This window comes from Rhineura floridana, chromosome 2 (assembly GCF_030035675.1).
Source record: "Rhineura floridana isolate rRhiFlo1 chromosome 2, rRhiFlo1.hap2, whole genome shotgun sequence".
In the NCBI taxonomy this organism is placed as follows: Eukaryota; Metazoa; Chordata; class Lepidosauria; order Squamata; family Rhineuridae; genus Rhineura; species Rhineura floridana.
In genome coordinates, this window is record NC_084481.1 from 198,272,195 (window position 1) to 198,344,283 (window position 72,089).

At 41.6% G+C, this 72,089-nt stretch overlaps 2 long non-coding RNA genes across 2 annotated transcripts; one reads left to right on the forward strand and one right to left on the reverse strand.

Moving 5' to 3' along the window:
• Nucleotides 1–26,227: 26,227 nt before the first annotated feature.
• Nucleotides 26,228–32,003, reverse strand: LOC133377577 (uncharacterized). Its single transcript, XR_009760739.1, has 3 exons — nucleotides 31,931–32,003; nucleotides 28,617–28,748; nucleotides 26,228–27,203 (listed from the first exon to the last, which is right to left on the reverse strand). It is a non-coding gene; the product is annotated as an uncharacterized LOC133377577 (long non-coding RNA).
• A 1,491-nt stretch (nucleotides 32,004–33,494) lies between these two features.
• Nucleotides 33,495–37,245, forward strand: LOC133377576 (uncharacterized). Its single transcript, XR_009760738.1, has 2 exons — nucleotides 33,495–33,666; nucleotides 33,972–37,245. It is a non-coding gene; the product is annotated as an uncharacterized LOC133377576 (long non-coding RNA).
• The last annotated feature ends 34,844 nt before the right edge of the window (nucleotides 37,246–72,089 follow it).

Genomic DNA, 72,089 nt, shown 5'->3' on the forward strand with positions numbered 1-72,089 from the left:
ACCTGGTTGGCCACTGTGAGAACAGGATGCTGGACTAGATGGGCCACTGGCCTGATCCAGCAGGCTCTTCTTATGTTCTTATGTTCTTAAAGATCTGTTAATTTTGGTTCTGTCAGTTTCTCATTTTTCCAATCTTAAATTCAGTTCCGCAGCAATTTGTGATTAAAAAAAAAAAATCCTCATGAAATTCCTCCAGCATTTTCACTCCTATTGAACACATTTTTGAATGCATTTTGACTAACGTACACATATTTGCAAGGAATTTCTCCTAATATAATGCATTTTGTATGATATTTTCTCTAATATATAAATTATAATGCTCACTTTCCCATAATATACACATTTCTGTAAACATTGCTTGATTGGAGAACCGCATTGCAAAATCCGGAAAGGTGTGAATTTTGAAGGATGGCCGTATTTTGGTTCTCATGAATCAATTTTTTCCCCATCCCTAGATTTAAAGGATAATTGTTATGAGAGACTTATTTCTGGAGCTTATTAATACATCTGAGAGACTTTATTGAAGCTTTAGCAGTGACTGTAGATTCATTCTCCTGAATACTGGGCCTCTATAATATACAAACAATGGTTTGTCCCATTCACACTTTACATTTGTAGGTGTGAGTTTACAATATTTTAGGCATACACCAAAAATGAAATGTAGGAATTGGCCCTACTCATTTTGACTGGAGTTTCAAGACAAAAGGAAGTACTTCTTTACAACACTTATTTAATTTAAGGAACTTGCTACCTCAAGATGTGGTGGTGATGGGGCTTTCTCTCATGGGCCTTTTTTCAGCTCAGGAAATGTGGGCAGCCAAGGAGGCTGCAGAGTGCTGGAGAAATGTTTAATGAACATTTAAAAATGCACACAATACCCTGGCTACCTTGTAATGTGAATGTAAGTTGAAGGAGAGGGGCCATAGCTCAGTGGTAAAGCATCTGTCTTGCATGCAGAAGGTCCAGAGCTTGGAAAAGTTACTTTTTTGAACTACAACTCCCATCAGCCCCAGCCAGCATGGCCACTGGATTGGGCTGATGGGAGTTGTAGTTCAAAAAAGTAAATTTTCCAAGCTCTGAGAAGGTCCCAAGTTCAATTCCTGGCATCTCCTGGTAGGGCTAGGAAAGACTTCTTGCCTGAAACCTTGGGGAACTGCTGCCACAATACTGAGCTAAATGGATCAATGCTCTGACTCAGTATAAAGCAACTTCCTATGTTCCTTATTCTGCACCTATGAAATTTCTAAAGCAATTCTAAAAAAAATCAAAAGTGCCCTGCAAATGAGGCAGAGAAACAGATGCCTCTTGTGTGGGGGAAGACAACTTTCAAGAAAGTGGAGGACAGCACTAGCTGTGTCATCACAGCACCAGCCTGCCTGGAAGAGATCCATGACACATTTGAGGTTTTTTGCAGCAGTTCCCATTTGGTTCATCCACACAAAGTGAAAACAAAAGTTGGGGGAAAAACCCACCTGATGGCTGATGAACAAGACACAGACTGTATGAATGGATCTCTCCTGCATTGTCTTCACAAGCAAGCCCTGTATCTAAGAGCTCTCGAGAAGCTGTGGCATCCATAGGGAGCAATTCTCAGACATCATACATGGAAATCAAAGTGGTCTTTGAATCTTTCCTGTTGGTAATCATATTGATATTGTTAAGCTCCAGCTGTGAAGTTAGAAACATATCAGCTGTAGAACATAATCCTTTGATGAAAGATGCTGTTTTTATTTTGCATAGGGTGAATATTACCAACTCCAGGTACACAGGTGAAAGTAATATTTTATGTGATTTTCAATACCTTTTTGTGACTTTTTTCCTATTTGACCAATAATTTATTTTGCTCTCTTCCAATCAGTATTCACTAGACTGTCAGCAGTACCAGCAAAAAAAATTCGGTGGGGGGACAGAAGGAGCAAAGTATTTTTCTAGGTGGGTGAAATATACTAGGTGGGGAGTGAGCTCCTTGTTTGGGGGGGAGTTGTCACCTGCCCCTTCCAGCACCACCTCTGCACTCAACTCTGTTTCAAGTTGAAGCTACTATGCAAAGGAAAAATGGATCACCTAACATCATGGTGACATCAGGTGACTGACAGGTGGGTGAGAAAATGGCTCATGGGGGCACAGGACCTCAAGATCCAGCCCACCAAGCTGAAAGGTTTCCCCACCCTGCAGTACAGTGACCTCTGGTGGCCTGGGAGGCCCAATATAGTTGCCAAAGCTTAGGCAGTACTAGCAGGAAAGCAAAGGGGTAAGTACCCCTCCTTCTAAGAAGAAAGTGGAAGGAAGGCCAGGCCACAAAGGAAAGGTACAGACAGGTAGCACAGAATTGCAGGGATGGCATCAGGAAGGCTAAAGCTGAGAACAGCTGAGGTTAGCAAGAGATACTAAAAGCCACAAAAAAGCTTTCTTCAGGTACATCCATAGTAAAAGACAGAAAAGAAATGGTGGCATAGCTACCCAATGAAGATGGCAAAATGATAACAAATGACAAAGAAAAGGCAGAATTACTCAATTCCTACTTTGGCTCAGTCTTCTATCAAAAGAGAGTCTGTGACTCTCCTGGTAAATGTGAAGTTGAAGGGGCAGGATTGCAGCTTGAGTTTGATAAAGAAATGGTCAACGGATACCTAATCACTCTGAATGAGTTCAAATCTGCAGGGCCCAATGAACTGCATCCTAGAGTATTGAAGGAACTGGCTGAAAAACTCTTGGAACCACTGTCTATTATCTCTGCAAAATCGTGGAGGATGGGTGAAGTGCCGGATGACTGCGGGAGGGTTAATGTTGTCCCTATCTTCAAAAAGGGCAAAAAGGAGGAACCTGAGAACTACAGACCAGTCAGCCTGACATCAATCCCTGGGAAAATTCTGGAGCAGATTATAAAGCGGTCAGTCTGTAAGCACCTTGAAAACATTGCAATGATTACTAGAAGCCAACATGGATTTATCAAGAACAAATCCTGCCAGACTAATCTTATCTCATTTTTTGATCGAGTAACCTTGCTTGTAGACTGTGGAAATGTTGTGGGCATATCTTGACTTCAGCAAACCTTTTGACAAAGTGCCCCATGATATTCTGATTAGCAAACCAGCTAAATGGGGGCTAGATGGAACAACTATCAGGTGGATCCACAGTTGGCTACAGAATCGTACTCAAAGAGTGCTTATGAAAGGTTCCTTCTCAAACTGGGAAGAAGTAACAAGTGAGGTACTGCAGGGCTCGGTCTTGGGCCCAGTGCTCAGAAGGATGGGGCAGAGAGCAGTTTGATTCACAGTATCAAAGGCCTTAGTCAGATCAATAAACACCATATATAAAGGTTGATTTTGCTCCCGGCATTTTTCCTGAAGCTGTCATGTAATGAAGATCATGTCTACTGTCCTCCTGGAAGGGTGGAAACCATTTTGAGATTTGGGTAGGATATCTTCTTAGATTGGTAGGAGACGATTTGCGAGGATCCTTGCAAGGATTTTACCTGCGGTAGCAAGAAGAGAAATGCCTCGATAGTTCCCACAATCTGTTCTATCACCCTCCCTCATCCAGATTTTTTCGATGAGCTTATGAAGTTGTTGTGTAAATTCAGGCCAGCCTTCTTTAAAGATTTCAGCAGGAATCCCATCAGGTCCACTAGCTTTGTTGTTCTTCATTTGATTGATGGCTTTGCTGATTTCATCCAAATTAGGGGATACTGCAAGCTCGTCTCTAGTTAGTTGTTGTGGAATTTGCGAGAAGACCTCATCAGCCACAATAGAGTTACGATTAAGGAGGTCGTGGTAATGCTCTTTCCAGCGCAGTGCAATAGACTCTTTATCCTAAATTCTGCAAATTACTTGGGAAGACAGGTGCACTAATGTTAGCATTTTGGAAGAGGCAAAGTCTAGCAGTGTTGAAACAATGATCCTTCAAAATCAACTTTGCTGGACTGGCCATGTTGTTCAAATGCCTGATCACTGTCTTCCAAAGCAGCTACTTTACTCCCAACTTAAGGATGGAAAACGGAATATTGGTGGACAGCCAAAAAGGTTTAAAGATGTTCTTAAAGCAAATATAAAAAAATGTAACATGAACATCGAGAACTGGGAAGTCTTGGCCCATGAACGTCCCAAATGGAGGTCAGCTATTATCAAAGGTGTTGTGGACTTCAAAGAAGCACGAATACAAGGAGAATGGGACAAATGAGCTAAGCGGAAGGCACGTCAAACAAATCCGCATCGCGACCATCTTCCATCTGGATACCTATGTCCTCACTGTGGGAGGCTGTGTGGATCCAGGACCCACTGTTAAAGACCTTATCTTGGAAGACAATCTTACTCGGCCACAAGTGATCACCAATGAACAGGACACAGAATAATGGGCTCAAGTTACAGGAAGCCAGATTTCAACTGGACATCAAGAAAAGCTTCCCAACTGTTAGAGCAGTACAATGATGGAACTAATTACCTAGGGAGGTGGTGGGCTGTCCAACATGGGAGGCATTCAAGAAGCAGCTGGACAGGCACCTTTCTGGTATGTGTAGTGAAAGCCGGTGACTCCCTCCGTCTGCTCTCACTGTCCCAGGAATCAATCCCCAGCCTTGGGCAATTGATCCCAGCAAATCCTGCTTTGCTAAGGTTGTGCACGCTCACACCAACCCTGCAAGGTACTAACTGCCACCACCCTCCTAGCTGGTTAGCCACTCTGAGCCGAAGGGAACCTCAGAGCCCTGTTGAGTACCGAAGCTTCTCAGAGCAAGAGCCTGAATACACTCCTTGCTCCTTCCAAAGCCTCAGGCAAAACATTCCTTTGTTACAGGGTAGTTTGTAGTTGAACGGCAAGGACTGAATCTAGGGACTGACCCACTCAGGAGTGAACACACATTGGTAAAAGTAATTTAAAGTTTATTAAAAAATAAAAAGAAGCACAATAATACCAAAGATAAAAGGAAGGTGTACAAAATCAGTTTTAACAGTAATTTAAATCCTGTTCCCATACGCCCAAACAGAGCAAGGTTTGGACAGAATTACATATAAGAGAGTCCTGACACAAATTAAAATAATAAAGCTTTCTTGCTTAGCCTATACTTACAGACCATGAGATCTATAGGTGAATAGCCTTCTCCCCTCAGGTAATTGTGCAGAATGGAGCCACAACTGAGCATCATCTATGAGGCATAGTGTTACTCATGAAGTGGGAAAAAACCCAATTTTTTTGCGCTCCTTCTTACGGCCAAAAATCCTCAGCCCAGCCAGTGGCAATTAACCAATTAAGATATTATCAAAGGATCAAAAAACTATGTTCCCACAACATCAGGCGCCTCCCTCCTGGTTTCCCAAGACAGCTCCTAGAATTTTATGCCCTTGACAGAACCAGGCCCCTTCCACTGATAACAAGGTGTGAGGCTATCTTGTAATCTAATACAGCTGAGGTTGTAAAATTGCCAAGTCACACTGATGAAGAAAACCAAATGTTTAACTGCTTACTGGCAGGCCACAGAAAAGATGTCAAGAGAAACCCCCCCACAAGTCTTTGCGTACAGCCATTTTAAATGCAGGCCAGGGTAAAGCTGGCAAACTGGCATGACAGTATGCTTTAACATGGATTCCTGCATTGAGCAAGGGGTTGGACTCAGTGGCTTTATAGGCCACTTCCAAGTCTACTATTCTATTATTCTTTTGTGATGGTACTCACTGGTATGGAGTCCTTTCATCACAATAAGTTTGTTGCTTTCCCTGCAAGCAGATCTACTGATTATTTGTATTTGGGTTCTTGTTCTCTTAAGGCCTCATTAATCCTAATTTAGAGATGTAAATCAAGATAAAAACAAACATTTTGCTGTATAATCATCCAAGGATGCCCTGTTTTTGACCATTAGTGAGCCGCTAGCAGAGTTGGAAAAATAACACTGGATTCCAACTTATATAGGTTGATGTGATTAATATTCATTCCACTTTGCACTCAGAATGATGAGGATTTTCCTAAGCCTCAGTCCATGACCTCTATTTAATTCTGTCTGAGAAGCCAACATGCTTCTTCTGTAGAAGACAGCTCAAGCCCAGCCGCCAAACCAAGAATAAAGGTGAGGCACACCAGGAAAGGATTTTAAAAAAAAGCAAAGACGACAGTTTTCTCCTGCTAAAGGCTTGACCTAAGCAGGCCAAGAAATGTATTGTGCATTCAAATAAAGATCATTTTGCTGTTGTTCCACTTGAGGATTTTATATTCAGCAGAAAGGACCAGGAGGCATGCAGTTTCCATAAGTTGTCACATGAACTAAGGGACAAGGTTTAATCCACATGGGGCAGGAATGGCTTGAAAAAGTCATCACCAGTTGAAGTGGGGCAGAAACAATCTTCCACCTAAAGTTAGAATGCTGAAATTGACTTCATCTGGCTTAGTTTATTGATTCACACATTCAGTAAATGTGTGGAAGCTAGCAATGGGATCATTCCAGCTGTCTCTGCACCTGATCTCCATGCATTCATCTGAATGTCTGGATGGAATACATGTGTTCAAATTATACATGCTGGGTTACGCCAGTGGTTCATCTAGTCCAGCATTCTGCTCTCACAGTGGCCAACCAGATGCCTACAGGAAGCACACAAGAAAGACCTGAGGACAACACCACTCTCCCCTCCTTCATTTTCCAGCCACTGGTATTTATTTTATTTTATTTATTTATTATTTGATTTATATCCCGCTCTTCCTCCCAGCAGGAGCCCAGTGCGGCAAACAGAAATGCTAAAAACACTTTAAAACATCATAAAAGACCTTAAAATACATTAAAACAAAACGTTAAAAATATTTTTTTAAAAAGCTTTAAAAACATATTTTTAAAAAGGGTTAAAACATATTAATAAAGAAAACATATTAAAAGCAATTCTAACACAGACACACACTGGGATAGGTCTCAGCTTAAAAGGCTTGTTGAAAGAGGAAAGTCTTCAAAAGGCGCTGAAAAGATAGCAGAGATGGCGCTTGCCTAATATTTAAGGGAAAGGAATTCCACAGGGTAGGTGACGCTATGCTAAAGGTTCGTTTCCTATATTGTGCAGAACAGACCTCCTGATAAGATGGTATCTGCAGGAGGCCCTCACCTGCAGAGTGCAGTGATCGACTGGGTATATAAGGGGTAAGACGGTATTTTGGGTATCCTGGTCTCAAGCTGTATAGGGCTTTGTACACCAAAACTAGAACCTTGAACTTGGCCCTGTAGCAAATGGGCAGCCAGTGCAGTTCTTTCAGCAGTGGGGTGACATGTTGGCGATACCCTGCTCCAGTGAGCAGTCTCACTGCTGCATTTTGCACCAGCTGAAGCTTCTGGACCAACGTCAAACGCAGCCCCACATAGAGTGCATTACAGTAATCCAGTCTGGAGATTACCAGTGTGTGGACAACAGTGGTCAGGCTATCCTGGTCCAGAAACGGCCACAGCCGAAACTGGTAAAAGGTACTCCTAGCCATTGAGGTCACCTGGGCCTCTAGTGACAAAGATGGACCCAGGAACACCCCCAGACTACAAACCTGCTCTTTCAGAGGGAGTACGACCCCATCCAAAGCAGGCAACTGACCAATTATCCGAACTCGGGAACCACCAACCCACAGCACATCCGTCTTGCTAGGATTCAGACTCAGTTTATTGGCCCTCATCCAGCCCGTTACCGAGTCCAGGCAGCAGTCCAGGGCTTGCACGGGCTCTCCCGATTCAGTTGTTACGGAGAAATAGAGCTGGGTATCATCAGCATACTGCTGACACCTCACCCCAAATCTCCTGATGACCACTCCCAAGGGCTTCATATAGATGTTAAACAGCATGGGGGACAAGATGGTACCCTGCGGCTATTCTCTGAGAGCGACCTTGGAGATAGGATCGGAACCACTGTAAAACAGTTCCTCCAATACCCATCTCACCAAGTCGCCCCAGAAGGATACCATCATCAATGGTATCAAAAGCTGCCACTAAGAGATCAAGTAAGAGTAACAGGGTCACACTCCCCCTGTCCTTCTCCTGATAAAGGTCATCCATCAGGGTAACCAAGGCCGTTTCAGTCCCATAACCAGGCCTGAACCCAGACTGGGATGGATCAAGATAATCTGTTTCATCCAAGAGTACCTGCAATTGCTGCGCCACAACCCTCTCAATCACCTTCCCTAAAAGGGGGTATTTGCAACCGGTCGGTAGTTGTCACAAACCAATGGGTCCAGGGTGGGCTTTTTCAGGAGTGATCAGATCACCACCTCTTTCAAGGTGGCTGGGACCACTCCCTCCCACAATGATGCGTTGACCACACCCTGGATCCACTCAGTCAGACCCCCTCGGCAAGCTCTAATGAGCCAAGAAGGGCAAGGGTCAAGAGGACACGTTGCTGGCCGCATCGTCGCAAGCACCTTGTCTACGTCATCAGGCCGCATCAACTGAAACCGTTCCCAAGAAGTTGCAGCAGAAGCATATTTAGAAGCATATTGCCTCTGACTGTGGAGGCAGAACATATCCATCAGGGTTAATAGATAATGATAGCCTTATCGTCCATGAATTTGCCTAATCCCCTCTTAAAGGTATCCAAGCTGCTGACCATCACTACATCCTACGGAAGTGAATCCCATAGTTTAACTTTCTGCTGTGTGAAGAAGTACTTTTTTATGCCACATTCCCTTGGGGATAATCTGTTTTAGGGCACATTCTGGTGTGGTGGGGCACCCTTTTTCTCTTTCTCTCTTTCTGCCATGCCTTCTATCTCTCCTCAACCAGTGGGTAGTCAGGAAAGGAACTTTTGGAAATAGGCAACCTCTCATGCTACTACTAGGGGGCAGAGTTATACATGGGTTAGTACAGTTAAAAAGAAGAAATGTTGTTTCTAGCCAAACTTAGGAAAAACTCTATAGTTTCTTGTGATGCACTTTCCCTTTGGTTGTTTCCCCTCTTCCCTTCCTCCTTCTTCCTTGTGCTGCATGTGCTTCTCCTTGAATCCCTCATTACCACGTGGAGCAAGCAGACAAGCTTGCTACAAACTGAAAAAACTATGGACTGAAAGACTTCCATTTCTTCTTTCTAGTTTCCTAAGCTGTGCCTGTATCACTGTAAACATGAAATGTTCATGAGCAAGCTATTTTTTTATACTTTAACTGGAGACAGTTTGATTGCCTCATTCTGCTACACTTCTCCCAGGCATTTTAGCATGTGTTTTTAAATTGATTTTAAAAAATGTGTTTTTAAATCTGTATATTTGTTTATAATGTTTTTAATTGTTGTAAACCGCCCAGAGAGCTTCTGCTATGGGGCGGTATACAAATTAGATAGATAGATAGATAGATAGATAGATCGTGTGAGTCAAGATAAAAGGGGAAAGGTGGGAATGGTTATTGCTCATTTCAATTTTTGCCATGTTACTCTGCTAGAGAACAAACTACATAGCCTCTTCCCCCTCCCCCATAAGTCCCAAGAGGAACAGATTGTTTTTGCCAGAGATCTGAACTGATCAGTTTTTAAATTAAGCCAGGGGCTTCAGATCGCCCTCCCCTGGCCAGTCCTGTAATAAAAATTAAACTAAGGACAAGAATTCATAAATTATGGTTTATATTTCCACTACTATTGCTTGTAGTTCCATAGATGAAAACTTTATGTTGAAATTGGAGATGCATTAAACCAGACTTTGAATTCTTCAGAATAATCTGTCCCAATGGTTTTTTTGGCGGGCAGGGGGGGATTTTTAAGGAAACTATGAGAGACGTTACACAGATCTGATAATATCTGCAGGGCAACTGTGTAGTTCTTACTTCCCTGAGTTTTGTCCTTTGGGGCTAGGCTTAAGGCTTGTCCACACATTACACTGAACATAGGTACAAGCTGTTTCTGCATACATAGAATGTCATGAACCATAGTAACATTTGACAATAGATAATTCCCTAAAGAACGGGTGCAATGTAAACCGAAGATGGCCAGCTAATCTATTTGTACACAGCTACACAGATTGTACACTCATTGAACATTACATGTGAATGCACATTAGAGGTCCTTTCAAAATTACCCTAGCTATTTGGGAAATGCTTTTTCATGAGTGGTTCTCATGTGATTTGGGTAACTTTTGGCTTACCCAAATTCATGAATAAGGGCCAATGGCTTGGGTCTTTCCTACAGAAATTGCATCCAGTAGAGGCTGGTTCATTAGGCAAACAGGGAACTGCCTTGCCAGCTTCAGTCTGCCATCAACAAACTCCCATCTGCTTTCTTGTTTGACCCACAGTGCAGAGGGTGACCCTGGCTGTCAGTTTCCTCCTTCATAGTCTTGGTGTTGCCTTTGTAGAACTCAGCAGAGTGGGGGATGAAGACAAAGGGAGAATTAGTTGGCTTCACTTGTCATTGGCTCTGACTTCATTTACTAATGGTCTCCTTGCTGTCTGCCCTACCAGTCCCAATGGACACCAGCCACCACTGATCACCATTCCCATCTCAAGTGAAATTTTAATTCTAGGATAAGGGACAAAGTGCTCTCTAATCCCATCCTTCCCAGTGTGAACATCAGTGGAGGCTTTTGCTGCTGTTCTTTAACGTCTCTCTCTCTCCTTACCACCCCCATTCTCTTTGTGACCATGCAGCAAAGCAAACACTGGAATGTGTTGCCTCTGCTTAGAACAGCTAATTTTTCAATTTACATACATAAACATACATAAATAACCTGCCAAAACTAATTACTTCTCTTCAAACTCTAAATATATTATTCTACCCTTCCCCACTCAACTCTGTCGTGGTTTAATTATTTTTGCATCAGTTGTCATTATAGAAGCTGGTTTGGACTAAAAGGGGATAATCAGAAGTGTCTTGCTGATTTAATTTGATTAATTAAGACTTGCTTTTGTCTAGGTATATACCCATGCAGAAATGGAGGGGTTGTTTATATTTTTCTATTGGTGGTTTCTGAACAATGAAGAGGTGGTTGGGATCTAACATCAGTCAGGCAATCAAGAAAGAACCAAATTACTACAAAATGTAATTTCAAATTATTCTTCGAAGTAGTAGGTACTGGTTTGGGTTTGTTTACACCACAGATGGGGAACCTGTGGCTCTCCAGATGTTGTTGGCCTGCAACTCCCACCCATCCCTAACAACTGGCCACGGTAGCTAGATTTGATGGGAGTTGGAGTCCACATCTGGATGGCCACAGGTTCACTATCCCTGGTTTACACAGCTACCGTTCTTTCAGAAATTACCTATTCTCAAATGCGACTGGGGTTTATTATCTTCACTGACTTCAAATATTAAGTGAGTTCTAAGTTCTCCAAATCTAAACTCCGGCATGGAGACAGGAATTATGAGATTCAGCTACTGATGTGCTGAAACTTGTTCTTCAGTTTATTGACCCCCCCCTCCCCATTATGTAAGAGGTTTCAATTTTTCTCAGGGCACTTTATACGTTCTTTATAAATTTAGTAGGTGAGGGATTGAGTTTACCTTATCACTATGAGGTAACCATGAATGTATATCTGTTAATTTCCCCCCATTAAACGTTTCTCTTGCTATCTGCAGCCTCCCCAGCTGCCTCCACTGCCTGATCTGAAAAAGCCCAATGGGAGGAGTTACCTCGTAATGTCTTCCCTTGAACTTTAGTTGCAGCACAGGAAGCCAGGGTGGCTGACTACCGAGTACCTGAGATCAGTGTGGTCACTGATTTTGTTTTTCAAGGAAGTCCTTCCTGTTACTTTAAAACAAACAGAACAGTTTTCCATATTGATTTCTTTCAAAGTAAAAAAGACTTCACTTAAAACACAATACAATGAGGAACTGTTAGAGGTGCAGTGCACAGACTCCCCACCTTCCCATGTTTACAGGAAAAGCCCAGCTGAGGGTGTCATGGGTTTCTCAGGAAATGCAGGCACTCAGAAAGTCTGCAGAGTGCAGCCCACCAGAGAGATGGTTTGTAGAATGAAAGAAAAGATTTGTACAACCACCCCCTGGCCACTGTGGAAGTAAGGTAACCATAACAAATTCCCCTGCACTGAACCTGTGAGAATTTTACTGAATTTTTCTCTCCCTTTTCGTAAGTTTCACGTGCAATTTATTTCCCCGTAAATTGATGAAGAATGGCCAGGAAGGTGGTAGTGGATACCACAGGAGAAGTTTTAATCACAGCACTAGATTCAGCACACGTCTAAAAGCAATAGTGGCCAGTGGAGTGCTTTACTAAGCAAAACTACTGCCAACTGTGGACAGATGGGAATTTCTGCCCTTAGGTTTAAATAATGGGAGGTGGCATGGGAGGTGGATGATGCCACGACCAGCACAGTGCAAGTGCTTGGTTAGTAAATTGATAATTGTTCCCATGTGGACTTAGATTGCTGACATCTGGAGGAGTGACTATATTCATCAACCATGCACATGCGTGGTGCTGGCTGCAATAGCTCCTCCTCCACTGCTGCCTCCACTGTTACCTAAAGTTATGGATGGGAATCCCCCTTTTACTTCTATTGCTTTCAACAGTTTCATCTAGCAAATTGCTCACTGGACTTTGTTGCCTAAAATTTGTATATTTGCTTTTAATGTTTTTAATTGTTGTAAACCGCCCAGAGAGCTTCGGCTATGGGGAGGTATACAAATGCAATAAATAAATAAATAAATAAAAGATGTGTCAGCCATCACCTGAAAGATGTATGCATCTCACCTCTCTTCAAAAGTTTTCAGAGAATGCATAGTAATGAGAAAAATATCCTAATTAGCTGGGATTTTTTTCTAAACCCAACTAGTGCTTTGTTTGGATTTCTGCTACTGTTTCATTTACAGGAAATCAGAAGAGTGCTGTTCCTCACTAGGGATATTTTTACTGTATTTTTCATGTTTTTATCACATGGTGGTAGTTTTTAACTTTTTGTAAACTGTTTTGATGTTTTCAATGAAATAGCGGTATACAAATATATTTATAAATATAAATAAATACATCTGTCCATTTAAGTTTCTTTTTTTTCCAATCTTCAGTTTGATTGTCTACATTTCCACATCAGTTTGTGAACGTTTTTTGGGGGAAAGTCCTTGTGAATATTCATCAGCATCTGCCAAACAGATTTGGGGCAAGAGGGAAGGGGAAATATCAGTTTTCTAAGCTTCTTTCTCATGCAATCAATGGATAAAATCCTGCATTTCTTAAAGAGATTTTGATGGTACCTTTTAAAAATGTTGTTAGGACAAGCTGTTCATATTACCAACAGCCCTGTTCCATGGGTAAGAGAAGAGAAGCGGAGTGCAATGGTTGGATGGATGGACCAATGGGCAGACAGGATTGGGAGGGAGAGTGTGTGTGAAACTGATCAGTCTGTCTTGCTTGCTAAAGATCAATGAGTCGAGAAAAGCAATGGATAGTGGGATACCAGTTTGGCAGAATCCATTTTGAACTGACTCCACCATGCAGATCCCAATCTGATTCCAAGCATTGTCCATGACTGAGATGCCCTCACTGAGAAGGGCCAGTATCTCAGAATATTTCACAAATGAACAACTGTACAGTAGATATACTAAGCCCTGTAGCCAGCCTTCCTTGTTAGGTAGGGCAGCCGCATTTCTAGTTAGGGCATTTTTTTGGGGGGGTGCATAGCACCAGCCAACCCCTCACGTAATCACTCACTCACTGGTGGAGAGGATGTGAGGGCCATGTTTATGAAAAAGCAAAGAGAAAATACATAATTTAGGGCAGTGGTTCCCAAACCTTTCCCCCCGTGGACCACTCGAAAATTGCTGAGGGTCTTTGCGGCCCACTTAATGGTTTTTCTACCTGTTGTAGCAATTATAATGTGTTGTGTATGATTTTTTTAAAAAATTATATTTACAGATGTGCCGCAAACCACCTGAATGAAGCTCATGGACCACAGTTTGGGAACTGCTGCTTTAACTGTTACTTTAGGGTGTGCTTGTTAATTCCTCTTGAGGTTCCCTCCTTCTAATCTTGTTCCTGACCTTTAGATTTTCCTTCCTGTTGGACAATCAAGGAGAAACTTTTTAATTGAATGAATTAATGAATGAAGTCTTTATTGATCAAAGCCACAGGCTACCACAATTAAACAGATATAAAAGGAAGATACAAAATAGATATTAAAAACAGATCATATTACAATAAAACACAGTTCAACAACACAGAGTGGAAAAGCAGTGGTACAGTTCAATTAAAAGTTTCCTCTCGTGAGAGGGAGATACCCTGACCCACCCCATGTCTTAGTGTGTAGATACTATTGTCAGACTAGTGCAGGGGCACATCCCACTCATCCCACAAGGTGTTTTAGGTAACTTACTCTTACTTTTCCTGCAGCTAGAGCAAATTTTGCCGCCTGATTGGTTATAAATATATCATTGCCTGCTAACAGGACTTTTTAATTAGTTTCTATATGAAGGACTAATAAAGCAATTTGAAATTAATTGTGGAAAACAATTGGATTTCTTTTTACTGGTTGCTGGGTTAATTTTTCTACCCAGAAACCCTGAAATGCTAAGCTGCACACATTGGAAAAATCAGAAATTAGTCCTGAGTTACAGCCTGGGTTGCCAGCCAGCAAGTTAACTGTAGTGTGCACAGCAGTGTTTCTATTCCTCTATGGCTGTATTCATCCTTTGCCAAGTGCCCAGGAAAAAGAAAAAATAGCAATTATGATTTTGAATATAGTGAGTGCTTTAAAAAAGTAAAAGGTAACTTGGGATAGTTTTTTTTCCAGATCACTTTACATTGTCTCTTGATTTCACCCTTTAGCAATCGGCACACAGTCCTGCTCTACTCATCATAAAAACTACAGAATAAACAAACACTTACTCAAGGCAAACAAACATGCTTCTTTATTGCTAGCTGGGTAGAGAACACAACTGAAACTGAAAAGCAGAGCAAAGGAAAGTCCAAAGTGTGGAGTCTATCCCATAATACAAAGTTCTAATATTTAACTCTTCAAGGGTCATGTTACTATACAGGCTAGTTTCCCCCTCAGAATCATGTAATTATAGGGTGAATATGATCCTGAAAAATCCACCCTCAGTCAAGAAATGTCTTGAGCAAGCAGACTTTTGGGGGTCTTCCCAATGAGGCTTTTGTTGTGCATTCACCCAGCGTTATTCATGAATTTTTCAGAGGGACCTATTCTTACATTGCTCCTGTTCTTAAAACAAGCTATCATCCTTTAAATGGGGGCTGTCATTGCCTGTCATATCACAATTAAAAAGACAACCCCCCCAAAAAAATCCAGCAAAGCACAGCTTGTGGGGGGGGCAGTGCACCCATTTGCTCCACCCTGGCTACAGGGCTGGATGTACTGTATCTTCTCAGATATTTTCAGTAGAGTCCTGGAACTTAGGGAACTGTGTGAATCAACTCAAATCTTAATGTGCTCTTTTTTTTCACATGGGGTTTTATTTTGAAATAAAGTTAACAATACAGACAATAAAATAAGAAAAGTACACACACACAACAATAAAACAAGATGACTAATTAAAGAAAAAAGGAAACTGATGGGTAAGCTTGTGGGACAATTAGTGTATAGCAGCCTAAGGAGAAGCTCACTATATATTGAGAGACTTTAGCTGTATAAATTATGTAGACAAATAATAGTCAGACAAAGATGCATCTGTTTGGACTTGATGTGATCAAGCTTGAAAGGCTTTTTCATAAATGGAAACCATATCACCATGACATCTTTGTATTAAAAAAAACCCCTGGGATTCCTTGATTATTGCACTTCCTGAGTAAATTTGTATATAATCATAGTTTCCCCAATTTTATGAATCCACTTGTTTATGAAGGCTGCTTGGGAGACTTCCAATTACATGCTGTATATGCCTTTGCTGCTTTATGCAGTTGCTTAAAAAGGTCTTTATGCAGGAACCGAGGGTCATTAGGTTCAAAATGATGAAGAAGTGAAGATTTAGTTACCTGTGGTCTAAAGTGAAGATTTAGTTACCTGTGGTCTACCTGTGGCAGACCACAGGTAACTGCCAGAATTCCTGGCAGTGATTTTCTTTAAAATCTGCTGATCTATAAAAAGGAACCTACATTCCACACTTGTTTTGAGAAGGAGATAATGCTGTGATGCATATTAACAGTGTTATCTAAGTTGTTATTTATCTACCAGAAGTATGAATTCATGATGTGTGCATTGAGCTTGGACTTAGCTCTTTTATTTATCATAGGACTGTTTGAATTTCCATGTATCCTCTGAAAACTCCATCAAATGGAGCCTAATCACCTTGAACTTGTATTTCACACTGTTCCTGATATTTATTTTTTTATGTGGTTTATATTTGAACAGTGCTGATTTTATTTATATTTGAGGGCATTTTTTGTTGCAGGGAAAAAAGCCTTGTCACCTTGCCTCCTTTTTTACAATGCAGATTTATTTTGACTCTCCTGCCTACATGAACCATAACTAATCAATTCTTCATATATACACAGCAAACAAACACATCAATAAACCATCTTGATCTTCTGATGTCTTGCAGAGGGACAGAATGATAGTTTGGATATCACATATAAACAATAATGAACTTAATGACATAAATATTTAAGGTAGATACTTCTTTACCTAACATTCTTTTAGTAAAAATGATGGTGTACATTAAACATTTAATGTGCTCTTCACTGATGTATAATTTCTAGTGTTGGGGCGTGTTTATGTTGTTACATGCTCACTACTTCCCTGAGCAAAAAGAAAAGTTCTGAAGCAATGCTTGCTGGATTCAGTTTCCTCTTGGAGAAGAGATTACTGGAGACATATGGCGTTCCTCTAATATTTGGGTTTATTTCCAGTAGGGGCGGGGAATGCTTCTCAGCTGATGGACCGGATCCTGCATTCCCCCACCCTTAGCAGAACACCCACCAGTCAATCACCTGAGATCACCATAATGTCAAGTGACCATATCCCTTGTAGCATGGCTTGAGTTCAATCCGTGCTGCAAAGGAAGATCCAAGCGGATTCAAGTGGGGCTTGAAGCCAATCAGCTGACTGGTGCTGACCAAGGCCTGGTTTCAGTAAGGGTTGACTGACTATGGACTTTCCCAGGATTTAGAAACCTGATCTTCTTTACACAAGTACAGAAGGCTGCCCCTGCGGAAGCAGAGCTTGGAAGATTACTTTTAAAAAGTAATAAATTACAGTTACAGTTACATGGCCAAAAAGTAGTAATTACCGTTACAATTACAATTGCTCTGAAAGTAACTGATTACTTTACTTTTCCTCCAAAGTAATCACTACAATTACATTTCTGTTACTTAAAAAAACCCCCGCCTACGAGGTGCTGGCCTTGGCTGCTGCACATCTCAGTAGCCTAAAACAACATTAAAAATAAACAAACACATACAGATGTAGTAGAATAATTATTTTTATTCATAAGATAGCAATGGTGGTCTCTCCGCTGGTAAGGGTGGTGGGGAGGGAGGCTGAGGCCACTACTCAGATTTTTGCACGCCAAACCAAGTGCAACCCCCCCACTCAGCCAGCCAGCATAATCTCTCTCACTTAACCACCTCCCAGACCCTGCCCTGCCACCAACTAAGGGACACTCATGCAAGCAAACATTTTCCCCTGAGACGCAAAAAAGTTGAAATACTGCAAATGCAGCACAGTAGCCAGAGAGGGTGGTGGAGGCCACTTTGTGTGCCAAGTGCAAACACAGTATTCACACACACACACACACACACACACACACACACACACACACACACACACACACACACACACACACACACACACACACACACACACACATTGTCATCTTTCACCTCCACAGTTCTTTATCTCCATTCTGCTGCGGCCTCCTTCTCCTCCTTTATCCATGTTCTTGACCTCCAGATCCTTTTCCCCTCCACTCCATTCTTCACCACCACTATCCATTTTTTAAAATAATTGTTTTCTCCACTCCACCCTGTCTCACTCTCCGCCTTCTCCCTGGTCGCCTCCTGCCCATCCACAGAGCATGAGGAAAGAGCAACACTGCACAGAAGCCCAGTTTGAGGCACATGATTTTCATCCACAAATCAGAGGAGCAGAAGACTTCCCCTGCTCCCCCCCAAGTAATGCCCAAAAGTAATTCTGGAAATGTTACAATTACTCCACAAAAGTAGTAAAATTACTCCTAGTTCTATTACAATTAAAATGTAAAGGAATTACCCACTCGTTACTCAAAAAAGTAACGAATTACAAGTAATTCATTACTTGTAACTAGTTACTTCCAAGCTCTGTGCGGAAGTACCTTTCCCAACATGTGGAAGGTGATGAAGGGACACAATGGAGGGGGAGAGGCCAATGGCTTGCCCCCACTCACACTCTCATTACATGATGCTTAAATGACTGAAAAGAGCTTATGTTTCCTCATATTCCACCTGTGCAGAGCATATATGAGTGAAGAAATGGGAAGAAGAGCAATACACTCACCAACATGGTGCCCTTCAGATGTTGTTGGACTGCAACTCCTATAATCCCTGACCATTGGCCATGCTGACTAGAGCTGATGGAAATTGCAGTCCAACAACCTCTGGAGAGCACCACATTGGCTATCCCACCTCCAAAGGTATGCAGTTCTCTATACCTTCTGTTGCTCCATCAGACTGGGGAAGTGATGCTAAGATGTGAACCTTTTTAGAGCCCTAACTTCAACTTTCCAAATTTGTAAAAATTGGAGAGGGCATTGATGGTGTTAAATGTCCCGATCATAGATATGAGGCTTTAAGGATATTCACTCCTCCTTTGGTTCAGCAAGGACAAGGCAAGACTATGGGTCCAATTCTGTGTGAAGACTGTTATTGTCTCTATTTACTACATTTACATAAATGCTGTTAAAATGCCTGCTTTCCCATATTATATGGTTGCTGGAGATCCAGAGAACAGCATATTGCCTGTAATCGTAACGATCAACTCAGATGTGAAAGCTCCTTGTTATGCACAGCAGAAAGGTAGTAGCTGTTGCTGGTGTCAGCAGAAGCAGGTTGACAGACACTAGAAGTGTTGAAGGTCAATGGAAAATGGAATTGTGGACCAGAGTGCCAGGAAAGATAAAATCACAAACAAGCAAGGTATATCAGAGCTGAGAGAAGTTACGGCTTCTCTTATTAAACGTGCAGAATTGCTGCTGCTCTGCATTCTAAGGCTGGTGATTTCTATTCAAAGCTATGTCTGTTGCTTTTAAGTGCCTGTGTAAAGAGAGGCCTAGGAGTTTGCAATTCAAGGACTAAAACAGTCTTTTGTCATGCATGCCCAGTGAAGAAGATCAATCTCCACTCCCATGCACAATGTGTCTGGGGAGGGGGGGGAGGGATTTAGCTACCGTTGCCAAATGGCTATTTCAAGAAGTCTGCTGTAGTTTCAAGGACTTTCACTGTTCTAACAGAGCTCATTTCTACACACACAAAAGCGCACAATGCAAGCATTGTTCAATGTGTAGAGCGATACATTTTGATATGTGAAACCTCCAGGGTTAAAGAAGGTGTTGCCCTTTGGGCAAGTCACTTTTGGCTGACCTGCACTCACCTGCGAATTCACTCAATGGTACATCCACTTGGTGTGTCACTACTTCAAGATGATTTGTAACTGAGTGTGTGGATTTCATCCAAATAAGTAGATTGTGTTTGGCGAGTTGTGAACCTAATAGGGGGGAGCAACAATGGCCTCCCAAAATTTCCAAATGTCCGAGTGGCAATACAGGGGGAGGGGGGATGCATTTCAACATATATTCTTGGGGAAGGGGCAGAATTCTCCAGTAGTGTAGTCTACTGTCAAAGTACAGGCAGCAGCTGATCTCCAATCTTAGTGTTCTTTGACAGAGAGAAGAAATGCCTTCTCATGCAGTACATTACATGATTAATTCATACACTGAACTATTAATTTACAATTTTTTCTCCTCTGCTATGCACAAACTAGGGTGATTGTCTCTGGCTTAGATAGAATAAAGAATGGTTTTATTTTTTATGTATTTATTTATTACATTTATATCCTGCCCTTCGTCCTAGAAGGAGCCCAAGGCGGCAAGCAAAAACACTAAAAACACTCTAAAACATCTTAAAAACAAAAGACTTCAAAACTTATTCAAACAAAACATCTTGTTGTTGTTATGTGCCTTCAAGTCGATCATGACTTATGGTGACCCTATGAATCAGCGACCTCCAGTAGCATCTGTTATAAATCACCTTGTTCAGATCTTGTAAGCCCAGGTCTGTGGCTTCCTTTATGGAATCAATCTTTCTCTTATTTGGCCTTCCTCTTTTTCTACTCCCTTCTGTTTTTCCCAGCATTATTGTCTTTTCTAGTGAATCATGTCTTCTCATTATGTGTCCAAAGTATGATAACCTCAGTTTCATCATTTTAGCTTCGAGGGATAGTTCTGGTTTAATTTGTTCTAACACCCAATTATTTGTCTTTTTCGTAGTCCATGGTATCCGCAAAGCTCTCCTCCAATACCACATTTCAAATGATTTGATCTTTCTCTTATCTGCTTTCACATCCATACATAGAGATTGGGAATACCATGGTCTGAATGATCCTGACTTTAGTGTTCAGTGATACATCTTTGCATTTGAGGACCTTTTCTAGTTCTCTCACAGCTGCCCTCCCCAGTCCTAGCCTTCTTCTGATTGCTTGACTATTGTCTCCATTTTGGTTAATGATTGTACTAAGGTACTGATAATCCTTGACAAGTTCAATGTCCTCATTGTCAACTGTAAAGTTGAATAAACCTTCTGTTGTCATTACTTTAGTCTTTTTGACATTCAGCTGTAGTCCTGCTTTTGTGCTTTCCTCTTGAACTTTCATCAGCATTCATTTCAAATCATTACTGGTTTCTGCTAGTAGTATGGTATCGTCTGCATATCTTAAATTATTGATATTTCAATATAGCTGCCCTCCCCAGTCCTAGCCTTCTTCTGTTTTCTTGACTATTGTCTCCATTTTGGTTAAAGATTAGACAAATTCATGGAGCAAGTGGATATCAAGTGTTCTGCACACAGCTGCCCTGTGTGCAACTTGTTGGATTGGGAAACATTCACGAGGCACATTGAAACATCTAAAAACAGTAAGTCCTGTACTTATCACTAAGGTCCCATGTGCACTTTACATTTAAAGCAACATTATACCACTTTAAATAGTCATAGCTTTCCCCCCAAAGTATCATGGGAACTGTAGTTTGTGAAGGGTGCTGAGAATTGTTAGGAGACTCCTTGTTCCCCACACAGAGCTACAATTCCCAAAATGGTTTAACAGTCAATTCCTCTTCCCAGAGAACTCTGGGAACTTGTCCTGCCCGAACTCGAGGAACTCAGACACAGCTGTAGTTTTTTTCTTTTATTACGTAAGACAAAGTTTCAGTTCAGTGCACTTCATGAACCTACTGACTGCTTACTCAAAATTCAGCATCCCTCTCTCACTAACTAGACACAACTTGGCAGCATAAAGACATTGACTCAGTAACTAACCCTCCACCTTCACCCAGCTTAAGTAGGGCTGGGTGGCCCCTGCTTATACCCAAGTCATGGTTGGAGGCAGGCATGTAAATGCGTACTGCTCCCGAGCTGGACTTGTTGAATCTTCTGCCATGCCCACCTCCTGGACCTGGGCAAAGGAGGAGTCTGAGTCAGTCCTGTGCTCTCCCTCTGTGAGAGAAGAGGTGCCTGGAGGCAGCAGTGGAGTAAGAGTAAGGGGCAAATCTGGGGGTTCCATTTGGGGGGGTGTCTGGGATGGCTGAAGGTGGCCTGTCAATGCCTGGAGCGGGGTCTGCTTCAATGTCCCCCCTTCACTGGGTCTTTCCACAGCCAAGATTACCCAGTCCAAGTCTTCCTTCCCCCCCTGGGTGTCGGTCCACCCCCGGCTAGCATGGCTCACAACAGAACTATAGGCGGTGTTGGCGTTAAGCAGGACCCACAGCAGGCGAGCGGCCGCTCCGCCCGGGCTGCTCGGGGCGTCAAGCTGCAGGGGCAGAAGGAGAAACGAGCGGAGCAAAAACGGAACTCAGGGGACGAAAGCGAATATGGGTCAGCCAGTGTCTTCAACTCTTTTCCTCGTGCTGGTGGGGCTTCTGGGGGAGTTGTTCGGAGTCGCTCGGAGTCTTCCCGAACACCACCAGTATAGCGGGACTTTTCATGAGGAACACGGTGCAGGAGCACAACGTGTTCTGATTTGCATTTTCCAGGGGAGTCTATGCCATCTTTGGATTCTATGACCAGATGTTGATGAACACACTGACATCTTTTTGTGGGGCGCTGCACACGTCTCCATCACTCCCAGTTTCCCAACTGATGCTGATGTGCAGTTTGTCATGCAAATGCGCCCCACCCTGAAAGGAGCCATCTTGAGCCTTCTGATTTATTACAGCTGGGAGAAGTTTGTGTACCTCTATGATACAGAAAGAGGTTTGTGGCATGTACTTGGTAAGCCTAACAACGACTGACCAATACTTGAAAGAGACATGTTAGTAAGGAAACTTAAACGTAGACCATTTTTGTATTTTGTATTTAACTTTTGTAAATTGTATTTTGTTAATTGTACTGTTTTATTGTTGTATTTTATATTGTATTTTTATACTTGTGTTTTTGTAGGTCGCCTTGAGGGCCTTTGGCTGAAAGACAGGGTATAATTAATTAATTAATTAAGTAACTAAATTTAATAATAATAATATAGCTCTGTGAGGGGGAATAGACATCTCCTAACAAATCTCAGCACCCCTAACAAACTATAATTCCCAGGATTCTTGCTGGAAGCCATGACTGTTTAAAATAGTGTAATAGTGCTTTACATGTATGGTGCAGATGTGGCCAGAGTCTTCCATTGCACTCAAGGATAGCTGGCTAGCTTTAGAAGTGCAGGGCAGGCTGCAGTGCACACAGCTCTGTCTATTCTTCAATCTATACTGTCTATACTGTCAATCACACATTGAGCCAGTGTGGTGTCGTGGTTAGACTATTGGACTAGGACCTCAGAGACAAGAGTTTGAATCCCTACTCAGCCATGAACCTCACTGGCTGACCTTGGGCCAGTCACTGCCTCTCAGCCTAACCTACCTCACAGGGTTGTTGTGAGGATTAAATGAGGAGGGGGAGAACCATGTATGCCACCTTGAACTCTTTGGAGAAAAGGTGGGATGTATATAAAATTAGTTAATTAATTGTAGCATAGGGGAAAGTATTTGGGTAAGTAGGCCAATGAATCAGGGGTGGAGACCATTTTTGGCATAATCTTTGTCAGTTCCCACCCCCTTGGGCCCACTTTGGCAGGTGGTGGGACAACCCATCTGTCAATCACTTGATTATTGTGCTGGATGATTGGTAGGTGGGTTGTTCTGCCCACCTGCCAAAGTCTCTTCTGTAGCACTTCCCAAGCACCTGAGAACCAGGTGGTGGTTGTCAGCCGCTTGGGCACCACAGAGCAAGGGGCTTTGTCAGCCCTATGATCAGTGTGTCCCAAGCGTCAAGTATAGGGCTGGCAAAGCTACTTTCTATGGGGAACTCGGTCACACAGTTGATCCAGCAAGCTTGAACTCATGGCCCATTAGCTGATGGGTGGGGACTTCAAACCTGCATTCTGCGGGGATCAACTCTGTGATCAAGTTCCCCGTAAGGAACTTGGCCACAGAGCCAATTCAGCCACATCTGTACCTACCCCACACCTGACATCACATATGTCATCAGGTGTGGGGCAGATGGGCATGATTTGAGGAAAATGACCTCTGAGGCTCAAGTGGAACCCATGCCAGGTCAGATTTGGCCCATAGGCCAGAGGTTCTCTACCCTCGCTTAAGATGCTACAGCAGCACCATGAAAGCCAGATTTTCATGTGTTCATCCTTGCCACTGCAATAGCATTTGAAGACCACAGCCATGATGGATGGGGCCAATTGAACACATCCTTACCATGTAATAAATGCCAGCCAAGATTGGTCAATAAGGACATGTACAATTGGCCCAGTTTGTGAGGGCATGTAAATGCTGCAGCATTTGCTGTTGGATAAAGCTACAGAAAAGTGGCTCCCATTCCATTGGCGTAATATACAAAAGGAACCTAAGTGATTCCTTGGGGAGGGTCCATAACTCAGCCATAGAGCCCATGCTTAGCTTGCAGAAGGTCCCAGATTCAGTCCCTGGCATTTCCAGTGAAGGATTGGGTTGCCTGTCCGAGGCTCTTGAGACTCAGAGTAGACAATACTGTGCTAAATGGACATAAAGGCTTTCCTGCTGAAAGGCAGCTTTTTTCTTCCTAAATTTGAAGCCAGGATATGCAGGCTGCTTTCAAAAGTTTCATAGGTGGCCCATCCGTGGTGCTATTGAGTGTGTTGGAAATATGTAAGCTTGCTGGCATGTAGAAGAACTTAATTTATCATGAGCTAGCTGATAAACAGCAGAGTAAAATTTTCTTAATTTCATTTCTGGGCTCTTGAACACAATTCAGAGAATGTAAAAGCCCATTAGAAAAGCTGTAGTTTGGTATCATGGTAACACATAATTAATTAAAAATACAGTGGGAGGCATCTGTGGGGTTAAATAAGTATATGAGAGAAATAAAAGAATTGGATTAAGAGGAGAAGAAAAGCTCTGGAAAAAAGGGACGGTGTTAGCGCCATTAGAAAAGGAAATGAAAAATGCAAAGGGGGAGGGAGAGTGAGGTGTAGATCAAGCAGCTCAGATCTTCCCAAGGAGCATCGGGTGTTTGAAGTCCGCAGAGATAACACGCCTTGTCCAATCCTCTTCAAAGATCAGAGTGCAGAGAGTGAAAGGAAGAGGAGAAGAAAGAGAAGGGGGAAAGTGAATGAGGGGTAGACTATGGAGCTATTACCTTGCAAATGAAAAAGAACATTGCAGAGACTGAGAGGCTTTGTCCTGACAAAGTGAAGTAACTGTGAACAGCAAAGAAAAACCAAAACAACCACCCTTCATCAGATTTTGAGATTGGGGGACTGGATGGTTTGTTTTGATGAAGGCAGAAGGATCCAAAGATCATGCTAATAATGAGTAGACAATTTAAGGAGAGAACATCAGTAACGTAGTGGCCATTTACCTTCCATTCTCTTTTAGAATAGGACAGCAAGATCAGTCGGAGGCTGCTTTTCACTAGATGTCACTTTCCAGGAATTAATTAAATGTGCACATTCATTTAATGTAACGTAACCCTGATGGTGTCTTTCTTTCCTTTTCTTTTTAAGAGAAAAGCTCTTTTGGGATGGAATGGTTTATAACACAGGAGCAATGATCCACAAATGACTAAGCCTTGCTGCCAGTGGCAGATGGTGGCTCCATGTCAGCGGAGCAGTGGAATCCACTCTGGGTTTTAGTCTGAACTTTCAAAGAACTGTCCAAGGTGCTTGAACCTTGGACAGCTCCTTGAATGTTCAAACTAAAACCCAGAGCGGATTCCAGTACCACACTGATATGGAGCCACCATCCACCACTGCCTGCTGCTTTTCCACTATGAACCATTCCCTGCACTGGCCACCACTTCCCCTCTCTGTGGGGTTCCAAATATATGCCTATAAGAATAAACTCACCATTAGAGCATCAGAGTTGGGGGGAGGGAAGCAGCTGGGGAATCAATTCAGAGCAGAGAAGTGGTGGGCAGGAAAATAGTTAAATACCAGTTCACTATCACTGTGTCTCCACTCTAAACAGCCTGCAGTGAAGCAAGTAGAGTAGAAATTCGATCCAGTTTGCTAATTTTCACTTTCCAAAACAGTATGTGAATTGAAACACAGCCATCCTTCAAAATTTCCTTTGAATTTTGCAGGGCAGTTCTAGAGAAATGTGTACAAAAATGCATATACCAAGGTAAAGTGTACATAAACATGCCTACAAGTGAAAATTACATGCAAAAATAAATTATACTAGCGCGTTACTTTGTAAAAATATGCATAAGACAAAATTGCATACAAACTGTGTATTTTTTTTAAAAAAATGCAAACTGATGTGGAAATGTGAAGAACTGAAAATTGAAAAAATGAGAAACTGAGACAAACCAAAAGTGACAAATTTGCTCATTCCTAATATGAAATGTTCACTTCTAAAATGCATTTTGATTCATGGAGCAGAACTTCACACATGAAAAAAAACCACCATAGATTTGAAGGGGGCCCTATAGGCCATTTTGTCCGTATCTCTGCTCGGTGCTAGAACTTCAGAGCTAGAGCATCCCCAACAGATTGCTGCTTAGCCTCTGGTTGAAGACCAATAGGGTGGAAGAGCCCATCACTCCTCTAGGTAATTGGCTATATGAACAATTCTTTATTTCAGTGTTTACGATAGAGTTGAAAGGGATCCACAGAAGGGACAAAATACAACACATTGAGTAGCAGTGGGCTATACAAAAGTGACACAATATGTCATTTTTTACAATACATAGCAAGGATCCTGACATTAAAGAGAGTTTTCTTTTACAACAGATAGCACATGTTACATCTGATTTCAGCTGTTTTAATGTTGATAGAACTTATGGCTACTTACACATGCTGGCCCATCTTATGGTTCTGCTACACTGACCTGGGCTAATGCCAGGATCACGTATTTGTGATCATACACACTCTCAATGTCGAAGCAGGAAATACGAAGATATGTAACAATACTGACGGATAGCCCTACAATGTCCCTAGCAACTCTATCAACGTTCATCAACCAATATGAAAATGGAAATGGACTGCCTTCAAGTTGATCCCGACTTAAGGCTACCCTATAAATAGAGATTTCATAGTAAGCGGTATTCAGAGGGGGTTTACCATTGCCTTCCTCTGAGGCTAGTCCTTCCCAGCTGGCTAGGGCCTGGTCAGCTTGCCACAGCTGCATAAGCCAGCTCCTTCCTTGTCCGCAACTGCCAGCTGGGGGGCAACTGGGCTCCTTGGGACTACGCAGCTTGCCCATGGCTGCACAGGTGGCAGGGCACATAACCCCTCAGCCACTCACTGTGGGGGTGATCTTTAGCTGGCCCTTGTCACCCAGGAGACACGAGCGGGGATTTGAATTCACAGACTCTGGACTCCCAGCCAGGCTCTCCTCCCCACTGTGCTATATCAGCTGATAATACCCCACATTTGCTATAGTTCAAGGTACCCGTCGTTGCGTGTAGCAATGTCACAAACACCAAAATTATGTCACGGTCCACACCACCACTCAATGCACAATTGTGCTGCCATGGAAGCCTTGCAAGAACAAAAAGGAAGCAGCCCCGCAGCGGAGCAAGTCTCTTAGGATTTGCTTGTGATGTGCATGACACTAGGAGTGGGGAATATTCTTGAGTGTTGAATGGCTGCCTGGTTGCCTGTGGAGAAACATGAGATACATTGGGATAATGTAACAGCTGCAACAGAGCGGTTCTGTGACTGAGTGCTCATTGGAGTTTAGCAGGTTTGAGAAAAGGTTCAGCTAATGCTGCTGTTACCTGCTTGTCCTGCCTTTCCATACATCCCATTCCCATTCCCCACTCTCCCCTTATTAGTCCCCCCCATATTAACGTTGATACACATGTTGGGGCAGATCCAGCGCTCATTCTGACAATATTCTCTGCAATTATTGAAATAACTTGTATTCCAAAGCTGTTTCTGGTTATTGCTTATTGTGCTCCATGTGCCCCAGATCTGATTCAACAAGAAAAACTTGATCATAAGTGTTTGGCCCACAAGCGGTAATTATGGATGGGCGTAATCAGTGCAGTTTTGGCAGAAATTTGAGCACCAAAATGGGAGTAGATTGAGGGAGAAGTATCATAATCCACAGGGGAGGAGCTCTATTTTTTAGCATCTTCTTGTGGTTTTTCCAGTCACATGGAAGTGAAGATACATAAAGACATATGTGCATAGGCTCCTCTTTTTAAACTTTCACAGTGTGAACATCAGGGATGAGGCCAGTGATGTCAAGGGCAGGGGTAGCAGGTATGGTCCTCCCTTCACCAGTAGAGTAAGTGCCTGAAGAGCAATGAATGAATAGGACTATGGTGCTTGGATGAAACAATAGAGGTGCAAGAGCAAGCCTAAAACCTGGATTTTAAAAGGAAGCTGATACATCCTGAAATGTTGGTCAATATCTGAATAGAAGTTGCAGGATTCATTTTGATTTTTTGCCATGTTATATCGCAATTCAAGATTCCTCTGAAACTTCACAATCATAATACATTGGATTTACCAGGGTTTTGAAGCCTGTACAGTGGGGAGCTGTGGAATCCAAAGCTTATAAACAACCTAGTAGGTTCATGAACTAGGGGTCCCTGTACAAGTCTGGCCCCATGTGGGTGTACTTCCTCTCTCACACATACATGCACATCACTAATCCAGAGGCGAGAGATGTGTGTGAAGAGAGTAGAATTTGAAGCAATGGGGCACTTTGGGAAGTGGGAATGTGGGCCATCCAAACACTCCCCAGATTCCAATCACAAAGGGCTATCCAAGAAATCTCACTGCTGACTTGGGACCAAATTCCTTTTGATTTCCTCTGCCTCATTAATGCTAAAGAAAGTGCTTAACAGGGAGGGGAGAAATCCATTTTCTGAGTCCACCTTTGCTTTTTCAAAGTTCTAGGCAGATGAGGAAGCTTGGATGTCTTGAAAGATCAAGAACTAACATGTAGGCATTTACCCACCCATCCACACACACACACTTTCGAGACCTCATAAAAGTCTTATTTGAAAAAAGAAAAGAAAAACTTCTGTTGTGACAAACAAGATTACTTTCTGACTTACAGGCAATATGATGTCTGCAGTGGCATGTTGTATTTAAACTTGGCAACCCCGAGCCCATCCTTTCATCATCCATGAAGATCATCCTGTGTCCTTGGCCAAATTGTTTTCTCCCTGCCAAACTGTCTCACATGCCTGTGAAGATGAATGTGGCAAGAACCACAAAGCATTAAAAATGGTTTCTCTAACCAATCATTTCTATTTTCCCTTTCAAATCAAGCACAGCCTCGTTCATATCCAGTCATCACTGTGCAACAGAAAGGTCTCCAAAATGGATAGGCACATAAAGCATGCAGCTATAGAGCAATGGGGGTGTAAAATAAATGCTCCCCCCCGCTCAAATGGACCCATATTGATGAGATCTAAATAAACAAGTCTTTATTGTGTTCAACGTGACATAACACACGGAGCTGGCTGTATGTGTGTTTCCTAAAACAGTTCTGAGCATACTGGGTGCAATCCACCAAGTGCTGCTACTTGGTAATCTCAGCCATTTCAAGACCTACAGAAAGAAATTGAATTGCATAAAAGCCATGCTTTAGAGCTGCTAGAGGATTATTTGAGCTTCATGATTAGTGGTAATGCCCAAGCCAGTTCCAGAGGAGTACATCTGCTCATTTCCATATGGCTTCTGTCTAGAAATGTATATAGCAGAGACGGGGAACTTGTAGCCCTTCAGATGTTGTTGGACACTACCAGTCTCATCATCATTGATCATTGGCCATTGCTTGGTGGGTCTGATGGAAGCTGAAGTCCAACAACATTTGGGGGTTCCTCATCCCTGATATATAGCATGATCCTTCCACTAGTTTCTAAAAAAATAGCATGAATACAGCAGAACACTTTGCAAAATGAGAAGTGAATTACTTTTTGTAATAGTGAGTGAAATTCCTATAATCCTCATTCAATTTCTGAGAACCACAAGCAGGGGAAGTCTTGTGGATAGTGCCACCACTAGGTGCTGGCTGGTTGGCATTAATCTGTGACAGGGCCTTCTTGGTGGTAGTTCCCCATTTGTGGAATGGTGAGATGCATCTGCCTCCCTCATTATCAACTTTCTAAAGGAACTTTAAAAAGTTCTTGTTTACCTAGGCATTTGATGGCGAAAAGATACTGTGCCTGGCAACCTTGAAATTATCAGCTGTGAGGGTATGTGGCTGTTTTTAAATGTTTTAAATGTTATTAATGTTTTTAGAAGTTTTAAATGTTTTATTTTAGTTTAGTTTTATTGTTTTGCCATTTTGGTGTTTGCTGCCTGTGCAGGATAGAAATTTAGGGTGGCATCCAGCTAAATAGATCCACTAGCAAAAGGACTTTTGGCTGCACAAATGCATTTCCCCTCCCTCTCCTCTCTCCATGTGCCCCATGCCCCCCCCAAATATCTTCTGGGCTTTTCCCCAGCCCTTTAGAAAAGGTTTGGAGAGGGCACCGGGGCACATGGGAAAAGGAGGGGGTGCAGTTCCAATGCACCAGTGGAAATTCTTGCACTAGAGAGTTTATTTTGTTGGGTGCCACTCTTAAGAAACAAATAAATAAAGTTGACAACTCCAGAACCTCCCGCTCTAATTGTCCTTTGAAATGACAATATTTAATTATAGTGATTTAGAAATCACAGATGGAGCCTAATACCAGTACAACACAGCTCAATCTGTAATGTTTCCAAGCATTTTCTTCTCACTTAACAAGCTCTTCCAATGCATTATAAATACTTGCAAAGTTCCAGGAGTTTTCATTCATGGATAGTCACAGTGAACCAAGTGAAAGTAATTGACATGACCCATATTCCCTGATGGGCGAGTCGGAGTCAGAGACTGGAGAGAGTATTGTTATGGCTCCTTAAATCTAACCAGAGAGCCTGTAAGGACAGCATGAACATTGAACCAAGGACAGCATAAGTGAAATTACTGCCATAGATGTCTACAGAATAATGTATGGATGTATTTTAATATGTGTTTCTATTGGATTCATTTGTTTCGGCTTTGTTTATTTTCTTGATGCTTCTGAGTGGAGCAATAAAAAAAGATGAAAGGCAATATGAGCCTGGAGAGAAGGAGGTAGAATAATAAAGCTGCAGTTATTAATGATCTGTCCTGCTTGGTGCAATAAGATCCTGACAGCTGTCAGGTTACAGACACATCAGACCTCTTGTGAAATGTAGTGAGACTATCACAGGGCTGTTATAATTCTTGGGCAGTTGCAAAGGTCCAACCTTGGAAGTCTGACAAGCCCTGTGGAATTATGAATTGTTTAATAATAAGACAGAGGACTTTTATTTGACAATGGAGAGAGGAATTGACCCTGTGGACTATGTGTCCTTCCAGTCCACTTTATGTTGCAGCATTTAGCTGCTTGCACAATTCGTGGTGGGCCACAGGAGCTAGCCTTGATTAGAGTTGCCAGTGAAATTTCATGCAAAGCAAAGTGGGAAGAGAGTTTGGGGGTGCCCCTTCAGGCAGAAATACCTGAGGAATTTGAAAAGAAGACAAAATTAGATGAGTTTAAAAAAATATCCTTTAATCCTCCTTAGCTGGTCAGCAGATTTTTCAATTAAGGCCCCATCTGCACTATACTTTTAAAGCAGTATTATACCACTTTAAATAGTCTTGTCTTATTCCATAGAATCCTGGGAATATTTTCAGCAGTGGGGTAACATGATGGCAGTGCCATGCCGCAGTGAGGAATTGTGCTGCTGCATTTTGCACCAGCTGCAGCTTCTGGACCAACCTCAAGGGCAGCCTCACATAGAGTGTATTACAGTAATCGAGCCTGGAGGTTACCAGTGCATGGGCAACAGTGGCCATGCTATCCTGGTCCAGAAATGGCTACAGCTGTCTTAGTAGACGAAGCTGGTAAAAGGCACTCCTAGTCTCTGAGGTACTTGGGCCTCTAGCAACAAAGATGGATCCAGGAACACCCACAGACTACGAACCTGCTCTTTCAGAGGGGCTACAATCCCATCCAAAGCAGGCAATTGACCAATTATCTGAACTCAGGAACCACCAACCCACAGCGCCTCCATCTTGCTAGGATTCAGACTCAGTTTATTGGTCCTCAACCAGCCTACCACCAAGTCCAGGCACTGTTCCAGGGTTTGCACAGCCTCTCCTGTTTCAGATGTTACAGAGAAATAGAGCTGGGTATCATCAGAGTATTGCTGATGCCTCACCTCAAATCTCCTGGTGACTTAGATGGAACCTTTTAGATTCTTAATTGTACATCTCCTTAAGTGCCTTTTTAAGAAGTAAATTGATAAATAATTTTAAGAATGTATAATGTACCAATCACATGTGGTGTAATGATAAGGTTCAAATACCTACTCAGCCATAGAGTTCATTGGATGATCTTGGGCCAGTCACCATCTCTCTGCCTAACCTATCTCACAGGGCTGTTGTGAGTATAAAATGGGAGAGGAAGAGAACATGAGTTACTTGGAGGATATACATGTGCAATAAAATAAAAACAAAATTGTGACATGGCCCTGGAGCTACTTTCTTTCTATCTCTTCCCAGTTTTACTGTTCTCTTTTTCTGCAGTGTCAAGATGCAGGAAGCATGAACAACCTCGCTTATTAGATTATTTAATCTCTACTCCCCCTGCCCACCCCTGGAGTAGTCATTACTAGCCCTCTTTCATTCGGTCACCCAGTTCCAACTCCAGAGAGTGTTAGAAATTGCAAGCCAGTTGAATTTGATATACTTGCCCCCAAAGACATGCATTTAAAGTTTGAGATTGCCTTCAACTCACAGAATTTTAAAAAGGTTGCTTCTTTAGCCTTCTGGCTTATAATGAGTTAGCAGGGCAGACAATTCAGTCAGTCATAAGGCCCAGCGTGTCATCTTCCCCTAGAACAGAATCTGCATTCTAGCCTTCAAGGCCTCTGGGTTACAACAGCCATATGATCAGCAACCCATTAGACCAGATAAACTACATTAAAGGCCAGTTTGCTTGTGTTCATATTTCTCTTGCTAGTTACTGTTACATGAAATGTCTTTCTTGGCCATTGACCATTCACAAAGGAAAAATGGCCAGTCATTTCCAAATGATGCTCTTAAAAAAACAAAGATGGCCCAGTCTGTACCAAATGACATCCTCCCCAAAATGATAATTTTTTTGGGCACTCTGTTTGAGCTAATAATTTATGAGAGCATGAAAATAGCTCCACTGACAACCTTTCTGGCTGGTCAAAATACAAACCCAGCCTAATGTCTGGCTGTCACACTCCAGAATAATGTACATTTCTCCCCCAACAAATCAAACAGCTCTGCTCTCTCCCTCAGGCAACCTTTTCTTTATTACCGTCTACAGCTGTCTGCTGAGCCAACTTTTCAGTTTGGTACAATGACCCAGTGGTATACTACTGTAAATTCCCCAAGCTTATTCACTCTGTCTTTAGAACTGTGAATGTTGGTGGAGGCAGGGGCTTTATTTTTTATTGTGACAATAAATTCTCCTTGTGAGAGGACTAAGCCCTTCGGTAGTAGCATTGTAGGACAGAATAAGAGGAAAACACAGTGTTCATAATAGGAGCAACTGACTGGCTAGGAGGGGAGGCAAGAGATGTGTTAGCCTGACTGAACAATATTGGGAAGGCAGATTATGAGCATCCTCATACAATAATGAGTCTCATTCCTGGAAAACCATGATTCTCTGTATGGAATGCAAGCCTCCCTCAGGTGACGTAGCGGTACATGCAAGATTAGATGTGGTGAAGTCCAAAGGCCACATTCCTTCCCAGGCAGTCTTCCAGGGGCTGCATGCCAGTGGTGGTTGGCGTCAGAAGCAAAAAGTGGGTGGAGCAAGGGGTGCAAATCTTATCTTTGCACAACAGGCTACATTCCAGCCATGCAAAAGTCAAAGATTTCAACACACACATACACCACTCCATATCTTCACAAATAAACACACATGAAGATGGCATGAAGCAGGACTATCGATGGATGGGCCTGAGAACAGAGGGTGTGGCCTGGGAAGAGTTTAAAGGTCAGACAGAGAGGCCTGGAAGGCCGCAATCAGCTCCCGGGTCTGAGGTTTCCTACCCCTGTGCTAGAGGAAGGTATAACATCCTTTGCTCTTTTCTAGTAGCGACTTTCTAAGCTGAAACAGAATGCTTGCTTGCTTATTTATTTATTTAATAAGATTTGTATACTGCTTAATCGTAAAAACCTCTAAGCCAGTGGATCCCAAACTTTCCCCACCGCTGACCATTTCAAAATTGCTGAGGGTCTTTTGGCCGATCTTTTAATGATTTTCTTCTGCCTGCTGCAGCAATTGTAATGCACTGTGCTAGGTGTTGTATGATTTCTAATGGTATTTGTATTGCTTCCTGTATCTATTATATTGTATTTTATTTCATTACAGTTGGAATTCCATAGAATTCTACAGAATTCAAATTGCAAGTGTACTTCATAGATAGGTCGCAGACCACCTCAGTGAAGCTCACTGATGACCGGTGGTCCATGCACTGCAGTTTGGGAATCCCTGCTCTAAGCAGTTTACATTAGGCAAATCATTATGTGTACCATTGGTGCTTGGCTACCAGAGAAATGAAACATGTTTCCTTTTAAGGTTTTCTTGAAAACAACAGAGCTTATTTCAGTGGGAGTAGAATCTTTTGATTCAAGCAAGCCTAAGGAGTGGACATAATTCAGTGGCGTGAGCCCATACATAGAAAGACAGTCTTGGGTTCTATCCCTGCCAGTGAAGGGCAACCAAGATGATCTGGGCCTCAAGCAACACCCTTATGGAGAAAGATTACAATTATTTAGTGCAGAAGAAGCAAGTAGGAGGGGAGAAAGTGGACCAGGATACCAAGCTGTCTGCCTACCCCAGTAGAGACCATACCACCCTTTAAGACCTTCCAAGGAGACCCAGCTGGCCATTCTACAGTTAATGGATTGCCCCTGGATGACAACATGGATGCAGACCTTCTTGGTAAATTCTCTGGAATGCCCTTACTCAGGAAATTAGTAAGGTGAAGATCATAATTATCTTGAAATGCCTCTTTAAAAACTTAACCAAGTTTTCCTGGACTTTGACTTGTAGAGTTGTATCTAACATTGCTTTTCCACTTGCCCAACTGACTCCCAATTCAACGATAGAACTTCCTCTCATCCCCCCTGCAGTTTCCCATGGACCCTCAAAATCTCCTCCAGAGCAGCAGCTTTTTGTGGTACATGGGGAGAGGAGAGGGAGGAAAAGTCCCATTACATTACATGAATGGGACTTTGTGCAGTCTCAGATACAATCCTTATTTTTTTTTTCTGTTTTGTATATTGCTCAGATACACACACACACATACATGGCTTCTTCTGGAAGGAAGGAAGGGATATACATTTAATAAATACATATACATACAGTTTTGTTCTATTTTTTAATCTAATTTTTAGGCAATTTTATTGAATCTTTTCATTATTGTCTTAATGTAAATTTCTCACTTAGAGATATAAGCAGTATCATAAGTAAGTAAGTAAGTAAGTAAGTAAGTAAGTAAAATAGACACGGTGTGGAGAGAGTTGTGAATCAAAGGTGGATTTGTCTGTCTTATTTGTGTGTAAGGTATATAAATGCAATGCTATGCAATCAATCAATCCTCCCTTTCTCAAAATACTTCAGGTCATCCAGTGAAGCTGAATGACGAGATTATCAGGACAGGCAATACGAAGTACTTCTTCAAATACTGCATAGTTATTATGGAATTTGCTAGCACATGTATGTGATGATGGCCACCAGATTGAGCTCTCTCCAGGTGTTATAGTCATGAAAGGGGCAACACAAGTTTAGCCCTACCCCCATTATTGCACAGCTTGTTCTATCTTCCCAGTGAATATATACACTGCTTGTGTAGGCTTGTGTATATACTGCTTGTGTAGGCTCTCTGTGCAATTAAGTACTGTGACCTTCCAGGATTCTTAATTGTACAGGGTGCCTCTATAACCAGAAATGGCTCTCTGCTGCAAAAGTTATACTAGAACATGAGTAGGAATGGGGGAGAAATTCAATTTTGTTCACATTTAAAGCTGAATCTATCAAATCCACACTTTGCATAACAAAAGGAGAACTGACACACCGCCATCCTTTGAAATTCACACTTATCTGAATTTTGCGATGTAGTTCTCCAACTAAACAATGTTTACAAAAATTGCATAGAAAGGGGAAAGTGTGTATAAAAATGATTATATTGATGCAAGTAACATACAAACTTGCATTATACTGGGATAAATTGGATGGAAAAATGTGTACAGAACTGAATATTAAATGTGTTTATTAGGAGAAAGTTGCACTAATATGCTGAAGAATTTCCATGTGGATTTTTTTTTACAAAAATTTCAGATTGTTGCAGAAATGTGGAGAAGTAAATTTAAAACTGGAAAAATTATAAACTGTGAGAACCGAAATTGACAGATCCTTCCATCTCTAAACATGGGGCATGGCTTAAAGAAAGACCTTATAGCCCTTTTCTACTTGTGTTGATCCTTCATGGCTGAAGAGGGCCATAGGAGGCTTTAAATGGGATTAGAGAAACTCATGGTGGAGAAAACGATCACAAGCAGGAGGGGACTATTGCTCCGTGCCTTGCTTGTGGGCTTTCCACAGGCATCTGGTTGGCCACTGTCAAAAACAGGATGCTGGACTAAACAGGCCTTTGGTCTGATCGAGGGGGGTCTCTCCTTATAATTTTTATACTGTATTTCAATATACAACTATTAGGATGGCTTACAAAAGCTAAAATAGAAAAAACACAATAGGTCATCAGCAAAAATCATTAAAACAGCTGGATAAAAACAGAGGTGCTCTAGAGGTTGGACTGAGAAATACCACTGAGCAGTTTTTTTTAGATTATGTCACTACAAAGTGTCACAGAATAATAAAATAATAAAAAACAGCATAAAAATAAACAGCATAAAAAACCCAAGGGTAATATCCAACACTAGTCATACACAGAGCTGACCCACAGAAATCAATGGACTTAAGTCCATCAACTGGTTTAAGCTTACATGGCTTCCACTCTTTGACCCTCACAGCAATCCTGCCAGGTTGGTTAGGCTGAAAGAGTGAATGGTCCATTGGCTGAGCAGGGATTTGAACATGGGACTCCCCAGTCTGCCCAGCTGTCTAACCCAAGGGTAATCAGTGTGGTGCCCTCCAGATGTTGTTGGTCTTCAACATCCATCAGGTTGGGGATGATGCTGTTTAAGAATATCTGGAGGGCACCATGTTGGTGATGCCTGCTCTATACACTATACTATTTAGCTGCAAAACTAAATGGGTCAAAACATTTGTGGCATGGCAGAAAGTTGCACAGGATGAGATCAATCCCACTTATCACATTTGTGAATCACTGAGTAGATTCTTGCATTCCACATGGTTTATCAGGAATGCAGATCATTCAGAAAATTCAGCTTACATGCTGGTTAGCCTGCAGTTCACAGCACTAATATAACTGGGTTTTTTTTGCAGAGCAATCAAACATTAGGCTGAGACTCTGTAGCTACCTCTTAAGAACATTCCTTTACAACAGCTAAATACATACTTTATTGATATTCTGGTAGAAAATCATTCTAATAATGATGTTCTGAGATGAATGTAAAGGTCTGGCTGCTGAAGTGAAATAAATGTAATATCAATCAACACACTTATATTTGAATTATTTCATATCACTGAAAGCAGTGAGTGAAAACTGATGCATAAAGTCATGATGCTGAACATTTGGGTTTCTTCTTCTTTTTTTTTTTTTTTTTTACAATAATTTTTATTCAAATTTTCATAAAACATAGAAAACAAAATCATAAAACATTCAAAGACAAAAAACAAAACAAAACAAAAATGATTAAACAATAAAATAAAATAAAATAAAATGTTGACTTCCCATTTATCACATATCAAATCAGTTATAGGTCTACAATATATAACAATCCTGTCTCTTAAATCATATTATAAAATCACTTTCCTCCAGTAGTTATCTTAATTAATCATCAAATCTCATAAACATTACTTTATTCTTTCCACAAAAAGTCAAAGAGAGGTTTCAATTCTTTAAGAAATATATCTATCAATTTTTCTCCAAATAAACATGTCAATTAATCCATCTCGTTAATAATTATAATAATCTTATTGTCATAACCATAGTCCAAATAAACATTTCGATTAATCCATCTCATCAGAATCTGTTAGGTCCAATAATTTCAATAGCCATTATTCCATTATCCCTATTAGTTCCATCTTCCATCTTCAATAGTCCTGTTAAGTCCAGTAATTTCAGTGTCCAATCTTCCATTATCAGTATTCCACAATAATCTTGCTGTTGTAGCCATAGTCATATAATAAGAGTCTGATGGGAATTTCCTCTATCCCAAATATTTTCTTGCCATCCATTCTGAATAAGTTGCTGAAATACTGTTGTAAAGTCATATCTGTGTTCTTCTTTTTTACAAAATGCACTGGCTCATCTCTTAAGAGTTTTTCCATTGTCACATGGCTGCAGTTAATTCCATAGATTTTCTCTATATCAAGCTCCATCACATCATTCCAGTCCAGAAGATTATCCAAGCCATTGATAACTTTATCTCTAATATCTTCATTAATTTCTTCAGAGATAACGTTAAATTCCAAACAGTAGATTTTATTTCTAAAATCCATAAACTCCAGATCTTTTTCCAATTCCACATTTGTTCCAATCTCCAGGGCTTGTATCTTCCCTTTATTTTTTCTTTTCTCATCTCTGATCTCATTCTCCTCTCTCACAGGGTCCCCTATTTCTTTAAGCTCCTGCGTCATTTTGCTCAGTTCAATTTTCAGCTCCTTACTACCCTGTCGCAGGGTTTGTTTCGTTATCTCAATCTCATCCATTATTTTCTGAAACATAATTACTTCCAGATTCTCAGCCACTTTCTTGATTGCCATTTTTAAAACCACGAAAACAAAGCAAAACAAAAATAAAGAAGAACCACTTCTTATTTCAGCAACAATTGGGTTAATATTCCAGGCTTGATGACATCACAGTATAAACAGAGCAACCTGCCTTATCTCTCTTGTGCAAGAATGCAAAACAAATTTAGTTCCCAGCATCAAAACAGTTAGTGGCGTCGTGAAGAAGCAGATTCGTCAAAATAAAATAGACCAAAAAGAGAATAGTCCCAGACAATATAATATTCCTCGGAATAGAAATCAGGAATAGAAATCCCTCTTCTGTTTATTATCTTTAGAATGCACTTCCAGGACAGCTTTTTGCGACAGAAACAGAGATAAGCTGTTAATTTCGTGAATAACAGAGAAGAGCTATATCTCACCCAGAAGTTGTCCAAAGCCGATCAATCTGACAAATCTCCTTTTGCTGCAACAATTTAAACCAAGTAAAAAAAATAATAGAAAGAAGGGTGCTTGCCTGTTAGTCCGTTCTCTCTTTGAAGAAAAGATAAACGTATCGCTTAAGCAGATAGAGCTTGTTAGAAAGTCCGTCCGGCATTGTTGGCTGGACCTTATCTCATAAATTAATGAAATCCAGTCCTCCCAACAAAAACAGGCTTTGAGGTTGATCTCTACGTTTCTCCCTGCCCGGGAGAAATTTCATCAGTCAAAAAAGAAAATGTTCTGACTGATTTATATCTGAATAAGCTTCTTTTGAGGCGGGAGCCCGTCCCAAAAGCAGGCACAAGCGAAGTCACCCTTCCCGGAAGTCCCATTTGGGTTTCTTCTTTAAATGTAGACATGGTTATAGTAACTGGCAGTGTTTGGATCACTGTAGGAGGAGCACACTGTACACATGACCCCCTCCATACATTGAATGAATGCACAGAGAGGGTTGGGATTGGCCAGGGTCTCTCCACACAGGTAGGAGCTCTCCACATATGCATCTGTACATGTAGAGAACTCCATCTAACAAACATCAAATGAACATGCATTGAGGGAGTGTGAGGGTGGTACATGGTGACAGCTCTAAACAGGACTAGTCTGTGTGTACCTCCCCGCTATGTTTCAATGGAGTCAAAGTTTATGGGCTCATAGTTCAATCCTAAACATGGCTACTTTGAAATAAGTCCCATTGAGTTCATGGGACTGTAGCCTAAGTTAACTGAACTTATTTCTCATTGAAATTAATAGGACTTATGCCATTACTATCATGCCCAATTGATATAATTGGAGCCGAAATTCTTAATCTGGATCCATCCCTGTATCTGCAGAACTGAAATAAATGTCCACTAGCCCAGACATGCCATTATGCACAGGTTGTTATACAAATATATGGTGCAGTTAGAACACTGTGTACAGCTCAAGTCACCTCACCTCAGAAAGGATACTGTAGAGCTGGAAACGGTTCAGAAAAGGGCAACCAAAATGATCAAAGGGATGAAGCAACTTTCCCTATAAGGAAAGGTATAGCATTTGGGGCTTTTTAGTTTAGAGAAAAGGCGAGTAAAACGAGACAAGATAGAGGTGTATAAAAGTATGTATGGCATGGAGAGAGTGGATGAAGAAAAGTTTTTCTCCTCTCATAACACTAAAACTTGTGGCCATCCAATAAAGCAGAATTTCAAAATATTCAGGGCAGACAAAAATAAGTACTTCTGCATACAATGCATAGCTAAACTATGAATTTCCCCCCGACAAGAAGCTTTAATCATCATCTTTATTTTTGAGGCCAATTCCTCACCCAGAATAATAATAATAACAATAACAACAACAACAACAATAATAATAATAATAATAATAATAATAATAATAATAATAATAATAATAATAATAATAATTTAATTTATGTGTCGCCTATCTGGCCAATGGCCACTCTAGGCAACGTACAAATCAGTTGCAGTAAATGCAGCACAATAAAATACACATAAAATACAATATAACAAGGAAACTATAAATAGGAATGATAACAGTTCAGAGTAATAGGCAGTTAGTCCTGAAAATTAACCCTCCCCGGAAGTCCCAAAGGCCTGTCTGAAAAGCCAGGTCTTCAAGGCTTTGCGGAATACATTCAGGGAAGGGGCATGCCGAAGATCGTACGGGAGGGAGTTCCAGAGAGTGGGGGCCGCCACTGAAAATGCTCTCTCTCTAGTCCCCACCAACCTAGCTGTTTTAGTTGGTGGGACTGAGAGAAGGCCCTGAGTGGCTGATCTTGTCAGGCGGCATAATTGGTGACGCTGGAGGCGCTCCATCAGGTAGACTGGTCCGAAACCGTGTAGGGATTTAAAGGTTAGTACCAACACCTTGAATTGAGCCCGGAAAATAACTGGAAGCCAGTGTAGGTCGAATAACACTGGAGTGATGTGTTCCCGGCGGCGACAATTTGTAAGTAGTCGAGCCGCAGCATTTTGTATAAGTTGTAATTTCCGGACCGTTTTCAAGGGTAACCCTACGTAGAGCGCATTGCAGTAGTCTAAACGAGAGGTGACCAGGGCATGTACTACCAGTGGGAGCTGATGAACAGGGAGGTAGGGTTGCAGCCTACGAATGAGGTGTAATTGATACCAGGCTGCCCGGCTCACTGCCGAAATCTGAGCCTCCATGGACAGCCTGGAATCAACAACAACCCCAAGGCTGCGGACCTGGTCCTTTAGGGGCAATCTTACCCCATTGAACATCAGGTCAACATCTCCCAACCTTCCCTTGTCTCCCACAAGCAGCACCTCAGACACACTTTTCATTCTGCAATTTGAACAAAAGTAAGCCTACAAGGTAGTTTTTCTAGGACATTGTTACAAACTGTGAGCCTTACAACATCCCCAAATTTCAGCCAGTTACCACTTACAGTTTTCCTTGTGGAAACAAAAAACCACCTGGGCTCAAAATATCCCCTAGAAATTCATTGAATTTGGCCATTGGGGTCTATTTTGACCCCAGCCAATGTTAGCTAATTGAGGTAAAAAAAGACCCCATTGTTTTTTCACGGAAAGAAAGGTCAGGGATAGTAACCAATGTGCACAGAAATCAAACTACCCCTTCCACCTTTGCAAAGGCAAACAAGCTCGCACTCACATAACAAAGTTATAAATAAACTGGCAATCACATCTCCAAGGTCCCATTCTTGTTACACACCTTTGGCTCATGGAAGAAGAAAATATGGCTTTCAGAGGCAAAGTAAGTTTTATTTTACAATTGGTGGGAATTATAAGCTGCTTTCTTTGCCCAAGTTCCCACTCCCACCCAATGTTATGGGAAACATAGGGTACCCCCTTTGGTTTTTATGCCAATCTAGCTGGACATACCAGGTGGATTGCAGGCTGGCTAAATTCAAAGTAGGATATTTCCCCCCTTTTGCCAATCTAGCTGAGCATATCAGAGGAAGAAATGAAAGGGCTTGGAAGATGTTTCCAGGAACAGCCTACCACAGATCAACCGGGGATATCATCAGACAGCACCCAGGCCAACACATTTCTTTCATGTTTATTGTGTGTGTATTATATGCCTTCAAGTCGATTACGACTTATGGCAACCCTATGAACCAGCACCTCCAACAGCATCTGTTGTAAACCACCCTGTTCAGATCTTGTAAGTTCCTGACTTTAGTGTTCAGTGATACATCTTTGCATTTGAGGACCTTTTCTAGTTCTCTCATAGCTGCCGTCCCCAGTCCTAGCCTCCTTCTGATTTCTTGACTATTGTCTCCATTTTGGTTAATGACTGTGCCAAAGTATTAATCCTTGAAAAGCATAATGTCCTCATTATCAACTTTGAAGTTACATAAATCTTCTGTTGTCATTACTTTAGTTTTCTTGACATTCAGCTGTAATCCTGCTTTTGTGTTTTCCTCTTTAACTTAATCAGCATTCATTTCAGGTCTTTATTGGTTTCTGCTAGTAGTATGGTATTGTCTGCATATCTTAAATTATTGATATTTCTCCCTCCAATTTTCACACCTCCTTCATCTTGGTCCAATCCTGCTTTCCGTATGATATGTTCTGAATATAGATTAAACAAATAGGGTGATAAAATACACCCATTTCACACCCTTTTCAATGGGGAACCAATCGGTTTCTCCGTATTCTGTCCTTACAGTAGCCTCTTGTCCAGAGAATAGGTTGTGCATCAGGACAATCAGATGCTGTGGCACCCCCATTTCTTTTAAAGCATTCCATAGTTTTTCATGATCTACACAATCAAAGGCTTTGCTGTAATCTATAATGCACAGAGCGATTTTCTTCTGAAATTCCTTGGTCAGTTTATTTATTTTATTTTTATTTGTTTCATTTATAGACCGCCCATAGCGAGTGGCTCTCTGGGCGGTGTACAAAAAGGTTAAAATACAAAATATCAACAATAAAATCAGACAACAAACAATAAACACAAGCAGCAACTAAAGAAAAAAAGAAAAAAAATTAAATTATAACATAAACGCTTAAAATGCCTGGGAGCATAGCCAGGTCTTAACCTGGCGCCGAAAAGATAGAAGCGTAGGCACCAGGCGTACTTCTTCGGGGAGGCTATTCCACAGTTCGGGGGCCACTACAGAAAAGGCCCTAGATAAAGTTCCATTATCCAACCCCAGAAAACCATCAACATTAGTTTTCTGTTGTAATAAATTAAAGTTGTTTCTAAACAGTTTTCTGTGTTTTTATGTCATTGTAACTATTTTTACTTTAAAACATAGTTTTTGTTATTTGTAACTGAAATGAAAAATCATAACTTTTTAAAGAACTATAAATTTGGTTGTTTACTCAATGTGCATAGGAAAGGGGCAAGTGCTGGCTTCTCTGAAAAAATTCTACCTCCTTTAGATAAGTGTTTTCTGGCTCTGAGTGTTTGGTTATTGTCAAGCACACTTGCGCTGATACCCTCTCCCCAAAAATGGTTTCTGGGGCTAAAAAATAACCCTCCTTACTACTGAAGATCTCATTGAGCTCAATATATTGTTATGGGCTTGGGGTTGAGATGGATGATTTCTGCGAGTCCCCTTCCAGCATCTGATTTGGAACCCTGCACCTGGAGGTGGGCTCTGCAATGGAGAAACCTGCTCTGCTAGTCAGATGAGTCTCATTGTTAGTCTAACAGAGTGGTTGCCAGGCCCAGCCTCCAAGAAGTCTTTTGTATCTTTAAAAATTGTGCAGGGAGGAGGGAGAATCCCACCTTGTGGTTTTTCCCATTACAGGGTTGCAAGAACATCTGCACTTGGCTGACTTTCTCTTCTCCTAAAGATACAGGATCAGTCTCAAGCCCTGAACCTGGCAACCCTAGCTGGGACAGATGAGCTAATGGGCCTATCAAGTGTCCATTAACTGGGCCAGGGAGATCCCATTGTTCTGAAACTCTTCAGGAGAGCCCTCACTCCTGGGGCCTAGGAGAGGCTTGTGTTTTGAGTAGAGTTGGAGAAAAGGCTGGGAGCTGGAGACATGCAGAGGGAGGCTGGCTCCCTGCACCATGGCTTTAGGGTGCCTCCTGTAAGCCTGCTAGGAAGTGCAAGATCTATTGGACTGCTGATGCCTTGAACCCCTCCATCTTAAGCTCAGGTTGGAATGTGTGTAAATAAACAAACCATATTTCTCCGCTGACCTTTCCAAGGAAACCAAACTCTGGGTAAGTGCAGGGATCCCTGGAAATCTCTCACTGCTCTGAGATTGGGGTGGCACACAATAATATACTCCAAAAATCCTTAGTGTGATTTTTGTCCTCTGAATCAGGATGGTTAAAAGAAGATTAGCCAAATTCATGGTGGATAAGGCTATCAATGGCTATTAGCTACTATGGCTATGGTCTATCTCCCCTGTCAGAAGCATTATGATTCTGAATACCAGTTGCTGGGAATCACAAGTGGGGAGAGTGCCATTGTGCTCAGGTCCTCCTTGTGGGCTTCCCATAGGCATCTGGTTAGCTACTGTGATAACAGGACTCTGGACTAGATGGGCCATTGGCCTGATACAGCAGTCTCTTCTTATGTTCCTACATGGGGGTGGAAATAAAAAGAGGATTCTCTACTCCACATTTTCAGGACTGAAAGGCTGGATATAAACGCTTTTATAAGTAAAATAAATATAAAGTAACCTTTTCAATCTCATTGCATTGGATCTGAAACACGAGTTTTTGGAGCAAATGTAAGTGGAAATCTTTCCAACCTTATGAGAGTACAGTTGTGCTTTCAGTGTAGCTCTACAAATCTGAAGAATTGCATCTCACCTAATCCACTTCCACCCTCCTGAGATGTCACATGAAAATATATAAGAAGTGAATCACAAACCCTCCATTCCATCCCTTAGCATGCTCACAAATGCATTGTGATAATGATTTTTTAAAAAGAAACTTTTCTCAATTTTTATTTGCCTGTGCAAAGGTTTTGCCAATCAGTTAGCTTAATTTTTATTAAAATATCCTGCTAAAACTTCCAGCTGCATATTTGGTCATTAGATGAGTAACCTGCCAAGGTAATATTAGGTAGTTAATGAACTTGTTTTATGTCCTTTAATATTCTTTGTTCCTACAGGGTTGCTTGCTGCAATGAATAAAATTATATGATCCATGCATAAGATCAAGAAATAGAAAACAGATCAGTGAAATTCATGTTTTTTTTATCTATACCGCAATTGAAGAAATATGGATGGACATTTTGATGGGTAACAAAATGAATTAAGACAAATTAATCACAGGATAACTATGTCTAATATTGTAAACAATTTTTCAGAAGAATCTCAGAGATGCAGGCTCCATAACTATACATTGACCTGCTGCTGGGCATTCCATTCACTTTCAGGATATTGCCAAGGCTGGCTACCTGAATTATTTGGAACAATTCCAGCCTAAAGTCCTTGAAGTTCAACCACAGTTGCTTGAATGAATGGTTCCATGAGAAAGCTGATTTTATTTATTTAGGGTGGTATTCAACTGATATGCGCATTCAGTGCAAGCATTAATGTTAGTGCAATGGGACTTTCCCCCTCCCCCATGTAGACCCCATGCCCTCTCCAAATCTGTCCTTGGAAACTCCTCAAAAAGATATAGGGGGGCACAGGGGAGGAGGGGGGAAGTCCCACTGTGCTAGCAGTAATCCTTGCACTGATGGGACACTTCCTTAATGCTGAGTTGGATACAACCCTTACTTTTTTGAAGGTGGTTTTAGCCTGCTCTTTATTCAAAGAAATTACTGAGCCCAGAACAACATCAAAGCACAAATACATGACAATAATAACACCATTTAAAAACAAATAAGGACAATACATATTAATCAAATAACAAATCAGTTCAGCAAGGGTGAAAAATATATCTTCAGTTTATCCTTGCTTTCCAGCTCAGCTGTGTGAGAGCCCGCAGGAGAAATATCATATTAGGAAAGTTCATTCAATGTTACATTGAGTTCATTGTGGCTTACTCCCAAGTAAATGGTTAGCCTTTGAATGCTTTTGTAAGCTAGACATCTGAGCTTTTCCAGATGGGAAAGTATACGTTGAAGAGAAATGTAATTCTCAGTACTTTAGAAGCCTTCAGCCCTTGTAAAAATCAATTGACTATTGTCTGCCAATTGCTACACATCATGAGGCACCATAGTTTTTTTTTTTTTTAAATGGAATTAGCTCAATGGATTAAAAAATGCAAACATTTATAGTAGAAAGTGAAAACCATATCCTTAATATTGTGTTAATTCCTCTTCTGCTATGCGTAACAGCCAAATAATTTTTTATTCAAGCTTTTAGTGATCCTAAATAGATCTCAGTTTATACTTATGAATAATAATACACACATTTGTTGCCTTCACAAGCCTCACAATGGCACAGTTTTCCCATTAAAGGGAAGATATTGCTGGAGTATGTTACTACCCTCAGAGCTGTGTTACTTGGAGCAGTGGTTTCCAGATTTTTCTCTTGGCAGACCAACTGAAAATTGCTGAGGGTCTTGGCAGACCACTCAATCATTTTTCTGTTGTAGCAATTGTAATATGCTGTGCTAGATGCTGTATGATTTTTAATGGTATTTTACTGGTTCTTTTATTTATTTATTTATTGCATTTGTATACTGCCCCATGGCCAAAGCCGAAGGGTTTTTAATCATTATGTTGTGTTTTATTGTATTAAAATTTGAATTCCATAGAATTCTAGCCCTACCATATGAAGCAATAGGAAACAATGCTGCTCCATCTTCTGCCATCATAACTGAGTGTTGATGCTGCACTGTTGATGCTGAGAGGTCATGCTGACTTTGGAGCCGGTTGACAGCCTTTTCTGGATGGAGTTACACTCCTGCCTGCAGGTTCAGGTTCTCAGCTTGAGAGAGTTCCTCCAGTCACTCAAAAGTTTTCTTCCTTTGTGAAAGAAGGTTGGCGACATCTGCAAAACCTTGTGCAAAGCACTCTGTACAGAGCTTTACAAGACCCGACAACCAGCTAATTGCTGGGTCTTGCGACGCAATCTGAAATATATCACGTTGGGTGATATTCCAGCTGTGCAGATTCCTGTGAGAGGCAGACCTAACAACCATAAGATATGGCTGGGTAAATTCAAGATTAGAACATGACATGTGCTGTATGTAGGGGTCACCTTTAAAGAGATTATGGAAATTACAACTGGTGTAGAATGAAGAATGCTGGAATGGGGTAGCTAGATTGCTAACTGAATCATCTTCCCACGGTCAGTTCCACTGAGAAAATATCAACCACCCAGTGTTCTCTCTCTAAGACAGGGGTGAGGAACCTGTGGGTCTCCAGGTGTTGTTGGATTCCAACTCCCATCAGCCCAGCCAAAAAGGTCAGTAGTTTGGGGTGAGGGGAGTTGTACTCCAATAATGTCTGGGGGCCACACACTCTCCATCCCAGCCCAAAGAAAAGGAAAGTATGGCAGTTTGTACTAATCAGTAAGCCAGGATTAGCTGAAGCTTGCTGTTAAATGTTCACTTTGCCAATGCCAGATTTGGTGCCACATACTGTGCAGAGCAAACCTCAGAACTACCTGTTCTTGATTTGCTTAAGTACTAGAAGTACTGGGTAGATGGAATCAATTTACACCCTGATGTCTCAGCACTGATGAGATACAGAGCCAATTTAGGTTCTATTTAAATGCATGAATAAGATGAAAGCTTTTGAAATTAGGTGGTTTAGTTGTTTGTAAAGTAGCACTGGATTTGGTTTTTTTTAAAATGAGCAAACTATCTTGGAATGTCCCCCGTTCCTTATATATTGGAATCAGTTCAGTTTAATTTCTCTTATATATGTGTGACTACCTGGAGTACAATTGTTATTTTAAACAATTTTTGAGCAATTTCCCCTATATGTGTCTTAGCATTGCACTTGGAATGACATTTTCATCTCAATTCAATGAGATGAAACCAGCCAGACTTGCCTTTCTGCCTGTGACTAAAAACAGTAACAGTAATCTTGCATGTAGTCATTCTGCAAGCATTAATCCTGTGTCCTATTTTTGTTGCTAGTCTGTTCCCTCAAACCCCCATCCCCTCTCATCATCAGGAGCAGTTTAAAGATATTCCACCTTGTTGCAACCGATTTGGGGTGTAGGTGTGTGCGTGCATGTATGTGTATGTACAATCTCTCCAAGCCCTCAATGAGGCATTTGTAATGTTGTGTAACGACAGGATTAAGAGAGGAAAAATACCAAACTCATTGCTTTTGACTAACAACTTGTTAGACATTCATTACTGCCAAACTCATTGTGAGCCCATAAATTTGCATTCATTTTTTTGACTGATGTGACCCAATTAGAGAGAGAATTGAATTTCATTAAAATGTATATATGCTGCTTTCATTCCATTAAAGTGCTTGTTTCCCCTTGCCTTTCATGTCTTACACAGGGTCTTCTTTCAAGAAAAGCTGCAGGCTGATGCATTGTGTATTTAGACTCAGATCTTTACCTTTCACTTCTTTCAGTGCATCCCCCTCCTTCTAGCGAGCCAGCTGTGTCACTTCCAAGAATGAAGGATAATCCCTCTCACTTCCACAGACATTATTATTAGGTTCTTTGAAGTGTGATGAGCAAGAACAGGGATGGATGAATGTGTGTGTGTGTGTGTGTGTCTGTTCATGCACTCACTCCAAAGCTTTGGAACTTCTACAACACCCACTTTCTCCCTTATCTTCAATATGAGAGCATACAATGCCTCCTAGGTTTTCTGCATTGTTCATTAATCTACAGGGCATAGTCTCCTCTTTCAAAAACATTTTAAGGCCTTTTTCTGTGACATTTACCTCGCAAAAGAGGAAGAATAATCTGGGGACTGCATTTCCAGATAGCTATAATTCTGTCCCTCTGGAGCATTTTAGCTGGTGCTGGTCACTGTCAGACCATTTTGGACTTGTGCCTCATGTACAGCTAATCAGTAGTTCTGAGAGTAGTGAGCGATAGTGTGGGATCGTTCTGTATCACATTCGCCATGACTGAAGGACAATCTCTCCAGAAGCCTATCAGGATTCTGGTCTACAGTGCATTGGCTCCTAAACTTGTACCTGAGATATCTGGCAAGGATTCAGCTAGTATCAAACTTTGACCAAGGAAGGGAAACACATGGGAAGGGAACAGCCAGGCCAGCAAAGAAACCTCTTCAACAACAATAAGCCAAAACAGGTTGTGTGGTAAAGCCTAGCTTCCTGCTTGCTGATCTAAACAACAAGGCAATTTGGCTTGTTGCTGGTCATTACCAATGGCTCACGTCTCTAAACATTGCAGAAGCCAGGTCTCACAATGCATCTCCCATTTCACTGGGTTTATTCATTGCTGCAGTCTGGTATTTCATCTCCACAGCTAGTGAGTCTTGACTGATCATTTGGGAATTATTGGTTTAGATCTTGTTCATTATGATATAGTGATCATAATAGGATGAGCTGCATGTTTAGAGGCATCCTATCTCTAGAATAATGAAAGAGGAACTGCTGTTAGGAAGGATGAATCATGTCCTATTAAGGATGAAAGGTCCCCCCCCCCCATTCCATTCTTTTATTGCTCCATAAATTCGCTCTGCTCTATGTTCCCTGGATTCTGGTTAGCCAAGGAGAATTTCTAAAATTATTTCAGTATTGGAGAATACCCAATTTCCTTTATCAGTTTATAGCTAAATGTAATAGGCAACAATGTGTTCCAACCAAAGGGCCTAAGTGCCCTCTTAGGTAGGAGGGTTCTGGTGTGAAAGGCAGAAAGGGAGCTAATGGCTTGTTTAGTAGTGTGCTTCTTCCCACTTCTTAGTACTTGTGGGTTTGTTTTTTTTGAAGAATTCCTTTTCAGGTTCAAGAGAAGAATGGTCTGCAAATTTTGATCTTCATATTTTGAATGGAGGGTGTGCATATAAAGAGAGTTCATTAACTTGTTCCCTCCAAAGATTTGCTTTTTGGGGCCTCTTTGAAATTTATGAGAGTCACTTAAGTGTCAAATCAGCTAAATGGTGCATTTCATTAATGGGATTTAATAGAGAAGACCTTGGGATGGCTTGCCATACTTGTTTACAATACGTATAATTCATAAGAAGAGTATCAGTCAAGGGAGAATTGCTGTGTGATTGTAGCAAGGTTATAAATGGGATTTTATCCTCTCTTTTTCTAGTTAATGGTAGCATGACTGGGAAAACTATACATTAAAGAGATTTAATGAGTCCTTAGAAAAGTGTTAAAAATACAATACACAGCTCATAAATTTCAGTTATAATCTTGACTCCATCCGTGCTGGTTAGCATATTATTGGCTCCAGCAGCCATCTTTTTTTTTTTTTTTGAAGATATGGGCAGGCTATGCCTGTGTTTCAGCTGTGCTGTCACCCATGATAACAACATAACATAAATGAGGCCCTATGTAATCAGAGCAGAAAAGCAGAAAGCGAAACAGTACAAGTTGAGACAAAGGTTTATGTAGCAACATGGACAGACACCTCCATAGTGTCCCTGGCAACTCCAGCGCTTTCCATCAATCATGGCAATGCCTACTACTGATGACCATGTATGTGAAAATGGCAGGGACACCATGATGACACTGTGGAATTTTGCCCCTATCTCCTCCTATACAGTGCATGAGTTTATGACCAAGAGCAGCTCACAGTGCTTCACCTGACAGAGGCCTCCATGGCCTAGTGCTTAGGAGGCCAGCAACAGATTTTCCACAGCTACAAGGGCAAGGGCTCTTAATGTGGAAGCTCCTCAGTGCAGGGACACATCCTTTTTGCTTATGTAAAGCTCTGTGAAGCTTTGTGTATATAGACAGTGCTACATCAAATAGATGTATATATATTGTTTAATTGTGTTGTGTCTGACAAACTCCTACATAAAGAATGTGCACACATATAACTTGCATTTTAATACCTATATTACACAACTATAACATTCTATTTAATTGTATTTTGCATTTAAATTTTTTATTATTTGTTGAAGAGGGAAGGGCCTCACTCATGTTAAAGCGTAGGGCCACAACAAGTTTAAATCTGGCCCTGGTGCCCAGTACTGTAAATGTATGCTGCTGTGTTTCATTGTTAAACTCACTTTTTATCTTTTTATAATAAACTCTTTTTCTATACTTTTGTGTGGGCACACCTTTTCTAGCTTGGGAGGGCTCAGATATATACACACCAGGCAGTGCTTGGTTTTGACTCCAGCTAAAGATCCTGTTGGGGTAGAGAGCCCCCAATACACATGCCTATCAAACCCTGTGCATTAACAGGATATAACAACAACAACCTGTATTATGTCCCCCCTTATTCACCTTTCCCCCTAAACTAAGAGTCATAGAATCATAGAAGAGTTGGAAGGGACCTTAAGGCCATCAAGTCCAACCCCCTGCACAATGCAGGAATCCAAATCAAAGCATTCCCGACAGATGGCTGTCCAGCTGCCTCTTGAATGCCTCCAGTGTCGGAGAGCCCACTACCTCTCTAGGTAATAGATTGAGTCTATCATGTTGTAACTTTTTCCTTGTAGGGGAGTTGCTTCAACCCCTTGATCATTTTGGTTGATCTTTTCTGATTTATAACCAGCTCTACAATATTCTTTTTGAGTTGAGATAGCCAGAACTGTACATGGTATTCCAAGTGTGGTTACACTATTGATTTGTATAATGGTATTGTGCTATTGGTAGTTTTTATTTCCCATCCTTTTCCTCATGATCCCTAGCATGGAATTCTCTGCTGCCACACATTGTCAACATCTTCATCAAGCTATCTACTACAACCTCAGGGTCTCATTCCTAGTCAGTCACTGCCAGTTTAGGCCCCATTATGAGTCAGGATCACTTTACACTTGCTTATTGTAAGCTACTTCAGTATTTGGCAGAATTTGATAAGTGTTGTGTGGGGAAGAAAACAAGCCTTCACTCTCTGTTTTGCGTTGCAACAAAGTCAGAGACGCTTTATTCAAGCAATTTCAAGGGAAGACTGCAACCGGACAGAGTGTCCCCTGTCCTTGAGCAGATCTTCAGCCAGTGTAACCTTTTAGGCAAGTACTAGGTTATCACAGTTGCAGCATCAGCTGTTATTTCATGTTAAACATGTGCCTAATCAGCTGTTACCCACTATCTTCCTGAAACATATCTGAACAGCACATTCTGCAGTGTCCTTGACTCAAAAACAAGTTCTTTTCCCTTGTCAAGTATACAAGTCATACAAGATGGCTACACTTAGGTCATTTCTTTCTTTTCTAGTTCCACGTGTGCAATGGCATTGATGGAAAATATCATCTGATATAATTTGATATTTTACAAATATTTGACTCTTCAGAGAATGTATGGAGAATATTTGACCAAGTTTTACAGAGAATAATTTGGAGGAAAATATTGGGAGCAAATTCATTTACATTCTAGTCCACTTTCATTTTTTAAAATTTATTAACCGTATATTCCTCTCAATCCTTTGGGTTCACAGCAGTTTTTAAAAATGCAAAGATTTTCATTGATTACTTCTATATGTTAGGTATGATCTGAGATTCAGGGAAGTTCTGTTCTATAGCCTAGAGACCATTCCTTTTTTGTTCTTTCTTTCCTTTTTAAAATAAGCAACAGTACTGGATTTAATATACCTGACAGGAATCATAAGAGTGCAAACGCAAGTTCAGGATTTTAAATTCCACACTAAATTAATTTGTGCACTGAATGGCTTCATTAAAGGATCTCAAGAATGATCCTTAAACTGCATGCATGTATAATGGGCTTTCAAAGCAACTTATTCCAGCGTGTCTAACCAGGCATTTCATCAGCAGTGGATTAATAATGTAAAGTATTCTGAGATGAGTTATTTGTTTTTGCTAGGAGATTAAGAGGAATCACTCAGAAAACCATGCGGGTTTATTATAATGATAACTTTTATAAAGCAGTAACAAATACAAGCTCCATATTATCATCCAGATCAGCCATTAATGGTCACAATTGCTATTTAAGGTTCCTAAATCAGTTACAGAGAACCAGCTCAGAAGATCATTTTATTTAATAATGCTAATAAAAGTTATGAGTTGCTGATTACATTGATTGTAAGTGAGAGGAAGAGAGGCTATAATTAAAGAAGATACTCAGGCATTTATAATCCAATGCTCATGAAGTTTCCTCATCAAAAACCCAACTGCTTTTGATCAGCTTTTGAAACTACCCTTTCTCTCCTATGCCACAAGTGTCAAAATATATCTGGATTAGTCCTTTGCAAACTTCCCCAATTACTGAATGTGGATTGTTGGTTTTTAAATGTGCATTGTTAGCTGAGTTGAAAGTATGGACTGAAAGGGAGGAAGGAATGTTTTAAAGTAAATAAATAAAACCAATACAGTTGCATAATATAATAGGTTATGACTTCAACCCTAACCCCACTTACCTGGGAGTAAGCTCTGCTGAATTCAGTAGGACTTGATTTTGAGTAGTCTAAGGCTGAGATGGTTCCTGATGGCATACCTGCTGAGAATCCTGAGCCCATATGGGAGGAATGAACTTTAAGCATGGCAGAGTTGGAAGGAGTGGTACTGCTGAAGCTTCCATGCAATGAGTAATGTAAGCCACTCACAGATACAAAACCCCAAAATGCCAGTAGTGGTTGGCTGGGATGTTTACCTGACCTCCTGTAACCAGCATTGCTGCAGCTTACTGGGAAGGAAAGGGGGAGGGTTGAGACAACTGTGAGGTTACTGCAGTGCAAATGCACCAGTTTGAGTCCTGAGTTTGCACCACCTTGACCTCGCTGCTGTTTTGCCCCTCCCAGTAAGCCACAGTGACAGCAGTGATAGGATGTCAAGCAGTGGAGCCCTGTCCATTAGGGCCAATGGGGCTCTGCCCCACCAAGCTCAGTCTGCCCTCAGCTAGCCTCTGTCTTACTTAAAACCACTCCAAGGAGCAGAGGGTTCACCTTCTGCCTCCTTAGTCTCAGTGTTGCCCTTGTAGGACGCCGCAGGGAGAGGATGAAGTGCCTCTGTCTTTCATCGGCTCTGGTTCCATTTACTGTTGGTCTCCCTGCTTTCTGCCCCACCTGTCCCAATGGGCACCAGCCACCACTGACGTCAAGATAAGCACTATTGCCCTGTCCCACTGACTGCTACTGCTACATACTTACCTGGACATGAAAATGGAAATGGACTGCCTTCAAGTCTATCCCAAATTATGGCTACCCTATGAATAGACTTTTCATGGTAAGCAGTGTTCAGAGGTGGTTTACCATTGCCTCCCTCTGAGGCTAGTCCTCCCCAACTGGCTACAGCCTGCTCAGCTTGCCACAGCTGCAGAAGCCAGCCCCTTCCTTGTCCGCAACTGCCAGCTGGGGGGCAGCTGGGCTCCTTGGGACTATGCAACTTGCCCACGGCTGCATTGGTGGCAGGACATGTAACCCCTGAGCCACTTACTCTGGGGGCGATCTTTACGTTAAACACAGTAGGACTTGCTTCTGAGTAGACATGCATTAGATTGTGCTGTAAAACCCTGTTCAGTGTTTTCCCCTTTAAGCAATTATCAATTACATGAGGAAAAGATTGGGGCTGTACCTGCTGGGCCCACCCCCATATCCATGGCAGTTCCTCCCCCACTTTCCACATGTTTGGGGTGTGTCTGCAGAGAGGAAGCCTTTTAAATGTATGCCGTTCCAGATTATTTTTGTATAAAATATACTGTTTGATAATAAATATCTCTAAGTAGTTTACATAAAAACAATAAAAATGCAATATTCAATAAAAACTACATGATAATGATTAAAAGAAGTAGAAATACTAGGATAATAGATTAAAAACTAGATCAAAGCAAAACTATTTGTTGTATTCAACTAAGTCAATAAAACCATTGAAATTAATGAACCTAAGTTAGTAATGTCTATTAACTTCAGTACATCTACTCTACGTAGACTGATATTGCATACCACCCTATGTATCACAAACAAAACCGAGCAATGTGCAAAACAAAATAAAAATTAAGAGTCAGAGTCAGGGGTAGATGAAAGGAAATATTATGCCATTCAGAAAAGCTCCACTGGATGGCTACTCAGGGACACAATGGAGGTGGCAAAGTAGGCTTTCTCTGCAGCCTTCACCGCAACACAGTAGGCACAACTATGTGCTCTTATGCGTGATTGGTTGCCCTTGCAATGAGACTTGGGTTACATGCGCCCCAGATGTCTCCAGTCCTGTTTCATTGACTGGAGCACCCCAGTAAAACAGGGGACTGTTCAAAGCTCCACGGTACCAGATTGTGCTGATGATGAGGGTAGGGCCTCAGCAGAATTGCCAGCACTGGCTACTGGAAAATCTCCCAAAATATTCAGGAATCCATCAGATTCTATAAATCTTATGCAAGTTCACTAGGGTTCTGCTCATGTCCCCAGTATGAGGATGGTGGGGGATGTGGAGGCAGGGCCAGTAGGTACAGATCCACCCTCCCCCTCTACAAGACTGCTACTTGCACAAGGGGAAAAAGACTGAATAGGGCTCAGCTCCAAGGCAGCAATTCTAAACACATTTACTAGGGAGTAAGTCCACTTGAACACATTGGGCCCTACTTCTGAAAAAAATATACATGGGTCAGTGCTACAATCTTTAGACTGCATGTAGTCAGGTCACTCTGCTAGCAATATGATTATTTTAAACAACATCAGAGTTCCTGGTCTAATAGATTCCTGTCCAAATGACATGTTAAGATCCTGATATTCATGTAAATTCATTGCCACAGTAACACAGAAGTGTTACTCTGGACTGTTAGATTATACATCATGGGGAAACTCAGGATCCTTCAAGTTAACATTAAGGTCTTTTTCACTAATCAAAAATACATAGTCCCTTCTCAAATCAAAGGCAGCCTAATCTTTCCAATTAAATTCACCCATGAAATAAATGTCAACTCATTTATAAAAGAGGCTCTTAGTACAACTCAAATCTAGAGTGTAACTTACACCATTTAAAATGTGACTCTCACAGCTTGAGAAAATATTGTTGCACGAGATAAGCAAGCTTGCATGCTTTAGCAGGGAGATGTCCTTTCTAGACAGAAGTAGCAGTCATCTCTATGCTTGTTTACTGCGATATAACTTCCTTGACCAGGTGGTACTTCCCCCCTTCTCTCCCTCTTCTTTTGTTAAGAGTTGTTGTGCTCTTGCATATTCTCCATTAAACCACAGGAGAGAGAAACCTCCACAGATTTTTCTCCCAGATGATCTCAATAATGGACTAAAATCTACTACCTACTTCTATTTTTTTCTCCAAGCTAGAGCCTATGTTTCCAGAACATATGAAAGGTCATGAGTAAACATTCCTAATACTTTTTACCAAAGAAGACTGTCTCTGTTGTTTTTATTCAGGTAGTCTGTAGGAGGGGAAGGTGGGCTGGTTAATTCTCATTCCACTTTGTTAAAAATACTCTGCTAAGAGATAGAACTACTAAACTGTTTCTGTCTCATTCAAATCCAATAGCGTGCATCCAGAGCTTGAAAGATTACTTTTTAAAAAGGAGTAAATTACAATTACTGTTACATGGCCCCCAAAAGGAATAAATTACCATTACAATTACAACTGTTCTGAAAGGAATTACTTCACCATTACTCAAAAGTAATTGCTACAATTACAGTTAAAATAGATTAAAAAAAACCTAAAGTGCCTAAAAGGTGCTGGCTTTGGTGGCTGCACACGTAAGCAACTTAAAACATTAAAAATAAACACACACATAGAAGTAGTAGAATAATTATTTTTATTCATAAGATAGCATTGGTGGTCTCTTACCATTGGTGGTAAGGGAGGCGGAGAGAGAAGCAGAGGCCACCACTCACGCAGTCTCAGCCAGCCAGCATCATCTCTAACTCAATCACCTCCCAGACCCTGCCTGCCAGTAAGGCACACCCACATAAGCAAACATTTTCCCCTGGGGTGCAAAAAAATTAAAACACTGCAAATGCAGCAAATTAGCCAGGAAAGGCAGCACTTTGCATGCCAAGTGCAAACACAGTACACAGTACACACTTTCTCTCCGTCTCTCTCTCTCTCACACACACACACACATGCGCGCGTGCATTGTCTCTTCTACAGTTCTTTATATCCATTCTGCTGCTGCCTCTTTCTCCTCCTTCATCCACATCCTTGCCCTCCAGCTGGGGGTGCTGGATCGGCATCTTTTAAAGGCACCCCTGTTGAAGCTATCCCAACCATTTATGAGCAGGTGTAGGAACCTATCCCCAGGGGTGTAGTCATGCAGGGTCTTAGGGGGTCATAGACCCTTTACGTTTTTGGGAGCAGGGTCCCTATGTCTTCAGCATCCTATGAGACATGCTTATTGGCTCCTAGGGATATCTGTTGTTGTAGGAGAAGGTATTAACAAGGATCTCATTCTCAACCCGTCAGAAAAAAAGGGGGCATGGCTTTGAATAACATGAAGAGACGCTGTACTTCTGAATCTGTCACTATGCTACTTCCTATCCCTTTTCTTTCCATGTTATTCCTACCTCCGGTACCAAAGTTTCTGTTAAAGAAGTTGTTGTTGTTATGTGCCTTCAAATCGACTATGACTTATGGCAACCCTATGAATCAGCAACATCCAACAGCATCTGTCGTGAACCACCCTGTTCAGACCTTGTAAGTTCAGGTCTGTGGCTTCCTTTATGGAATCAATCCACCTTTTGTTTGGCCTTCTTCTTTTTCTACTCCCTTCTGTTTTTCCCAGCATTATGGTCTTTTCTAGTGAATCATGTCTTCTCATGATGTGTCCAAAGTATGGGACTTCCGGGAAGGGTGACTTAGCCTGTGCCTGCTTTTGAGACGGGCTCCTGCCTCAAAAGAAGCTTATTCAGATATATCAGTCAGTTTTTTCTTTTTTTTTTGACTGATTAAACTTCTCCCGGGTAGGGAGAAACGAAGAGATTAACCTCAAAGCCTATTTTTGTTGGGACGACCAGATCTCATTAATTTATGGGACGAGGTCCAGCCGACGAAGGTGGGACGGATTTTCAACAGCAAGCTCTATCTGTTAAAGCGAACGTTCATCTTATCTTCTAAGAGAGAACGCACTAACAGGCAAGCACCCTTCTTTCTATATTTTTCTTTTACTTGACTTAAATTGTTGCTGTTTAAAAGAGATTTGCCAGATTGATCAGTTTTTGACATCTCACTGGGGAGCCATAACTTCTCCCTGCTACGCACTAATTAATAGCTTATCTCTGTTTTTGTTGCAAAAAGCTGTCCTGGATTTGCATTCTAAAGATATACACAGAAGAGGGATTTCTATTCCAGATTTTTATTTTGAAAAATATTATACTGTTTTGAGACTACTCTCTTTTTGGTCTATTTTATTTTGACGAATCTGTTTCTTGACGATTGCCATTAATTGTTTCGATCCTGGGAACTGCATTTTGTTTACTTAACTATTGGAGAGATAAGGCTGTCTGCTCTGTTTATACTGTGATGTCACCAAGTTTGGAGTATTAACCCAATTGTTGCTGAAATAAGAAGTGGTTTTCCTATATTTTTCTTTTAAAATGGCAATTAAGAAAGTGGCTGAAAATCTGGAAATAACTATGTTTCAGAAAATAATGGATGAGATTGAGATAATGAAAATTGAATTGAGTAAAATGAAGCAGGAGATTAAAGATATAAGGGTCCCTGTGAGAGAGGTGACCCTGGAAGGGGTCCCTGTGAGAGAGGAGACCCCGAAGATTGGAACAGGGGTCCCTGTGAGAGAGGAGACCCTGGAGACTGGAATAGGGGTCCCTGTGAGAGAGGAGATCCCGGAGATTGGAACCAACGTGGAACAGGAACAAGATTTGGAGTCTATGGACTTTAGAAATAAAATCTATTGTTTGGATCTCAATGTTATCTCTGAAGAAATGAATGAAGATTCTAGAGATAAAGTTATCAATGGCATGGATAATCTTCTGGACTGGAATGATGTGATGGAGCCCAATATAGAGAAAATCTATGGAATTAACTGCAGCCATGTGACAATGGAAAAACTTTTAAGAGATGACCCAGTGTATTTTGAAAAAAAGAACAGAGATATGACTTTACAGCAGTATTTCAGCAACCTATTCAGAATGGATGGCAAGAAAATATTTGGGATAGAGGTAATTCCCATCAGACTCTTACTATATGACTATGGCTTTGACAGCAAGATTATTATGGAATACTGATAATGGAAGATTGGATATTGAAATTACTGGACTTAACAAGACTACTGAAGATGGAAGATGGAAAATGGAACTAATAGAGATAATAGAACAATGGCTACTGAAATTATTGAACCTAACAGATTCTGATGTGATGGATTAATTGAAATGTTTATTTTGACTATGGTTATGACAATAAGATTATCATAATTAGTAATGAGATGGATTAATCGATATGCTTATCTGGAAAAAAAAATTGATAGATATATTTCTTAAAGAATTGAAACCTCTCTTTGACTTTTTGTGGAAAGAATAAAGTAATGTTTATGAGATTTGATGATTAAGTAAGATAACTACTGGAGGAAAGTGATTTTATAATATGACTTAAGAGACAGGATTGTTATATATTATAGACTTATAACTGATTTGATCTTTGACAAATGGGAAGTCAATATTTTACTCTTTATTTTTTATTTTTGTTTTTTTTTTCTTTTTTTCTTTTTGTTTAACTATTTTTGATTTTGTTTTTTGTCTTTGAATGTTTTATGATTTTGTCTTGTATGTTTTATGAAAATCTGAATAAAAATTATTGAAAAAAAAAAAAAAAAAAAAAAAACAAAGTATGATAACCACCGTTTCATCATTTTAGCTTCTAGTGATAGTTCTGGTTTAATGTGTTCTAACACCCAATTATATGTCTTTTTCGCAGTCCATGGTATCCGCAAAGCTCTCCTCCAATACCACATTTCAAATGAAATGAATTTCTCTTATGCACTTTTTTCACTGTCCAACTTTCACAACCATACATAGAGATCAGGAATACCATGGTCTGAATGATCCTGACTGTAGTGTTCAGTGATACATCTTTGCATTTGAGGACCTTTTCTAGTTCTCTCATAGCTGCCCTCCCCAGTCCTAGCCTCCTTCTGATTTCTTGACTATTGTCTCCATTTTGGTTAATGACTGTGCCGAGGTACTGACAATCCTTCACAAGTTCAATGTCTTCATTGTCAACTTTAAAGTTACATAAATCTTCTGTTGTCATTACTTTAGTCTTTTTGACATTCAGCTGCAGTCCTGCTTTTGTGCTTTCCTCTTTAACTTTCATCAGCATTCATTTCAAATCGTTATAGGTTTCTGCTAGTAGTATGGTATCGTCTGCATATCTGTCCTTACAGTAGCGTCTTGTCCAGAGTATAGGTTGTGCATCAGGACAATCAGATGCTGTGGCACCCCCATTGCTTTTAAAGCATTCCATATTGTCATGATCTACACAGTCAAAGGCTTTGCTGTAATCTATAAAGCACAGGGTGATTTTCTTCTGAAATTCCTTGCTCCGTACTATCCAGCATATGTTTGTTATATGATCTCTTGTACCTCTTCCCTTTCTAAATCCAGCTTGGGCATCTGGCATTTCTCGCTCCATATATGGTAAGAGCCTTTGTTGTAGAATCTTGAGCATTACTTTACTTGCATGGGATATTAAGACAATGGTTCGATAATTACTGAATTCCCTGGGATCTCCTTTCTTTGGAACTGGGATGTATATTGAACGCTCCCAGTCTGTAAGCCATTGTTTAGTTTTCCATATTTGTTGACAGATTTTTGTCAAAATTTGGACAGAATCAGTCTCAGTAGCTTGTAGCAACTCTAAGAACATAAGAACATAAGAAGAGCCTGCTGGATCAGGCCAGTGGCCCATCTAGTCCTGCATCCTGTTCTCACAGTGGCCAACCAGGTGCCTGGGGGAAGCCCGCAAGCAGGACCCGAGTGCAAGAACACTCTCCCCTCCTGAGGCTTCCGACAACTGGTTTTCAGAAGCATGCTGCCTCTGACTAGGGTGGCAGAGCACAGCCATCATGGCTAGTAGCCACTGATAGCCCTGTCCTCCATGAATTTCTCTAATCTTCTTTTAAAGCCATCCAAGCTGGCGGCCATTACTGCATCTTGTGGGAGCAAATTCCATAGTTTAACTATGCGCTGAGTAAAGAAGTACTTCCTTTTGTCTGTCCTGAATCTTCCAACATTCAGCTTCTTTGAATGTCCACGAGTTCTAGTATTATGAGAGAGGGAGAAGAACTTTTCTCTATCCACTTTCTCAATGCCATTCATAATTTTATACACTTCTATTATGTCTCCTCTGACCCGCCTTTTCTCTAAACTAAAAAGCCCCAAATGCTGCAACCTTTCCTCGTAAGGGAGTCGCTCCATCCCCTTGATCATTCTGGTTGCCCTCTTCTGAACCTTTTCCAACTCTATAATATCCTTTTTGAGATGAGGCGACCAGAACTGTACACAGTATTCCAAATGCAGCCGCACCATAGATTTATACAACGGCATTATATCAGCTGTTTTATTTTCAATACCTTTCCTAATTATCGCTAGCATGGAATTTGCCTTTTTCACAGCTGCCGCACACTGGGTCGACATATTCATCGTGCTGTCCACTACAACCCCGAGGTCTCTCTCCTGGTCAGTCACCGCCAGTTCAGACCCCATGAGTGTATATGTGAAATTCAGATTTTTTGCTCCAATATGCATAATTTTACACTTGTTTATATTGAATTGCATTTGCCATTTTTCCGCCCATTCACTCAGTTTGGAGAGGTCTTTTTGGAGCTCTTTGCAATCCCTTTTTGTTTTAACAACCCTGAACAATTTAGTGTTGTCAGCAAACTTGGCCACTTCACTGCTCACTCCTAATTCTAGGTCATTAATGAACAAGTTGAAAAGTACAGGTCCCAATACCGATCCTTGAGGGACTCCACTTTCTACAGCCCTCCATTGGGAGAACTGTCCGTTTATTCCTACTCTCTGCTTTCTGCTTCTCAACCAATTCCTTATCCACAAGGGGACCTCTCCTCTTATTCCATGACTGCTAAGCTTCCTCAGAAGTCTTTGGTGAGGTACCAACTCTATTGGTATGCCATCTGTTCCTGGTGATTTGTTTTTCCCCAAGTATTTTAAGTGCAGCTTTCACCTCACATTCTAAAATTTCTGATTCTTCATAATACGGTTCCTCCATGAATGAATCTATCAACCTGGCATCTCTTTTATAGAGTTCTTCAGTGTACTGCTTCCATCTTCCTTTTATTTCATCTTGGTCAGTCAGTGTGTTCCCCTGTTAATTATTCAACATCCCTACTCTTGGTTTAAATTTCCCTTTCATTTCTCTAATCTTTTGGAATAGGGCTCTTGTTCTACCCTTTTTGTTGTCCTCATCTATTTCTATACAATAACTATTGTAATAGTTCCCTTTGTTCCTATGTACTAGTCGCTGTATTGTTGCATTTAGGGTTCTGACTGTGTTTCTATCTCCTCTTGCTTTTGCTTTCCTTCTCTCTTTAACCATTTTAAGAGTTTGTTCAGTCATCCATTGAGGTCTTTCTCTCTTTTTAACTAGAGGTATTGTCTTTTTGCATTCTTCCCTCATCATTTCTCTGACTTCACTCCATAGTTTATTTATTTATTTAATTTGTATCCCACCCTTCCTCCCAGCAGGAACCCAGTTCTTCTGGTTCTCTGTCAACTAAGTTTAAAGCCTCAAATCTGTTCCTTATTTGATCTTTAAATTCTTCTGGGATGTTATTTAAATTGTATTTTGGCATGATTTATTTTATTTATTTATTTTATTTATTTAATTTAATTTATATACCGCCCTAAGCCTGAAGGCTCTCTGGGCGGTGTACAAAAAGATAAAAAAACAAGCAATGTATAAATACAATAAATACAATAAATCAAGAAAACAAAACAAACAAACACTAAAAGAACCAAACAACATCCAAAATACAAATAATGATGAAAATGCTATTAAAACACACTTTAAAATGCCTGGGAGTATAAAAAGGTTTTCACCTGGCGCCGAAAAGATAGTAGCATCGGCGCCAGGTGCACCTCATCGGGGAGGCTGTTCCACAGTTCGGGGGCCACCACAGAAAAGGCCCTGGTTCTAGTCACCACCCTCCGAGCTTCTCGATGGGATGGCACTCGGAGGAGGGCCTTAGATGTTGAGTGCAGTGTCCGGGTAGGTTCATATTGGGAGAGGTGGTCCACCAGGTATTGCGGTCCCATGCCGTGTAGGGCTTTATAGGTCAAAACCAGCACTTTGAATCTAGCCCGGAAACAAACAGGAAGCCAGTGCAGACGGGCCAGAACAGGTGTTATATGAGCGGACCTTCTGGTCCGCGTCAGCAATCTGGCCGCTGCATTCTGGACTAGTTGTAGTTTCCAAACAGTCTTCAAGGGCAGCCCAACGTAGAGCGTATTGCAGTAGTCCAGTCTAGAAGTTACCAGAGCATGAACAACTGAGGCGAGGTCGTCACTGTCCAGATAGGGACATAGCTGGGCTACCAGGCGAAGATGGTAGAAAGCATTCTGTGCCACCGAGGCCACCTGGGCCTCAAGTGACAAGGAAGGATCAAAAAGAACCCCCAAGCTACGCACCTGTTCCTTCAAGGAGAGTGTAACCCCATCAAGAACAGGATGAACATCCTCCATCTGGGCAGAGAAGGCACTCACCAACAGCGTCTCGGTCTTGTCTGGATTGAGCTTCAGTCTGTTAGCTCCCATCCAGTCCATTATCGTGGCCAGACAGCGGTTTAGCACGTTAACAGCCTCACCTGAAGAGGATGAAAAGGAGAAATAGAGCTGCGTGTCATCAGCGTACTGATGGCAACGCACCCCAAAACTCCTGATGACTGCACCCAGCGGCTTCATGTTGATGTTGAAAAGCATGGGGGACAGTACCGATCACTGCGGGACTCCACAATGGAGAGTCCAGGGCATCGAGCAATGTTCCCCAAGCACTACCTTCTGGTGGCGACCCACCAAGTAGGAGCGGAGCCACTGCCAAGCAGTACCCCCAACTCCCAACTCCGTGAGTCTTCCCAGAAGGATACCATGGTTGATGGTATCAAAAGCAGCTGAGAGATCAAGGAGAATCAACAGAGTCACACTCCCCCTGTCCCTCTCCCGACAAAGGTCATCATACAGGGCGACCAAGGCTGTTTCGGTGCCAAAACCGGGCCTGAAACCGGATTGAAATGGATCAAGATAATCAGTGTCATCCAAGAGCCCCTGGAGCTGGCCGGCAACCACCCGTTCTAGCACCTTGCCCAGGAACGGAACATTCGCCACAGGTCTATAGTTGTTCAGGTTATCTGGGTCCAAAGAGGGTTTCTTCAGGAGCGGTCTCACAACCGCCTCTTTCAGGCAGTCAGGGACCACTCCCTCTCTCAGAGAGGCGTTTATTATCTCCTTGGCCCAGCCAGCGGTTCCGGTCCTGCCAGCTTTCACCAGCCAGCCCCTTCCTTGTCCGCAAATGCTAGCTGGGGGGCAACTGGGCTTCTTGGGACTATGCAGCTTGCCCACGGCTGCACAGGTGGCAGGGCACATAACCCCTGAGCCACTCACTGTGGGGATGATCTTTAGCTGGCCTTTGACACTCGGGAGACACGAGCGGGGGTTTGAACTCACAGACTCTGGACTCCCAGCCAGGCTTTACCAACTATGGGATTAAATATACAGTAACTGAGGCATTACTGTATATTTAATCCCATAGTTTTCCGAAAAGTGGCAGTAGGGGTGCACATTCTTTTTTTTTCACCTGCTCCATAAACATGTCTAAGATTTGTTGCAATACTTGCGCATTAGCTGGTATTAAAATTGAAATAATTTGAAAGAGAAAGAGAATTTTGGGGTGTATGGACCATTTTCACATCAATCAGCTAAGGTTCAGAACTCTTTGTGCCATAAGATCTCTTTTTACTGAAACAAATAGTTTCCTGTAACTATTGTTAAGGAGGGCCATGTGAGATGTAGTAATGTGCACATCTATAAGAGTCTTTTGCAAGTTTAATAGGAACTACACTTGCTTCCTACTGCTGGTGAACCTTGCATCTATGGTTAGAGATATTTTTAGCTATGTCTTAGATTGCAACCTGTTTACTTGGTCCCAAAGACTTAAATGGGAGCCACTGCAAATGGAATCAACCCTTATCTATAATATAGCGTTGCCATCAGTTTTTGCAGTTTTGTGGGTCATGCTAGAGAATGTGATAGGACCTGATGTGTGTGCAAGAGAGAGAGGGAGGGTGGGGGAGAGAGAATTTATATATATATATTACTGCAATATTGTATTATATTTTATATTATGATATATTATTGTTACTATTTGGTCTTGCATAACTACTTTCATCTATGAGAATATTTTTAGATACGGAACTCAAACACTCCCTGCAAAATTTTATTTATTTATTTGTTTGTTTTATATCCCGCCCTTCTTCCCAGCAGGAGCCCAGGACGGCTAAATAACATATATATGTTTTGCTAAAATACATAGGTGAAAAAAATGACATAGTCTAATCATAATGGCGATTCTTGCTCTCTTGTGTTTTGTTTGTTTGTTCCTCTTCCTATTTAAAGAAACCCTATAACAGCAGTAACCTTGGCACAGTACATTTCCAAGGGAATTTGCTTAATGATTGCTCAATTTTGCCTTAAGCCATCATGTTTCCGCTTGGTCATTAATCCTCAGCTGGTGCCAAAGGCCTTTGACTGTTGCGGTGTTTAATTCATGGAGGTTATACAGGCGGCTTCCCATGAAGGTCTGCTAATGCAAACTTCGCAACAGGAGTTTGCTTAATTTCATGCTTTCCAGGAAATCTGTGATTTCTCATATGCAAGTCGATGCAGAGGAAAGGCTTGCTCTCTTCTCAGCATTGAAAAAGGATCAGGGCCATTTCTTTGGGATCACCTTCACCTCCATTGCAGACCTTGTATGACTTCCCATGCTTCTGAGAAAACTCTAGATGTCTTATAGAAAGCCTGAGCAATCTAAAGTTTTCCTCCCTCTCTCATAACACTAGAACTTGGGACCATCCAATGAAGCTGAATATGGGAAGATTCAAGGCAGACAAAAGAAAGTAGTTCATTACACAGTGCATAGTTATTATGGAATTCTCTGCCACAAGAAGAAGTGATTATCCACCTCTCCTCTGGTTGTTGTATGACATACCTGGTACCCTTTTCCATTACAGCAGGTTAGGAAAGGAAAGGATGACAAGGAGGAAAAAGAACAGAAAGGAATGCCAGGATTTCTGTTTTTTTTACATTAACTGAATTACTACTGTTCATTATGTAATTAACACTGTAACTCTGTACTTTCTAAATTTCATTTTCCTCTAACTTCACTATTTACACCTCATCCCACAAACCGTATATACATTGTGCACATTTCCCAGTCAATATACATAATCTCCAACACGCCTTGAGAAATGTGCTTATATTGACTACATTTTGTACATCCTCTGGCCATTATGCATAATCTCCAAAAGGCCTTGGGACTGTGCATACCCTGGCTTGTATTTTGTACATTCTCCAGGCAAAATGCACATTCTCTGATCAGTATGCAAAGTCTCCAAGAAACATGCATATTTCTATCTTTTTATTTATCTATTTTTTTTCTAAGAAGCATTTTCCTTCAGAGCTTGCTGTAACAGCCAGAGCTGGAAATAGGTACTCCTTGCCACTAAGGTCATGGGGATCTCTTGCAACATCTTGGACTGAGATGCACACCCGAGCTACATACAGGTTCCTTCACGGGAAGTGCTACCTCATCCAGAACAACCTGTGTCTGTAATTCCTGGGCACAAGAGCCACCTACCTACAGCACTTCCATCTTGTTGGGATTCAGTCTCAGTGTATTAGCCATCAGCCAGCCCATCACTGCCTCCAGACACCTCTACCACTTGGACACCCTCTCTTGAGTCAGATGGAATGGAGAAAGAGATTGGTGTCATCCATAAACTGGTGACATTTTGTTCCAATTTCAATTCCATGGCCACTTCTAGTAGCTTCATATACTTGTGAAATCATATGAGGGAACAACACAGAACCCTGTTGGGCCCCACAGCACAAGTGCCATGAAGCTGAGCAGAGGTTCCCTAAAGCTATTTTCTGGATGTGGTCCCAAAGGTAGGAGTGAAACTACTGCAACATGCGTCCCCAACTCCCAAACTGCAGAACTGCTCCAGAAAGATACCATGGATCAAAAGCAGCTGAGAGGTCTAGGAGAACCAACAGAGCAGCACCCCACTTGTCTCTCTCCCAATAAAAGTAATCAGTCAGAGTGGCCAAGGCTATTTTGTTGCCGAGCTAAGCCTAAGGCCAGATTGAAATAGGTCTAGATAACCTGTTTCTTCTAGGCACATCTGCTCTTGGCTGGCTGTGACTCTCTCAATCACCTTGCCTAAAAAAATGGATATTTGCAACTGGATGGTAGTTATCCAGCCCCTCAGAGTGTATGTGTGGAGGCTCTTAAGGAGGGGATGCACCACTGCCATTTTCAAGGCAGTAGTAGGCATTGTCCCCTCCTGTAATGAGGCATTAACCATTCCCTGGCCCACCAAGTCAATCCATCTCAGTAGATTTTGCACACTATGATGGGGCATGGTTAAGAAAGCATGTGCTTGGCCTAACACCTGCAAACATCCTGAGGCTACAATGACTGAAACTGATTCCCCAAGGTCTGACCAGACAGTGCTTTAGACACCGCCTCAGGACTGGCCTCAACTGTGGCATCAAATTCGGAGCAAAAGTGTGAGCACACACAAGCACACACCATTCCATTTTAGAAGTAGAAAAAGGTAGAGAAAAGAGGGGTGTCTTCTGGGTAGCTCCCCCTTCTCCCACCCTCAAAGAGTTCCTTTACAAATGACTCAGATCTAAAACAGGAGGAAAGGGGCAATTAGCATGAGCTCTTTTTCCCTTCAGACAGCTTGCTAATAAAACATTCCTTAACCCTTCTAAAACATTTGTGGTCATAGATCTAAGTATTGTCTACACTGACGGGCAGAAGGTGTCTAAGTTTTCTAACAGGGAACTTTCCCAGCCCTACTTGGTGACTGAACATAGAATGTTCTGCCTGCAAAGCAAGTGCTCTACTGCTGAACCACAACCCTTATATCAAATTAGGATATGTTATATGTTATGTTAACTAGAAAAGGTTCTCAAATGCAAAGAGGTATCACTGAACACTAAAGTCAGGGTCATTCAGACCATGGTATTCCCGATCTCTATGTATGGATGTGAAAGTTGGACAGTGAAAAAAGTGGATAAGAGAAAAAGCAACTCATTTGACATGTTGTGTTGGAGGAGAGCTTTGCGCATACCATGGACTGCGAAAAAGAAAAATAATTGGGTGTTAGAACACATTAAACCATAACTATCCCTAGAAACTAAAATGATGAAACTGAGGTTATCATACTTTGGACACATCATGAGAAGACATGCTTCGCTAGAAAAGACAATAATGCTGGGAAAAACAGCAGGGAGTAGAAAAAGAAGAAGGCCAAACAAGAGATGGATTGATTCCATAAAGGAAGCCACAGACGTGAACTCACAAGATCTGAACAGGGTGGTCCACGACAAATGCTATTGGAGGTGCTGATTCATAGGGTCGCCATAAGTTGTAATCGACTTGAAGGCACATAACAACAAACAAAGGGACTCTCCAGACACTGGCTGATTGAATGAAGAATTTCCATCATTACTTCACAAACTCCAGCATTTCCCCTAAAATTTGCAGGCTGTTTTCTCTCTGTTCTTCCAGTGCACGTTTCAAAATGTCCTTTCCAGTGTCAAAGGCAACATGATGATTTTCAAACAGCCAGACAACATTGTACTAAATGCAAGAGCTTAAAATCCTGCTATCTGGCTATGCTCTTTTAAATAAATGGCAGAACCAACCTTTGCTTTTATTTGACTTTGATTAGAATGCACACCCTCGGATTTTAAAAATCTTCCTCTTACTAGCTTATCGTCTCATTTACTGGAGTCCACTTCTCTGAAAATCAATCATGGAATGCTTAGATAGTGGCTTCTATGTCCCATTTGGGAAGTCAGCTGCAGTGACACGGTGAAGCAACAATTCTTGGCATGGAGGGATTTGTCTGCAAATGCAGAAGGCACGAATGGGAATGAGATGAGTCAATCTGCTTTGGCTCAGTGTTCCAATATGAAAGCCACACCTTTCTCAGACAGATGCTAAGAGTCAAATAATAAAGTAACTGGCAGAGACTGGATGCATCAGACTGCATTGCAGATCAGTTTGCAAGCGGTGAGGGGTGCAATCTTGTAGGTTCTAGTGATTGTTGAAATCCACAAATTGTGTTTCAAAAAATATAGGTGTACAAAAGCTGGTTTGTCATGAACATAGACTGACACTTGACACTAGGAACAGCGTACGTATTTAGAACCAGAAACAGTGCTGTACCCATGTGTAAGTACTCTTTTCTAGTTCTCTTATAAGAAATAGTATTGCCATTGCCCCATCACTGTTATTACTGTCACTGACTCAGCTACACATGGAAATTTTGTAGTGCTTAGGGTACAAATCTGCATTCCACCTTAGAGAGCCTGTGGACCAGCCCTCAATGCTGAGGCTTCACCAATCCCTTCCTTTGCACACAAGCTTCTATCAAAATGACAGGAATTTTGATACTGATTGTTGTATAATTTAATTTAAGGCCACCTGCTGCTGTCTGATTGGAAAGGAAGGTTTTTTTTTTTCTGTTTTGAATGACAGGAAACTTCCAAAACAAAAAATCAAAGGAGTGCTGAGGCAAAAAGTATTTTTTTTCTGAGAAAATTTCTTGTTTCTAGTGGAGGGTGTGAGAAGAAGGCCACTTTGCAGATTTTTCTCTGAATATGCTCCACCATTTCTTCTGTTGTGGCTGCCATCCCTCTCCACTTCCCACCCCCACAGTGCCCCAGAACATTGATGGCCAGGCTTCCAATGCAGAGCTCCTGCCCCTGTTAATGGTGAGCCCCATCCCGGGGAAACAGTTGGGGAATTTCTCTTATTCCTCCTGAGAGGCCATTTCCTCACAGTTCTAATCTAAACAGCTGCAGGTTGATAAAAATTTGGCAGCCTGTTTTTATGTGCAAACCTATTCAGTAAATGCAACAAACAAGGAATCCTGTTGTTGTTGTTTTAAAAAAAGACCAGGGGCTTTTGCTGCTGTACACTTCGTGCATCAACCCAGCACCTAACCCTAGGAATGCCAACCTCCCCAAGCCCCCAGGCCTTGCCAAACTCCCTATCCCTGACCAATCCTCCCCTCACTACACATAGCCAAGCCTCCCCACAGGAGGGGACACACAGGAACAGCTGACCCAACCTGACCTCACTGTTCCTTTGTGGCTCACCTGGCTGCTGATGCCTCACTCACTAACCTGCCATGCCTGCCACCCTCCATGGCCCCACAGCATTGTTTGCCCTCCCACATTACTCACCTCTTGTTGCCACCTTGCTCAACCCCCCACTGCTTCAGTGACCCCTGCAGGTTTGCTCTCCCCCCCACTGCTACTTCCCTCACCCCCATGCCACCCCTGATGCCTTGCTCGCTTGCCCCATTCACCCACCCCTTGGTCACCTCCTGTTGCCCTGCTCACCCCCACCACACCTAGCCCACCTGCTGCCATGGATGGGAGTTGTCACGCTGCGTGATGGCAGCCTAAGAAAAATATAGATACAGGAAGATATGGCAACATTGCTTCCATTTATGTCCATTGTGGAAGCCCTTCTAATCAAATGTATTTGTGTATCTTTGTTCTGACTACGATATATATAAATATGTCATTTATTACGTTTATATATGCTGTATAACTTGTATATGGAAATCTTTCAATAGTCTTCACAGAAGACAGATCCACTAACAATGGTTATTGTCCCAGAGTATGATTTAAAGGCACCGGAGGCCACTAATTTGGTAAAGCTATGACATTTTCAGTCTTGTCAGTGACTGGATGGGACATCCCCCTTGTGGGGAACCACATATATGCTGCCTTGAGTTCCATAATAGAAGATATAAACATAAGGAAATCGATTGGTCAGCAGTGGCCATTATAGCTAAATGGAACCACCAGTTTCAGAGGCAGAATGCTGCTGAATTGCAGTTATTAGGGGCAACAGTGAGAGGGGTCTCTTGCCTCCAGCCCTATTCAAGCACATTTACGAGGTGGTTTACAGAAATAATAAAACAATTATAATGTAAAAAAACCATAAATGCTACTAAAATGCTACTAAAGGAAAAGAAAATGGCCAGAGCAAGCCAAATCATGGGAAGCTGGAAGGAGGGGGGCGGTGGTGGAATTTCCTTCCTGTTGGGCAGCTGCCAGGCTGGCTGAATGCTGGCTCAGTCAGGAGCCATGTGCAGGGACCATAAAAACAAACGCTGGCTCCTGCAAATGCCCCAACAGGGAGTAAGCACTCCCCATTGACCACCATGGAAATTATTTTACTCTGCTGGCCCATTGGCCAGTGGAAATTTTACCTGGATTGGGACCCACAGGAGTGCTCCAAATTCAAGAAGGAGGATGTGTAAGTCTCCCCCGGCTCTTCCTCTGCCACACCCCTGGAATACCCTGTTTTCGGGCCTACTACTGGCTCTCTGGCCATCCCTGGTGGTCCCCCAGCTGAGCTGGCAGGGTCCCAGCGGTGCCATGGCTGAACCGGAATGAGGGGTTTCTGTTGGCAGAGCCCAATGGAGCCTGGCAGTGCTAGGAACCTGCCAGCTCAGCCGGGGCTCCACCACATCCAACGCCATCCAGCCCAGCACAGATACAACCTGGATTGTGCCCTAAATGAATGCACTTCATTAATTCCTGATACTTTTCTGTGAGAAGCGAAGGAGATGTATATATATGGAGAAACAATTTACAATCCTTTCATTTTATTTCTCCCATTTGTTTCCTCAAATGGGAGGGATTCCTGAAACTGGCCAGCTTAGCAAACTGATACATCCAGGGAGCATTCTGTAAAAAGGGGCAATACTGGAGTCCTCTGAAAGTGACATGACATGAAAATATCCAATCTGAACCATAAACCAGTGACTAGCTCTTTAGATAGCTGATAAAATGGGGAGTCTTTGTACAATCAGTCTGAAATTTGAAACTCCAAAGTTAAAGGGATCAGAAGACAGGTTGGTTCTCCATTATAATCAGTGTAGAAACAAAATGAATAAGAAACAAAAATGAATGA